General features: G+C 52.0%; 3 protein-coding genes across 3 annotated transcripts; 1 reads left to right on the top strand and 2 right to left on the bottom strand.

Moving 5' to 3' along the window:
• Positions 1 to 857: 857 nt before the first annotated feature.
• On the bottom strand, positions 858 to 12,966 carry CLEC17A (C-type lectin domain containing 17A). Its single transcript, XM_030879830.2, has 11 exons — positions 12,768 to 12,966; positions 10,764 to 10,796; positions 10,631 to 10,681; positions 10,506 to 10,547; positions 10,290 to 10,331; positions 9,520 to 9,660; positions 9,372 to 9,434; positions 7,241 to 7,336; positions 6,879 to 7,030; positions 3,487 to 3,596; positions 858 to 990 (listed from the first exon to the last, which is right to left on the bottom strand). Exons 1-11 carry the CDS (start codon positions 12,964 to 12,966, stop codon positions 858 to 860), a joined length of 1,062 nt encoding a protein of 353 aa, XP_030735690.2.
• Positions 12,967 to 24,924: 11,958 nt separating this feature from the next.
• Positions 24,925 to 29,324, top strand: NDUFB7 (NADH:ubiquinone oxidoreductase subunit B7). The gene is made up of 3 exons (XM_030879836.2): positions 24,925 to 25,115; positions 28,674 to 28,842; positions 29,137 to 29,324. Exons 1-3 carry the CDS (start codon positions 25,004 to 25,006, stop codon positions 29,258 to 29,260), a joined length of 405 nt encoding a protein of 134 aa, XP_030735696.1. The 5' UTR covers positions 24,925 to 25,003; the 3' UTR covers positions 29,261 to 29,324.
• A 68-nt stretch (positions 29,325 to 29,392) lies between these two features.
• TECR (trans-2,3-enoyl-CoA reductase) lies at positions 29,393 to 57,639 on the bottom strand. The gene is made up of 13 exons (XM_030879835.2): positions 57,475 to 57,639; positions 32,376 to 32,426; positions 31,703 to 31,754; positions 31,320 to 31,364; positions 31,121 to 31,224; positions 30,929 to 31,044; positions 30,737 to 30,842; positions 30,546 to 30,618; positions 30,412 to 30,455; positions 30,278 to 30,335; positions 30,107 to 30,195; positions 29,734 to 29,779; positions 29,393 to 29,645 (listed from the first exon to the last, which is right to left on the bottom strand). Exons 1-13 carry the CDS (start codon positions 57,487 to 57,489, stop codon positions 29,518 to 29,520), a joined length of 927 nt encoding a protein of 308 aa, XP_030735695.1. The 5' UTR covers positions 57,490 to 57,639; the 3' UTR covers positions 29,393 to 29,517.
• Between the last annotated feature and the right edge of the window lie 710 nt (positions 57,640 to 58,349).

The raw sequence follows: 58,349 nt of genomic DNA, 5'->3' as shown, positions 1-58,349 counted from the left end.
CACTTAGCTTGGGCAGACCTCACCCAGGACATCGAAAAAGCTTCATGTCAGGAATAATTTTGCCCCACCTGCTTCCCAGAAGCTGGTCCGCATCAAGTAGGCAGTAAGGGATCCCAGTCCCAGCATATCATGGTCCAGAGGAGCCAGGGTATTTTCTGTTCCAGCTCAATCAGTGCCAGACCTGGAGCTCCCAGAATCAGTATCATTTCCTAAGAGCCAGGGACTTGGTGACTTTCCTCCAGACCCCAGAACTGGGAGACCATTACCAAGACCTGGTGTCTCTCCAGCTCACCATCCGCTATAGACTGAGTTTTATGTCCCCCCCCAAAAAAAAACTCATATGTTAAATTCCAACCCCCAATGTGATGCTATTAGGAGGTTGGGACTTTGGGAGTGATTAGGTCATGGAGGTGGAGCCCTCATTAATGGGATTAGTGTCTTTATAAAAGGGACCGCAGAGAGCTCTCGCCCCTCTCAGGATGTGAGGACTCGGTGAGAAGATGGCATCTATGAACCAGGAAGCAGGTCGTCACTAAACACTGAATCTCCCTGAGCCTTGATCCTGGGCTTACGAGCTTCCAGAACTTTGAGAAATAAATGTCTGTTATTTATAAGCCATCCACTCTACAGTATTCTGTTACAGCAGGCTGAACAGACTAAGACACCATCCAACTGAACAAGCCCTCACGTCCTCGCCCTAGAAACGATCTGACTTGCACCCCAGGGAACTCGCTACATCCAGGCTGCTGGTTCCATCTTGGGCACGTCCACATCAGTTCTCAGAGGGCAGGAGGTTCTCATGTCCAAAAGCCAAGGGGTACCGGGTACGGACCCCCACCCAACCTCAGCTCTTGGGTTCAACAGGAACATTTCCGCTCACAAATCCAATATGTAGTTTTGTCGCAAGAGAGGTCATTCCAGGTGCCACCTTTGTTCATGCTGGCACAGTCCTCATCATGGAGGTTGTTGGGTTCCTGTGGGTCCCAAAAGCTGGATAAAGGAAAAAGTGCATATAGGGAGGGATGAATAGGTGGAGCACAGGGGGTTTTTCAGGGCAGTGAAACTATTATTCTATATGATACTGTGATGGTAGATACATGACATCATGCATTTGTCAAAACCCATAGAATGTACAGCACAAAGAGCGAACCCTAATGTAAACTATGGACTTTAGTCCATAATAATGTATCTATATTGGTTCATCATTTGTAACAAATGCACCACACTAATGCAAGGTGTTAATAATAGAAAAAAAAAGTGTGAGGGACAGAAGGAATATGGGAACTACTTCTCTGTACCTTCTTCTCAATTTTTCTGTAAATCTAAAACTGCTCTAAAAAATAAAGTCTGACTCAGACATAAAAAAAGAATGAAATTTTGCCATTTGCAACAACATGCATGGACTTGGAGGGTATTGTGCTGAGTGAAATAAGTCAGACAGGAAAAGACAAATACTATATGATATCACTTATATGTGGAATCTAATAAATACAACTAACTAGTGAATACAACAACAAAGAAACAGACTCACAGATATAGAGAACCAACTAGTGGTTACAAGTGGGGAGAGGAAAGTGGGGAGGGGCAATACAGGGGTAGGAGAGAAAGAGGTACAAGTCATTAGGTATAAATAAGCTACAAGGATATATTTTACAACACAGGGAATATAGCCAATATTTTATAATAACTATAAATGGAGTATAACCTTTAAAAATTGTGAATCACTATATTATACCCCTGTGACTTATATAATACTGTACATCAACTATACTTCAATTAAAAATAATAATAAAAGAAAACAGAAAAAAGAATAAAGTTTATTAATTAAAAAAAAAAAGACTATCGGAAAAAAAAGAAAAAGAAAGGCCTTCATTGTTCAGGGCTCTTTCTGCCATCCAAATCTTTTCTCAGCCTTTCAGAATTACCTAAACATGCTGCATGATCCCCTTCACCCCAGCAGCTTGTCTGTTCTAACTCAGCCTCACCACCTGTTCACCAGAAATTCTCCCAGCCCCTGAATCAGTTTCCTGCATCTGGTCAGTTTCTGCTTCCTCTTCCAAAGAACACTTCTGTTATACCACGTTCCTCCCAACCTTCCAGGTATTGTAATGTCTTAGGTCATGTTCCCTTAAAGCAGAGCCAGATTTGGCAATTCGGGTGCAGAGGATTTATTAAGGGCTGTTCTCAGGAGATAGGGAGTGAGAGAAACAGGTTGTGGCAGCAGATAGAATTGAGCAAGGATGTAGGTTCAGCCTGATCTAGCCTCAGCCTGATCCCACAGGAAACTCTGAAATTTGAATAGCACCACAGAGTTATTCCAACTTGAAACAAGGGGTCCAGGCTTCTCTTAACTGGTCACTGTCTGTGGCATGACCCCAATGGGAGTGGAGTAACCTCCTAGCTGAACAGGCTTCCATTCAGCTGAAGCCAACTCTCTGGAGAAAGCATAACTGTGAACTTTTAGCAGTCAATGCCCCCTGCTGGAGGGAGCCCTCACCAGCCCCATGAAGGGATATGAGCTGAGCACCTGCAGTGCCACACCATGCCATGACATCTCAATTTGCAGAGCTCTGCCTCCTTCCAGGAATCTTTAATAAAAAATAAAATCCCCAGACAAAACACTAATATCTCTAATATAGAAAGAGCTCCTAGAGATCAGTAAGAAAAAGACCAAAACCACAATATAAAAAAATACACAAAAGATATGAATAGATAATTCACAGAAAAGTTAATACATGTGGCTATTAAACATATGAAAATACACCCAACCTCAGGGATAAGAGAAATGCAAATTAATACTACACTGGGTTTCCATTTTTCACCTACATATAAACCAACAAAATTCCAAAAGTTTGATGAATGTGTGGGCAAAAAATTATAGTCAAGCTGGTGAGAGAATAAATTGGTATAACCAGTATGAGGGACAATTTGTTAATATTTATTTAAAATACAAATACATACACTCCTTGAGAAAGTAAAGCATAATGGCTAAGAGCATAGAGTTTTAAGCCAGGTTGGGTGGCACTGCCACCTGCTAGCTGTCTGACCTTGGGAAGGTTGCTTAACCTCTCTGTGCCTCATTTTCCATACCTTCAAAATGGAGATAATAATGGTACTCACTTTACAGAATTATTAAGAAGATTAAATAAATGAGCTAATATAAAGAGTGCCCAAAAAATGAGATCCTGTTCATCCTTTTAGCAAATCAAAATCTTCCTCTCCCTCTTGCCCTATAGCCATGCCTCCTTTTCCTTTTTCTCCCCCCAACCATTGGTCTGGGGACTTGATATGTTTGAGCAGTTGTGCTAAAGGTTGAGATGTTTCAATGGAGGAAAAATTAAAGTACAGGCACCAGAAGTCCTATCAGAAAAAAAAGCACCCTTGTGCCTCCCAGTCCAGCTCAGCCTGGAATTCTAAAGAATCTGCTGGTTTGGACTTCACAAGGACTTACAAGGAAGAGAGATCCCAAGAGCCCTGGATACTTGCCTGAAAGTGATGGGTGACCCATCCAGCCACCTCCAGTCCCCTTCACGGTTTTTGTCGTTCAGCCCCAACCAGTATACCCGAGGAGAGCCATGAGCCTTGGCCACAAAGTTCTGCAAGTACAAACTTCATTCAGCCATCAGTTCTTCTACACACCCTCTGCTCTGTCCCACACACATTTAGGGCTTGTGAGTGCCACCCCAATACCCTTCCCAGTCCCCATGGCCTGCAGAACAAGATCAACGCATTCCTCCCACTTGAGCATGTTCAGTGGTAATAGTCATGCCACCTTCTTGCAAAACCTATGAACCACTCTGTGCCTCAGTTTCCACCTCTGTAAAATGGGATAATAGTAGCTACCTCCTCATAGAGTTATTGAGAGGGTTGAATGAATTAGTATGCATAAAGAGCTTGAAAGAGTGTCTGACATGCAGTAAGTACTATGACATCTTAACATTTAACATTATACAATTTAAGGAACATTTTAATAATAATAAGTGATATCTTGATTTCCCTGGTACTTTCACGCCACCCTGCAGTCCTCATCTGCATCCAGGCAGAAGAACTTGGGTGGCGGGGGAAGGAAAGGAATGGGGATTCCTGGCTTTTATATTTCCAAAGCCCAGGCCTTTGGGAGAAAAGAAAGGACTTGGGCAAGATACAAAAGATTAGGAAGAAAATGAAAATATCATGATTTAAAGCAACTCCTCTCCAGGCAAACTGATCTATGGTAAGGGAAACCAGATAAGTAGTTCCCTAGGGTGGGGGTGGCGTGACTGGGAAAGGGGCATGAAAGAACTCCCTGGGTGGTAGAAACATTGTAAATCTTGACTGGGTTGACAGTTACACAGGTGTATACATATGCCAAAACTCAGTGAATGTACACTTAAGATCTGTGCATTTTACTGTATGCAAATCATATCTCATTCACTCAACCTTATTCAAGACCAAGATTCCCTAAAAGGTAGAGAGGAAAGATTGCAATATGAAGGAAATTATGGAGATGTAGACATGGTGGGTGCCAGAAAGAGGGCTCTGCATTTCATTCCCTGGTAGAGTCCGAGGTGATGGCCAAAACCTCAGATGGGTATGAAAACTCTAAAAAGTAGAGTGTACCTCGACCCTGTTGCCTGGGTAAAGCCCCAGAGAAGTATCAGGAAACCAGAAAGAGAAAAGAGCTGCTTGGTCCATCAAATTAGAATAGTGCCTAGCACATAGTAGGTGCTCAAAAATTGTTCGTTGAATTAATAAGTTAATAAGTGATCTACACACTTTGCACAGATATCTCATTTGAACTTCATTATGATCTACTGAAGCAAGGATTGTTAACCCCATTTTATAGATGAGAAAATTGAGGCAGAGAGAAGTTAAGTAATTTGTCCAGGATCATTCATCCAGTGGATACCCCAGTGGATACCAGCTTGGAGTAAAGACCTTGAGGACCAGACATGTACTACCCTCTGCCTTGACCCCATATAAGCTGTTCCTACTCAGAAGAAAGATAGAAGATCTCAACTGACAGATAAAATTTCCACCCTCCTGGTATAATGGGAGCTCAAAAGAGGCAGGAAATGAGTTATTTAAAGAAAACAAAGTTATATTTGTTATGCACCTGAGTTTAGGGAGTATGACTTATACCTCCCCATCATCTTATTACATCTAATTAAATTACATCATCTAATTTAATCTCAAAAAAAACCCCTCTGTACTACCTACTCATACAAATGATGCTATGAAACAGAAAGATTTTTTTAAAATAGAGGGAAAAAAATAGGATGGTAGGCCTAAATCTAACCAAATCAATAATTACATTAAATGTAAATGGTCTTAAAACACCAATTAAAAGCCAGAGATTGTCAGATTGAATTTAAAATATATATGTAAGACCCCACTATATGCTATCTACAAGAAAACTACTTTTTTTTTTTTTTTTTTTTTGCAGTACACGGGCCTCTCACTGCTGTGGCCTCTCCCATTGCAGAGCACAGGCTCCAGATGCGCAGACCCAGTGGCCATGGCTCACGGGCCCAGCCACTCCGTGGCATGTGGGATCCTCCCGGACCAGGGCATGAACCTGCGTCCCCTGCATCAGCAGGCGGATCCCCAACCACTGCACCACCAGGGAAGCCAGAAATCTACTTTTAAAATAATGACATAGACAGGTTAAAAATAAAAGGATGGGAAAAGATAAACCATGCAAACACTAATCAAATAGTGCTATGAAGCTTATGGCCAAGAACATGGACTTTGAAACCAGCTTCCTGGGCTCAGATCCTAGCTCTGACACTTACTAGTTGTAATAAGCAAGTTGCTTAAGTGAAATATGCCTCAGTTTCCTCATCTGTGAAGTACTGATATGTAATGATATATACTGTGTACAAATGGTCTTACCACCTAGCTTTGGTAGTATTAAGTCATTAAAGTTATTTACACATATTCCAATTCTCCTTCTACATAAACATTGATGAAACCATCTTTCCCTGCATCTTAAAGCATAGCAGTGCCCATGGGACTTTCTTTGTGAGTGCACGTAGGTAGAAGTTTTAAAAGTCAGTGTATGACTTGCCTCATACACTTCCATCATTGAGCTATAGGGACTGTCTGTTACTTCAGCATAACATAACGTCTCCTGACTCACACACTAATTTATAGAGCTGTTGTTAGAATTATGTGAATGCATGTAAGATGTTTAGAATACAGCCTAGAGAATAGAAAGTGCTACCTAAGAGATAGCCATTATATTATATCTCCATGTTAGAGGGAAAACTGAGACTCAGAGAGGATAAGTAAACACAATCAGGATTTGAACTCAAGCAAAGCATACCCCCTTAACCTTCATATTAAAAGTTTTAGTGGGGACTTCCATGGTGGCGCAGTGGTTAAGAATCTGCCTGCCAATGCAGGGGACACGGGTTAGATCCCTGGTCCGGGAAGATCCCACATGCCATGGAGCAGCTAAGCCCGTGCACCACAACTACTAAGCCTGCGCTCTAGAGCCCATGAGCCACAACTACTGAAGCCCACATATTCTAGGGTCCGTGTGCTGCAACTACTGAGCCTGTGTGCTGCAACTACTGAAGCCCGCATGCCTAGAGCCCATGCTCTGCAAGGAAGCCACTGCAATGAGAAGCCTGCACACCACAACGAAGAGTAGCCCCTGCTTGCCGCAACTACAGAAACCCCATGTGCAGCAATGAAGACCCAACATAGCCAAAAATATTTTTTAATTAAAAATAAATTTAAAAAATAAAACATATTATTAAAAAAGAAAAAGTTTTAGTGACTCAAAAGCAATTCCAATTTCTCTACATCCAGGCCTGGGAAGGATATTTAAATCCTAGAAGAGAGGCAGGCTGGCCCTGCTGGTTCTCAAGGGCTTGGTAGGGACAGCTCACCTGCTCAGCAAAGTTACTGATGATGACCAAGTGAGAGTAATTCTCCTGGCAGAACTTCCTGGCTTCATCCCATGACTTGGTGCTTGGAGAGAAGTAGTAACACTTACCCTGAAAAGGGAGCCAGCCCTCAGGGCAGGTGACCCTGGTACAGTCTGGGGACAGGATAGGATTCTGTCAGAGTGGGCCCAGAACCAGAGTAATGTACATAGTATGCCATGTACAGTTGTGCAGGCTATGCACTGCTCCACTCCAGGTGGGCACCACTCACATAGATTACACTGAGAATCACTTCCATGGATTTATGCAGTGTAGCAGCTCTGCCATGTCCCCCATCTCAGGGAAGTTCCCCAAGTCCCACTCACCTAATAAGCCCCGAAGTTCCAGCAGGGACTGGTTGGTGTCAGCTCTTACTCGTTCAATGTCCTTCTTCAGGCCGGCTAGCCCCGCCATGCCAGTCACTGTCAGCAGGGATGGGCTGTAGGGTTAGAGACCCAAACCCCCACCTACCCACCTACCCATCACTGACTGCAGACACACCAGAGAACAGCAAGAGCTGTGTTCCCCCACTGCACCCATGTTCTACTGGGTGGTGGTAAAACTCAAAAACACATGCTCAGTGCCCAAGAAGAGCCCTAATGTGACTCCAAGGAGAGATTAATCCCTGAGGCATGGGGAAGAGTAAAGATGGTGGGCTTCTTGCAGGAGGTGGGTTTTAAAGGAAAATGGTGATTCCGTATCTCTAAGGGGATGGGGAGGCTCAGTAGGCAGGAGCCACCTTGGAAGCAAAGGTCCAGAGACAAGCATGTTGGGAAAGACTGGTGCAGTAGAGGTCAAGCAGAACCTCACAGGAGCTTGAGCTCAAAGTGGGAAGAGGTCTTGTGTCTGGGTCCTTAAATGCAAAGCTAAAGGTTTTGTGTTGGACTCCGGGCAGTGAGAAGCCATTGATGGGTTTTGACTGGAAGAGTGGCTTGGTCTGAAGTGTGGGGTGAAGGATTGTGGAATGGAGCAATTTTCAGACTTCAGGAATCATACTGAAAGCCTCTTCTACAACTAATGTATGTGTTCCCACTACTTTCACACAAATTTGCCCTCTCCCAATACTCCCCAGGGCCACCACTAGATGGCCCTTCAGTTGGACAAGACAGAAATCTTAGATAGAGAGATGATAGACAGACAGATAGATAACATATACGTTATCCTTGACACTCTTCCCTCTCACTCACCACCATTCCCACTCACTCATCCCCAGTCTGGTCAATTTTACCTCCTAAATCTTTCCACTCCACCTACTACTCTTCATCCCCACAACCACAACTCTTATCCAAGCATCCATCATCTCTCAATTACCCAATTTCACCATTCTCCTCCCTTGTACTTATGTCGCCTCCTACCACAGGGCCTTTACACATGCCTAAGACCCTGAACTCCTTACCAAGTTAACTCCTCTCCCTTCACACAGCTATAGTACCATTTCCCTAGCGAAACTCTATATGACACTCTCAAAGATAAGGTCAAGACCCCTCGTTAGATTTTTTCATAGAATTGCCTTCCTCTTCCTTTGGACTATTCATCAAAACTTGGAATTTTACCCTCATTTGGATGATAATTTGGTAAATGGCTGTCTATGTTTGTACTGTCCAACAGAAACAAGATGTGAACCACATAGGTAATTTTAAATTTTCTAGTGTTTTAAAAGTCAAAAGAAAGTAAAATTAATTTGAATGCCATTTTTGTTTATCTCAATATATCCAAAATATTAGCATTTCAGTGTATAATCAATATTAAAGATTATCATTATTATTGATATATTTGACATTATTTTGTAGCAAATCTTTGACATATGTATCTTTTGGTTGGGTTTTTTGGTTTGTTTTGTGGTTTTGGTTTTTTTGTTTTGGCCGTGCCACGTGGCTTGTAGGATCTTAGTTCCCCAAGCAGGATCAAACCCGGGCCCAAGGCAGTGAAAGCGCTGAGTCCTAACCACTGGACCTCCAGGGAATTCCCATGAAATCTGTATGTATTTTTTTTTAAGATTTTTTTCGATGTGGACCATTTTCAAAGTATTGAATTTGTTACACTATTGCTTCTGTTTTACATTTTTGTTTTTTTGGCTGCGAGGCATGTGGAATCTTAGTTTCGCGACCAGGGATGGAACCCGCACTCCCTGCACTAGAAGGCGAAGTCTTAACCATGGGACTGCCAGGGAAGCCCCCCGTATGTATTTTAGGCTTACAGTATATCTCAATCCAAAATGACCACATTTCAAGTGCTCAACAACCACAGTGACTCATGGTCGCCATATTGGACAGTGGAGGTCTAGACACACACACACACACACTCCACAGGGACAGGGACTATGTCTGATGTGTTCACCATCTTACCCACCCATCCCCCACCCTGCTACCTAGCACAGTGCCTAGCAAAGATGGCATTGGGGTTGGTCATGTTCGTGCTCAATACGCATGGTTTGAAGGGATGATTGAAAGCACTCACCATTTGCTCGCCATGCCATCTGCTGAAAGGTTAACATCCTCAGCTCTTCCACCACCTCCCGGTCTATGAGAAGGAGTCCAGCTTGAGCCCAAGTCCTCCCATACCCCTTCCCCAATTTCTCTGCATGCCCCATCCTCACCTTACTCACATTTAATCAGGGTAACAGCCAGACCAGTGCAGCCCATGAGCAGTGACACCACCACCAGCAGACACACGTACACCATCAGTCTCTCCTCCTGGTAACACCTAAGACCTCCGGACTTCTGACTGATCCAGGGCACTGGAGTGGCTGGGGGGAAGAGATGGGGACAGAGAGACTGATGCTGGTGCTTCAGATAGTGAGGAATGGACCCTTGAGCTTTCCTCCAAGAGCAGGGGGGGCAAATGACTATGGTCATGACTATATCACCAGGTGGGGTCAGCAAGAGAATATTAGGGAGAGAAAATGCTAAAGAAGCCCAGAGCATTTGTGGAATATACAATACGCCACACATTCTGTCACACCCTTATTATTTTACTGGCTCCTCCCCCTTATGACGTAGATATAAATAGTATTCCCATTTTGCAAATAAGTGAACTGAGGGCTTGGAGAGGTCATGCATAACTTGGACCCAGCTCTTCTCTTAACATTTAGGATGCACTCCAGCAGCCCCTGCCCAAGCTGCTCCCCGGTGGCCCAAGCTGTGGACCGTTGCATCTGGGGCAGAGAACATTTCCCATAACTTATAGGCAAGCGGGAGGTAGGGCTTGAAGAGTACCTGGTGGATATCCTGGGTCCCTGGGGGTCTGGTTTAGACTCAGAAAGGAGGAGCTTCTGAAAGGAAATGTTTCTCTACGAGGGTCTCACTCCAGAGCTATAGGTCTCAAATACACTGGCCACCATGAGAGGGGAGATAGAGGTAAACCTAAAGGACTTACTGGCTATAGGCAGCTGGGATGGAGGATGTACAAGATCAGTGCCTGGGAGAAAGGCAAGAGAGGTTTATTCAGAAGTCACTGAAACACTTCGTCTTCCAAGATCAACAACCTCCCCCCAAGCCCTCTGATTTGTTCTTTGGTCAGAATTGGGGGACTGGAGGGAGGACTTCCAAGTGTCCGCTCTCAGGCTTCGTAATGGGTATTCCCACTGCTCACCCAGTTGAGGAGTTGTGCAGGTGACAGGGGTGAGGTTCAGGCCTGGAAGGGGTCAGAAAGACAACAGTCATGCAGAGCAGGGCTTCAGCCAAGTGAACAGGAAGGTCCCAGCCCTAGATGCTCACCTGTGTTCTTCAGGAGCTTGCAGGGAAGTGGGGGGTTCTCTGTTTTCTTTCCTGAGGAGGAAGGAATGGTTGCTCAGGCCCAGATCAGGATAAAGCCAGCACTGGGTCTCCTGTACCCCCAGCCCCAGCTCACCTGCCCTTGGAGGCCTTGGTGGAGCCGTCCAACCTGGCGAAGAGAAGCTCAGCATTACAGCCGGTCCAAGGATGGGAATGAGGTGGAAAGGCAGTGATGGAAACAGGATTGACATGTACGCACTGTTATATTTCAAATAGATGACTGGGACTTCCCTGGTGGTGCAGTGGTTAAGAATCCACCTTCCAATGCAGGGGGCGCTGGTTTGATCCCTGGTTGGGGAACTAAGATCCCACATGCCGTGGGGCAACTAAGCCTGCGTACTGCAACTACTGAGCCCGCACCCTCTGGAGCCCATGCGCCACAAATAGAGAGGCCACGCACTGCAACTACTGAACCCACGTTCTCTAGAGCCTGCATGCCACACCTAGAGAGAGGCCTGTACGCTGCAATGAAGAGCCCGCACACCACAAGGAAGATCCCGCAGGCCACAACTAAGACCCAGTGCAGTCAAATAAATAAATAAATATTTTCAAATAAATAAATAAAAATAAAATAGATGACCAGCAAGGACCTATTGTAAAATTAATTAATTTATTATTTTTTTTAAAAAAAGAGGGACTTCCCAAGCGGTCCAGTGGTTAGGACTCTGCACTTCCACTGCTGGGGGCACAGGTTCAATCCCTGGTCAGGGAACTAAGATCCCGCATGCCGCATAGTGTGGCCAAAAAAAAGAAAAAAGAAACAGGATTGAGATTGCAATGGAGGGTTAGGGATGGGGTTGTGCATGAGAATGGAATTGGGCTTAGGGATAGGGACAGGATTAAGAAACAGTGACCAACCATCCTGAATGACCCAGGACTTTCCTAATTTTAAAACAGGAAGTCCCACATTCCAAGAAATCTTTCATCTCTGCACAAACTGGGACAGTTGATCCCCCTAAGTTAAAGACACAAGTGAGTTTGGGTATGGGAATAGAGTCAAGGTTAAGGTTGGGATGAGGGTTTGGATTGAGATGATGGGGTTGAAGAAGGGTCAGGGATAGTGATGGACATGGGAGTAGGTTTGTGATTCAGAGTGTAGTTGGGGTGAAGAATGGGGCTGTAGCTGCATTGGGGAATGGGGGAAAAGTTGAGGTTGGGTTGTAGTTGTGTTGGGGCTTGGTGATAGTTTTGATTTGGACAGGAGATGGGTTGGAGATGGGGCTGCATTTGGAGATGGGGGTGGGACCTAAATTTGGGGAAGGGGTGGCCTTGAAGACAGCGATGGGGTGGGTCTTCGGGTTGGGCTTGGGGACCATGCTGGGACCAAGATGGATTTGGAGACGGACAGGCAAAAAGCAGAGCCCAGGGGCTTCCCCTGGTGGGAGTTTACTCAGGGAAACCTCAAAGCCTCCACTGTTTTTTTTCGTTTGGCCCTGCCACGCAGCTTGCGAGATCTCAGTTCCCCAACCAGGGGTGAAACCCAAGCCATGGCAGTAAAAGCACCCAGTCCCAACCACTGGACCCAAAGCCTCCACTTTTATATACACTTATTGGACTCTTGTTGAGTCCCTGGCCAGGCATGGCCCACCCAAGTCTAAAGGCAAATTTGGGCCCTGGGTGTGAATGCGAAGAGGTTGGAGAGACAACAGTCCACTCACAGCTTCTGAAATACTGGCTTTCATGTCTCGGGGCCTTTGCATCCACCTGTTCTTTTCTGGGCTTCTCTTCTTAACAAACTCCTGTTCATCCCTCAAGTCTCACTCCAATGTCCCCTCATCTGACCCCGAATCCTCCCACTAGTGCAGGCAGACCCCTCAATTACCCTCAGGATTTCCCCAATTTCATAATCCCTCCCCTCTCAGACCTGCTCACCCAAGACTATGCCCAAAACTGCCTCCCCCATCAGACTGAGAGACCCTCAGGTGGACGCATGGATACTCCCACCATCATGGTGCCCAGTATGGGCAGGCTGACCATGTATGTCTGCAGTGCCCAGCTAGTTCCCCCTGGGGAGTCTGTTCCCCAACCTCATCCCTCAAATCACACATCTCTTCACCTGGCCTCTGAGAGGTCCTCTTACCTGGCTTGGGAGGAAGGTCCTTGTACGGTGGTGCCGTGTTCTCATAATCATCATCATCATCCTCTTCTCTGGGCCCTTCCAGAGGAAAGGCAAGTGAGAGCCCAGCCCATTCCCTCCTCTGTCCCTCACACCCTGGTCTCTGGCCCCAAGGTGGGAATACTGTAACCTGGGTCCTGACCACCCCTGGTCCCCAGCCCATGCCTGGCCAGGGCCATACCTGGCAGGTCCCTGCACCCAGAGTTAGTATACAGGGTGCACATGACTGCAGCTAACACAGGAGCCTGAGAAGAAGCAGGCAGAGCTCGACAGCTTCTTCTCCTTGTGTCCTCAACTCAGGTGACTAGGTTTTTTCTCAGTTCCTTTTTTCTTTAAAAGTCAAGAACATGCAAATCTATCTTGAGGGGAACACCACAGACCGCACACACACACACACACACACACACACACTTATTCTTCTCCCCAGTTTGGATTCATGCATAGAAATAACAATGACAACAGCCCCTGCATTTGAGTTCCTACACAGCACCAAGCCCTGGGTGAAAAATAGATAAGCTCCTTCCTTCATGAAACTTCAATCGAGACAGGAGAGACAATAAACCTATAAAGAAATATAGAAATAAGCAATATGGTTTGGTTTTTAATTTTATTTCCAATAGTAACTAAGTATTACCTTAAAATAAAATAAAACAGGGTAAAGGGATAGGATGGGGGCTAATGTAGAGAGGTGGTCAGGGGAGGCCTCCCAGAGGGGTTGACATTTACAACAAGACGTTAAAGTAATCGGTGCTAAGTACTCCCACATTCCCACAGTGAAGTTTTAGGTTCACTGTGGCTACATAACAAATTACCCCAAAACTTCATGACTTAAAAAAACAGTAGGGGGCTTCCCTGGTGGCTCAGTGGTTGAAAGTCCGCCTGCCGATGCAGGGGACACAGGTTCGTGCCCCGGTCCGGGAAGATCCCACATGCTGTGGAGCGGCTGGGCCTGTGAGCCATGGCCACTGAGCCTGCGCGTCCAGAGCCTGTGCTCCACAACGGGAGAGGCCACAATAGTGAGAGGCCCGCGTAGCGCAAAAAAAAAAAAAAAAAAAAAAAAAAACAGTAGGCATGTATTATCTCACAGTCTCTGAGGCTCAGGGATTCAAGAGCAGCTGTGTGGTTCTGGCTCGGGATCTCTCATAAGGTTTCAGTCAAGATGTTGCCCAGGGTTGCGGTCATCAGAAAGCTGGGCTGGGGCTAGAGGATCTCCTCCACGACGGTACACTCCCATGGCTGTTGGCAGGAGGCCTCAGTTCCTCGCGATGTGAGCCTCTCCCAAGGGCTGATTGAGTATCCTCACAACATGGCATAGGCCAAAATGGAAGCCACAAAGCCTTGTATGATCTAGCCTCACAAATCACAAACTATGATCTCTACTATATCTATCACATGGACCAGCTTTGAGTCACTGTGGGGGGAAACCACACGAGGACATAAATACCAACAGGTAGGCATCATTTGGAGGCCATCTTGAAGGCTGCCTACCACAGTCATATACACAGAACTTGCAAAGGGGTGTTTTTCATCCTGAACTTGACATCGACTGGAGGGTATTTAAAAAGTGAAAGTTAAAGAGAGAGAGAGGGAGGTCTGTCTACCCTATGGGGAAACCAAGGGATGAGGTTTTGATTCACACCCAAAACAGCATGAAGTGAAATGACGGACATAGGGGAAAGGGCTGCAATAGGAGTGGCTGCGTCTTTTGGTGCATCAAGGATGTGGGAGTTTCCTGTGAGCCTCGTGAAAGAGGGAATAACCAAACTGAGGCCCAAGAAAGCAGCCTGCCTATGTTTCTCAAAACGACCACCATCAGCCTTTGGGGCCAACAGCTCTAGAATCATCCGTGACGCCTCCCTTCTCTCTCATTCCACGGCTGTGGCACATTACGTTTTCAAAAGATGGCTGCAACAATAGCTCATGTCCTACACGTTCTGATGCAAGGTGACCATGCCACTCCATCAGGAAGTAGAGTCTAATTATCCTCCCTTTAAATCTGGGCTTGCCTTAGTGACTCTCTTATAACCAACAAAATGTGGCACAAGGGACAGCTGCCACGCAGCTTCCACCTGGCTCTGTCAGAACATGTGCTCCCAGCTGACATTTTGTGAGGAAGCCCAAGCCACATGGAGGTGCTTGGCTCAACAATCCCAGTTGAGGCCAGATTTCGAGTCATCCCAGCCCAGGTGCCAGACATATACGTGAAGGCACCTCCCAATGATTCCAGCCCCCAGGAGAGTTAGAGTCACCTCCAGCCCTTTGGGTCTTCCCATCCAAGGCCCCAGACGTCATAGAGCAGAAACAAGCTGTCCCTACCATGCTCTGTCCCACAGAATCCATGAGCAGATGAAGTGATTATTTTATGCCACCACATTTGGGGTGGTTTCTTGACACCCTAGATAACTGGAAATGTGACCAATCTGTTAGTAATTCTGGTTGGCTCCACCTTCACAGCATATCCAGCATCTGAGTCCTTTTCACCTCCTGGTCTTAGCCATCATCCTCTTTCACCTGGATTGCAGTAATAGCCTCCACCTAGGTCCACCCACTTCTGCCCTTGCCCCCTTTATGGGGGCAAACTCATAGAAGCAGGGAGACGGTTGCCCATGGCTGGAGGGAGGGAAAAAATGGGTAGATGTTGGTCAATGGGTACAAAGTTTCAGTTGTGCAAGATGAATATGTTCTAGAAAACTACAATGTGACTATAGTTGACAACATTGTATTGTGTACTGGAAACCTGCTAAGAGGGTAGATCTTGGGTGTTCTTAACACAAAAAAAGAATAAATAAAAGGAAAATGTTAACTCTGAAGTGATGGATATGTTGACTGGCTTGGTTGTGGTGAATATTTCACAATACACATGTATATTGGGTTATCAGGTTGTACACCTTAAATACATACAATTTTGACTGTCAAGAATATCTCAGGACTTCCCTGGTGGTGCAGTGGTTAAGAATCCTCCTGCCAAGGCAGGGGACACAGGTTCGAGCCCTGGTCCGGGAAGATCCCACATGCCGCGGAGCAAATAAGCCCGTGTGCCACAACTATTGAGCCTGTGCTCTAGAGCCCACAAGCCACAACTACCGAGCCCGCGTGCCACAACTACTGAAGCCCACGCACCTAGAGCCCGTGATCCGCAACAAGAGAAGCCACTGCAATGAGAAGCCCACGCACCGCAATGAAGAGTAGCCCCCCACTCGCCGCAACTAGAGAGAAAAGCCCGTGCGCAGCAACAAAGACCCAACGCGGCAAATTAATTAATTAATTTAATTTGAAAAAAACAATACCTCAGTAAAGCTGGAAGAAAAACAACCATAACTGTTTTTATTTAAACTTTTGATAATTTCTTTACCACAATTTTCTTTCACTTTTTTTTTAAACATTGCATTAATATATAATTTTTCTTGGGAAAAAAATAGAGTCTGAAATCAAGGTGTGGGCAGGGCCATGCTCCCTCCAAAGGCACTAGGGGAGGATCCTTTTTGCCTCTCCAGCTTCTAGGGTTTCCTGGCAGTCTTTGGCTTGTGGCCACATCGCTCCAATCTCCGCCTCAGTCTTCACATGCCTTTTTCTCTGTGCATCTCTGTGTCTCAACTCTAGATGCTATGCTGGTGGTTTTGAAGATGCAGGAAGGGGCCATGAGCCAAGGAAGGCAGCTCTAGAAGCTGGAAAAGGCTAGAAAACAGATTCGCCCATTCTCAAAGCCTCTGAGGGAGAGTGGTCCTGCTGATAACTTGGTTTCAGCCACATGAAACAACTTTGAACTTCTGACCTCCAGAACTATAAAAGAATTCATTTCCGTTGTTTTAAACCACTAAATTTGTGGTAATTTGTTACAGCAAGCATAGCATATTACATACCCCAAAGGGCAAGACCCCAATTACTCTTTTGAGGGGTTTTCCATTAAAGTAAAAGGAAATGCAACTCAGATTGGCTTAAACAACAAGGAAATCCCGTCAGGCCCGTCCATGTACAAGTTAGAAAATTGGGCGGGGTCGCTGTAACGGAGATTCAGAACAAGAGTGGCTTAAATGAGATGGAATTTATTTCTCACCTCACAGTCTCAATATAAGCAATCCACAGTCTCCGCCAGCGGAAACTCTTCCCCAGCACATGCGGAGGGGGGTGGCCCCAGCCCTACTTGAGGTGGGAGGGCAGCAGCAGACCAGCCTCCCTCTCCAGGAAAAGCTCACCCCAGGGGCTGGGCTTCCCCCCGCTCCGTTCCCATGATGTAACATCCTGAACCTCTCCCACCTGCATGAGGTGTGGGTGTGCTGTTCCCATTCTACAGATGGGGAAATGGAGACTTGTCTGAGAAGGAAGAGTCTGTCTGCCCAGCAAATACTCACTGAGCATACACAACAAGTATCAGATTCCAGATGGATATGGGGGGGTCAGGGTGGACGGATAGGGAAGGGATGGGGGGATACACCAACCAAGAGGACTGATAGCATCTCTGGCCATCAAGGGCATCCTTTAAGGTGGGTGGGCCTGGGCAAGGTAAGTGTGGTGAAGGTTGGATGGTCTCACTATGTGAGGGTGACGGCCACATGGCCAAGGCCATGTCTCGAGACTTGGCACACAGTAGGTGTGCAGGAACTGGTAGTGAAATCCAGTCCTGTCAACTGGGTATAATAACATAAAGCCATGGGCCCAGGCTGACCCGGCTCTGCCCCATTCTTGCTACGTGACCTCAGGGAAGTAGAACAACATCTCTGAGCAGAGGTCTCCTGATATGTCCAATGGAGATTGGGGATTCAGTTGTTCATTCATCTATTCAACAGATATGTACTGACCACCTACTATGTGTTAGGCTCTGTTCTAGGTACTAGGGAGACATCGGTGAATAACAACAAAAATCCCTACCCTTGGGCTTAGAAACAGGGAGAGATATAATGAATAAAATAAACAAATACCTTATATAGAGAACAAACTAGTGGTTACCAGTGGGGAGAGGGAAAGAGGGAAGGGGCAAAATAGGGGTAGAGGATTAAGAGATACAAACTACTATGAATAAAATAAATAAGAAACAGGATATATTGTACAGCACAGGGAAATTAGCAATTATTTTGTAATAACTTTAAATGGAGTATAATCTATAAAAATATTGAATCACTATGTTGTACACTTGAAACTAATATAATATTGTAAATCAACTATACTTCAATAAAAAAACATACCTTAGAAATGTTGTTAGATGGGCATAAGCAGAAAAAAGAAGAAAACTAAAGCAGACAAGAGGAATCAGGTGTGCATGGGGCGGGACTGTTGCAATAGTAAAGATCACAGAATGGAAATGATACAAAGCATGGTCTTGGACCAGAACCAAAGTATACTAGAAATCACAGAATGATATCTGGAAAATCCATACGTATTTGGAAATTAAATCATGGGTCAGACAGGAAGTCAAAACTAAAAATAGTTTTGACTGAATGAAAGTGAAAACGTACCCTATCAAAATATGTGGGGTGCAGCTAAAGCAGTGCCAAGAGGGAACTGTAGGGCATTAAACACTTATGTTTAAGGAGGTGATGGGGGAGTTCCCTGGCGGTCCAGCGGTTAGGACTCAGCACTCTCACTGCTGTGGCTCTGGTGGGGGAACTAAGATCCCACAAGCCGCAAAGCACTAGGCGTGACCAAAAAGAAATAAATAAATAAATAAGGTGATTGGGTCTATTTGAACGTTGCAAATAGAGTTTTTTTCTTTCTTTCTTTTTCAAGTAACAGTTTTGGGAACATCTTTCTTATCTGTGTTTCTAGGCACTTCTCTACATGCATTACAGAACTGTCTGCACATCCATTCACTAAAGTAATACTGTTCACAACTGGATGACCAAGGAACACTCAAAAAAAAAAAACGTTTTTATACATGAGCTGTTAAATACACTTCTACATGCAATGAAAAATGGTCAGCACGTTATTTACTGATGTAAGACTCATCTAATCTTGCTGAGCAATTAGCACTCTTAGAACCACCTTGTGTGTCTACAAACACTTCCTTATATGCATTACAGAACGTATACCTGATCCATGCCCTGAAATAACACTGCTTTCACAGAGTATCTCTTGAAAGTTCTCATTACAAGAAAAAAAAAAAAAAAAGGGTAACGGTGCCGTAATGGATGGATGTTAATAAGACTTAATTTTAATTTAATAAGACCATTTCACAATATATACAAATATTGCATCATGTTGTACACCTGAAACTAATATAATGTTATATGTGAATTATATATCAATTTTAAAAGAAGGAGGGGGGAGGAAGGGGGGGGAGGAGAAGGAGGTGATCAGGAAAGACCTGACAGTTGAAATCAACTGAAGAAGGTGGGGTAAAGCCCTGTACCTATCTGGAAGAAAAGCATTCTAGTCTGTGCAAAGGCCCTGAGGACAGCAAGCTCCTGGTGTCTTCGAGAAACAGGGAGTCTGAGATCCAATGTCCCCTTCTCAGTGAAACTTTCTAAAACTGAAGTTCCAAGCCCACCCTTCTCCATACACTCCATTCATTACGTTTGTCCTTAACAGTTATCACCATCTTATCACACACATTGTGTCCAACAGGATGTTTGTTGAATGAATGAGTGACGGTCCTGCCCACCAAACCCTAAGGCCAGGCCACTCCAGGCTCGCTGGTCCTCCACCACCAGCCAGCAGCCCGACACGCAGGCAGCAGAATCCCGGGGCAGCTCCTGGATTACAGGCGCGCCTCTGGTCACTACCACGGACCGAGGCCAGGTCTTCCCCAGGGACTGTCTAGGCCAAGCTAATTTATTTTTCCTCCTCTCCGGAACTAAAGTACCCAGAGCTTCCGACCTCCCATGCAGCGGACCGAGGCGAGGCGCAAACTCCGCCCAGAATGCTCTTCTCCATCCCCGGCCCCACCTGGGGCCTCCGAGGCTGTTCCACCCACAAAATGCTAATGCAGCCCCTGCCCGGGGCAGAGCAGAAGCCTCTGCGCAGATGGCAGTGGCCCGGGAAAGAGGAAGGAGGGGCGGGGAAGCTGTGGGCAGTGATGCAGGGCACCTGGGGATGCGGGCGGGGAACACAGTAAAGTCTCATCAGATGGTTGGTAGAAGAAGAAAAACAGGAAGACTGTGGGGCACGGGTGACTGAGGCCCGGCCCCTCCCTCACCCCTGAATACCACCCTCACTCTAATATTATCCCCCCTCAGATCTCCAACTCTGAGTATGGACAGACCAAGCTGAAGCATCTGCGTCCAGGGACCTCAGGACAGATGTAGGTCCACATCCCCACCCACCCAGAGTCATCCCTGGCTTGGACCTCTTCATCCTCTAGTGAAACGACTGGTCGTGGGAGTCCCCTCTGGTGGGCCTTCTAGTTAGAGAGCGCCACCCAGATGAAAGTGATAATAGCGCGTGCGCGTACTGGATACCTCCTAGGTGCCCGGCAGGAAGCGCTTTTCAGGCAACCCTCAACTGGTTGACCGACTGGTTCTTCCAAACCACCCTGTTCATTTATTCATTTGTTGATTTTTGACAAGTATTTACTAAACCCCCGCTGTGTGCCAGTACCCTTCTAGGTGCAGAAATACAGCGGTGAACAAGACAGGTAAAATTCCCTGCTCTGCAGAGCTGACCTTCAAGAGGAGAGACCAACAGTTAACAAGTTAAATACTAAGTCAAATATATAGATCTCAGGTTAGAGGGCGGTAAGTGCTAATAAGGAAAATAAAACCATGAAGGGGGTGGGAGCTGTTTAGTAGGGACCCATTTTACAGATGAGTAAACTGCATCTCTGAAAGGGAAGTCACTTCCCAAGATCACGCAGGGAGAGTGAGCTGGCACCGTGATTTGCCACTCTGGGTCTCCTCCCAGCTCTGGCCTCTAGGTGAGCAGCTGACACACAGAAAAAGAGAGGCAGAGGGAAGACACACAGAACAGGGTAGGGCTGCCTGGTATAGCCGTGCAGGTTGGGCACTGCACAACTCCAGGAGTGCCATTCACAAAGACAAGAACGTGCATGTTGTCCCCTGGAGTCAGGAAGTGCGCAAGGATCACAAATCTATACCACGTTCTGGGGACAGAACTTCCTGGAAAGGAAGTCTCAATCACCATCGGTCTATCCTCCATGGCTTGCGTTACTGAACCAGGTGTGTTTGCCAGATGCCCAGCAAGCCAAACCTGAGACACCAATTTTGCAGCAGAGAAAGGGTTCACTCACAAGGCAGCCAAGCAAGATGGGAGAACATATCTCAACTCCACCTCCCTGAAGGTGAGGGGCTCGGGATATTTATGGAATAAAGTTGAGGCTTGGGGAGCACGGGGAAAGGTGATTAGAGATCTTTTCTTTTAAGTGAGGTAATCATCATTCTACTCAGGCCAATGTAAGCTACATGCTTCTCCACGGGATGCAAGTCCAGAAAATGGCAGGGTTAGCCTGCTCTGAGGGTGGAGTTTTGAGTCCTCTGACGTCAAAAGGACACTGATTGGACACCTGTGCAGACCCAGTTGGAGGGTGGGTGGTCCCAACCAGTCTTAACTGGCTTGAGCTCAGACTGGACACAGCTGACTCCAAGTTCCTGAAAAACAAGCCTGGTAGACATCTTATTGTTTAGGCTACGTGACACTTGGAGGACATGCAAGTTTTTATAAAAACAATGAAAGCAAGCTTGATCCGTGAAGGGACGTTACAGTTCACTACTTATTAAGCAAGTTACAGTTTAATGGATCTAACTGATGACTTTCTGTTTCACTTGCCTTTTTGAGTTACCAATATATCATGGCTACGTCCCTGTGTCAGCACATGAAAATCTAGCTCAGTAGTTCTCCCAAGGTTGGTCCCCAGACCAGCAATATCTCTGTCACCTGGGAACTTGTTAGAAATGCAGATTCTGGGGCTCCAGACCTCCTGAGTCAAATGCTTTCAGGCTGGGTGTGGCTTTTGCTCCACATAAATGGGGAGCCACGGGAGGGTTTCAGCAGAGGAAGGACATGATCCAATTTCTGTTTTGACAGGTGCAACCCGAGGGTGAGAGATTAAGGAAGGTGGGGGCCAGGAGAAGCCTACTGCAGTTGTACTGGAGATATGGCCATGACCTGGATGGGGCTGGTGGCCATTGGAGGGGGTAGGAATGGGTTGTGTTCTTTATCGGTTTCTACAGTGCAACCAAAGAAATTTGCCACTGATTTGGATGGCTGGAGTGAGAGGACTAGAGTTGAGTATGACCAAAGGGTTTGGGGCCTGACACCTGGAAAAAATGGAGCAGACATTGCCCAAGACAGGAAGACAGAGGGAGGAACAGATTTAGGAGAGAGCAGAGAGAAATCAGGAGTGTCGTTTGAGGGTGTGTTATAGACTGTTTGTATCTCCCCACCACCACCACCAAAAAAAAAAAAAAAAAAATTCATATGTTGAAATCTAATCCCCAATGTGATAGTATTAGGAGGTGAGGCCTTTGGGAAGTGATTAAGTCATGGGGGTGGAGCCTCACAAATGGGATTAGTGCCCTTAGAAGAAGAGACATGGGAGCAAGCTCACCCCCTTTCCACCATGTGAGGACACAATGAAAAGCTGGCCGTCTGCAACCCAGAAGAGGACCCTCGCTGGAACCCAACCATGCTGGCACCCTGATCTTGGATTTCCCACATCCAGAACTGTGAGAAATAAATTTCTATTGTTTATAAGCCTTTATTATAGCAGCTCAAACAGAATAAGCATGTGAAGGTGCCCAGTCGGTGGCTGGATATATTCATGTGTCGGCATTTCAGGGGAGAAGACATATCTAGAGACAGATTTGGGGGTTATCCATCTATAAGGTGGTGTATTCATTTCCTAAGGCTGCTCGACAAATGACCACAAACTGGGTGGCTTAACGCAACAGAAATTTGTTCTCTCACAGTTCTGGAGGCCCGAAGTCTGAAATCATGTTGTCGGCAGAGCTGTGCTCCCTCCAAAGGCTCTAGGGGAGATTCTGCTCCTTGCCTCCTTCAGCCTCTGGTGGCTCCAGGTGTTCCTTGGCTTGTGGCCGCATCACTCCAATTTCTGCCTCTGTCTTCACACGACCTTCTCTCTTTCTCTGTCTCCTCTTCTGTTGATGTCAAATCTCCCTCCATCTTTCTCTTATAAGAACACTTATTGCATTGGAGGCCTACTTGGCCTACGATCTCATCTCAATACGCTTCATTACATTTGCAAAGGCACGTTTTCCAAATAAGGTCACATTCACAGGTTCCCAGGATTAGGGTATGGACATACCTTTTTAAGGGGGCAGCACTCTTTAACCCACTACAGATTGTATTTAAAGCCCTTCGTAGGACGCGTGTGAGTGGAGAGAGATACCCTCCACCCCCACTCTTTTCTTCTTGTTCACCTCTGTGTCCTCAAGTTCTGACACAGCCATTCATAATAGAGGGATGTAGTAGTAACAATAAGTAACACTTATCTAATGCTATGTGCTAAGCACTGCTATAAGTACTTCATATAATTAACACATTTAATGCTTAAAACATTAAAATTGAGATCTCGATTTTACAAAGAGCTAAAGGCACTCACCCAGACCAAACAAATAGGGTTCTAATCCAGGACATCTGTTCTCTCAAACAGCAGGAAACCCCCTTGGCCCAAGTAGAGGAATCTGGCTTGCTTTAGAGAATCTCACATATTACAAACACAAAATAAATTTACTGAAGAACACCAGATGCTGCTGTCACCTGATATCCTGTGTTTGGAGCTGGCATAAAACAACCGTAACTCTAAACATGACATCTCTCGGTATCAATGCCACTCAGGCCTCCAGGGAGCACTTCCCCGCCACTCTGGCTGATGCCCTCCTGTGTCTGAGTGTGATTCTGGTTGTGCCACTGCCAGTGCTGGAAACAGATGCTGCTTTGGGGTGTGTAGGGGACTTGAGCACCAGACAAGTTTAGGTAGGAGAAAAGACAAATTATCTTGTGTATTTGTTTCCTAGGGCTGCCATAACAAGGTACCACAAACTAGGTGGCTTAGAACAAGAAAAATTTATAGTCTCACGGTTCTGGAGGCTGCAAGTCCAAAATAAGGTGTGAGCAGGGCCATGCTTACTCCCAAGTCTCTGGGGGAGGATCCTGCCTGGCCTGGGAACCTTGGTGTTCATATGCTTGTAGATGCATCACTCCAGTCTCTGCCTCCAGCATCATGTGATGCTCTGTGTGCATGTCTGTGTCCAAATTTCCCTCTTATAAGGACATCAGTCATTGGATTAGGACCCACCCGAGTCCATCATGACCTCATCTTAACTTGATTACATCTGCAAAGACCCTACTTTCAAATAAGATCACATTCACAGGTTCCCAGGGGTTAGGATTTCAACTTATTTGGGGGAGGGGGGGTGGACACAATTCAACCCACAACACCTTGTCAAATGAAATCTAATCATGCAGCATCCAAGTATCATTTCCCAGCACGGCCAAGCACCCAGTGAAAGGCTTCTCTTTTGTGTTCCAATGTGCAGGATTCCAGAGAGAGTAACAAATTAACACAGCATTTGTTACAGCTGCACATTGGGCCAAGAAGTATTTGGCAGTATTACCAATGTATTATACTTTTAAATATACATGTGTAGAAGCTTTAATGTAACAGGGGTGAAATGTAATACCCATTCTTTACAGGGGCAACTACAGGGATACTACAATCACAGCTCGTTTTATTTTTACAAAGTACTAAATTGGATTTATTTAAAATCTCAGCTTATAAATAGTTTATAAATAACTTTTATTTGCTTATTTAAATTAAACTTAATTAAAATGCTTATTTTAAATAATTTTATTTAAACTTTTGATATTTGCTAATTATGTCAGCTCTGTGAAGGGTTTTTTATGACAAATTCGAAAGTTTTAGAATAAAGACTTTTTTGAAATATGACATAAGAATAATTTTCATTTGTGCTCTAGCTTCGGGAGACCAGAGGCGCCCAGGGAGGGTGGGAGGAAGCCCCAGGCTCACATCGTCCACCCTCTCCTGCCCAGATGGATTTCCAGAAGCAGGGAGGCCCCCTCTGGCGATCACCAGAGTAGGAGGCGCGCACCTTACTATCTCAGCCCAACCGCAAGGTGGCGCCAGAGATACCTGAAGTCCTCCGGAGTCGTTCATCTCTATGATCCCCGCTGCGGCCTGAGCAACCCGGAAGCCGTCGCTGGCCAAGGAGTGCTTCCGGGTAGGAGCTGGGTGACCCTGTCTGCTGCAGGAACCTGCGGCGACAGCAACCATGGGGGCGCACCTAGGTCGGCGTTACCTGGGCGATGCATCGGTGGAGCCCGACCCCCTGCGGATGCCCACCTTCCCGCCAGACTACGGCTTCCCCGGGCGCGAAGAACGCGGTGAGTCCCAGTGCGCAGGCGCGGCCGGCGGGAGTTTGGGGTGGGCGCCGGAACCCCTGAACCCCGGGGTCGGCTGGGCTCGAGCGTCATGCACTGTGTCTGGGTTCAGCCCTGACCTCGGCCCGGAGGAGTCCAGGGGGCGCGCGTGACCCTGCCTGAGTGTGGAGGCATTCCAGGCAGAAGGCACTGTTTGAACAAAAAGCCTGGGGGCAAAAGAGAGTGGCGACACAGGACCTAATGAGGCGGCAGCAGTTGTATTTAGTCCTGGAGTGAGTGGGGAACTATGGGAGGGTTTATCGCGGAAGGGATGTGCTTATTGTACCTCTGTCCAGATGTCGCTGCTATTTTTAGGTATGCTAGAGAAAACACGAGGGGGGCTCACGCCGCACATACTGTTCTGCACGTTGCTTTTTTTATTCGTTAATATCACAAGCATATCGAGCGCCAGTCCTGGACCAAGTCCCGAGTTGGGCACCGAGGATGCAGCAGGCACTGACTAAGGGGGAACTCACAGCCCTGTAGGGAAGACAAAGGAACCTGGCGGATCTTGATGATGGCCCCTGGGAGTATCAAGGCGGGCTTTCAGGAGACTATGACTGGAAGCGAGACCTGCGGGAGATGCGGAGGAGTTGGCCACACCGAGACCAAGGAGAGGGGAGAGCTAGTGCTTCAAAGCAGAGGAGGGACACGATCAGATTTGCTTTATCAAAAGGTCACGTTGGCTGCCAGGTGGGCGACGACTTGGAGACAGGGAGACCCCTAAGGGAATGGGGTGGTGCAGAGAGGTGTGGATTTAGGAGAATGTTGGGAGGTACGGTCCTATGGTGTCTCGAGTCCTTGTAGTTCCTTTAGCCCCACTGGAACCTGCAGTCCATCAGTACCCCCACCTCCTTATCCTGTCAGTCCTTCCCACTGCCCCTCACACCCTGCTTTCCCATTAATGTTTTGCAAACACCCAGAGCCGCCGCACCCCATCCCCTCCTCTGTCTTGCTTAACCAGAACCCTGGTTAAAGCCAGCTCTCCTCCGTGGCTCCTGTCCCTGTGCAGCTGAACATCGTGGGAGAAAAACACCCATTCTCCCTGACTGGTCTCCCAATTGCTCCCCCAGTTGACTCTTCATGCTGCTGTTTTCCTGTCACATTCCCTGGCCCTTCGCTCTCTCGGGCTCCTTCCTAGACCATGGTCTCACGCCTTCTCTCTCAGACCCCAGCACCTCCTTTCAGCTAGTCACTTTGTATCCTCTTAAGAAAATAGAAGCAGCCAAAAGAGCTCTTGTGGGCTCCCTTCATCCCTGCTTCCTACACACCCTGGACTCCACCTTCTCTCCTGTTAGCCCAGATGATCTGCCCCGGCTTTAGCTAAGCCTCTGCTCCAGGTGAGCCCTCTGATGCCCTCCATCCCATCCTCTCACCTACCCAAGGACTGCTCCAACCACTCTCCCTCTCTTGCAAGGTTGGTTTTCCCATCAACATGCAAATACGCTGTTATTTCTGCTGTCGTAATATCTTCTCCTGGGGCTTCCCTGGTGGTGCCGTGGTTAAGAATCCGCCTGCCAATGCAGGGGGCATGGGTTCGAGCCCTGGTCCAGGAAGATCCCACATGCCGCAGAACAACTAAGCCCGTGCACCATAGCTACAGAGCCCGCGCTCTAGAGCCCGCGAGCCACAACTGCTGAAGCCCGTGCGCCTAGAGCCCGTGATCCGCAACAAGAGAAGCCCCCGCAATGAGAAGCCCGCACACCGCGACGAAGCCCGCGTGCAGCAACGAAGACCTGACACAGCCAATAAATAAATAAATAAAATAAATTTAAAAAAAAAATTTTTTTTTTGGCTGTGTCGGGTCTTCGTTCCTGTGCGAGGGCTTTCTCTAGTTTTGGCAAGCGGGGGCCACTCTTCATCGCGGGCCTCTCACTATCGTGGCCTCTCTTGTGGAGCACAGGCTCCAGACGTGCAGGCTCAGTAGTTGTGGCCCAGATTCTCAGGTCTAACTCCACTATGGCAGCAGCAGGCACGGCCGGTCGCTGCCACCTCCTGGGAGCCCCTCTTCACGTGGTTCCAAGACCCCACAGCTCCCGCCCACCTCCCTGCCTTGTAAATGCCAAGGCGCCCCACTGCGTGGGTCTCTCCTGTCTCCACCCACTCCCACCACTCCCTGGGGGTCTTTGCTAGTCCTCTGGTTTCAGATGGCTGCTGTGCACCAGTGCTGGAGTTTTTATCTCCAGCTGGGCCTTGACCCTGAACCCCAGACTCATGGACCTCACTGCCTGCTTGGCATCTCCACTCCACATTTAACGGGCATCTTGCACTCAGCAGGCCTGAAACAGAGCTCCTGACCTCCCCTACCAACCCTGTGCCTCCCTCCAGCGCTGACCACCACATGCTCAGGCCGAAACCCCTGAGGCATCCCGCCTGTCCTCCCACTTCAGGGCCTTTGCACCTGCTGTGCCGCTCTTGGGGATGCCTTCCCCGGGTGTCTATGTGACCCACTCCCTCACCTTCGTATGCCACCTTTTGACGGACCCCTCCATCTAAAGTTGTGACCCACCTCCCCACACTGCCTCTCTCTCTCCCTTATTTTCCTCCCTAATACTTAGCATTGTCAGGCATCCTACAACATCTAGCTCTACCTGTTTGTTCTGTGTCTCCCTCCAAGAGCAGGGAGGGATCCTTGCCTGGCATGTTCCCTTGTATATCCCCAGCACCTAGCACACAGTAGGTACGCCATAAATCCTGGCTACTGACTGACTCATCAGGCTGGAGCATCAGGTGTGAAGTGCCACCTTGACATGGAAACTATCAGGGGCTGCAGGTGGACACAAGGCCTGGGACTCAACGATATACGGGGTGGAGACGGAAGCCATGAATTAGAATGAGTGGACGGCTCTTAGCAAGAACCACCAGAAGCCAAGGCTTAATGTTTGGGCAGCTTAATGTTTGGACAGCCATAGAGATGGGAGGAAACCTGGGGAGGGTGTGGCAGAGAGGGGGGGCACGGGAAGAGAATGTTCGAGAAAGGAGGAGCATCTAGGACCAAGAAAGATGGGGTAAGATGGGGGGGCAGGGGTTCCCTTGAGGATGCAGGAAGGCTAGGTCCTGTGTGCCCCGTGCTAGGTGGGGACAGAGCTCAGGATCACCAGCACAGCGGGCGCGGGCTGGGGTGTGTGCCCACGATTACTGACGGCCCCCAGATGGGCCCCAGTTGAAGTGAAGGTTGATTTCATCCCCGTGGGGTTTACCAGGTGGGTGGGGCAACAGGACAAGGATTATTAGTTCAGCTTTCTATGAGGCGGGCAGAAGCTATGCCTCCACTGAGAGGACAGAGCTGGGATCCAGGTACCCCAGGCAGACACACAGACGCACACACACCTCTGCAGGGTGGGGCTGTCTGGGGAGTGACCCCAGGGGGAGGGGAGGCAAGAATCTAGCGTGGATTTCGAGGTGTTCGGTGATGGCGGGAGAGGGACCCTGCCCATCTGGGCCTCAGTGTTGGGGGTTGCTTTCGTGCAAATTAGAAAGCTATTCCTGGCCCTGGCTGAGCCCCACCCGTCCCCCCCGCAGAGATGGTGGCCACTCAGCAGGAGATGAATGACGCACAGCTGGTGCTCCAGCAGCGGGACTACTGCGCCCACTACCTCATCCGGTTCCTCAAGTGCAAGCGCGACAGCTTCCCCAACCTCCTGGCCTGCAAGCACGAGCAGCACGACTGGGACTACTGCGAGCACCTCGAGTGAGCCCCACGCCCGCCCCGAGCCCTCACCCGGCCAGGCCCCACCTCAGTAGAAAGGGGAATCCCAAAGGGGCTGTGGGGTGGGGCGGGCTGCTTTGAGGTGCCTACAGGAGTGGCCACGCCTAGTTCAGGTGGGAGGCCCAGCTCTTGCTCTGGGCTCACTGGTGTCCACCCCAGGGGAGGGGGCAGACCCCAGAGTTACATCACAGGCACGCAGGTCTTCCCTACCTGCGACCCCCTCAGAGTCCCATCAGCTCCCCAGGCTACCCCTCCCTCCTTGTACTCTGCCTGCAGCTACGTGAAGCGCATGAAGGAGTTTGAGCGGGAGCGGCGGCTGCTCCAGCGGAAGAAGAGGCGGGAGCAGAGGGAGGCCAGAGGCCAGGGGTCCGGTGACGTGGGCCCCGAGGTGGCCCTGTAGCGGCCCCGCCTACCACCCTGTAGACCAGTCAAAAAAATAAAAGCCTCCAGGGCCCTCAGCCCAAGCTCCGCCTCTTTCTTTGGTGTGCTGAGCCCCGAACCGACCCCCAAAAGAAACACCGCTGAGTCTGAGTCCAGCTGGGCAGGCAGGTTTTATTCCAGACGCTGGAGAGCAGTGGTTCCCACTCCTCGCCCAGAATGACACTGGGGCGGGGGGACACGAGCCTGGCTGGCTGAGCCTGGGTGAGGGGATGCCATTCAGAGCAGGAAGGGGATGATGGGCATGCGCAGGGGCGGGTAGTCTCGGAACTCCTTCAGGTAGCTGCGGTGCTTGCCCTTGGCCCAGATGGTCATCTGGGTGAAGCCCACCAGGGAGAAGAGGGCCACTGTGGGGTGGAGCAGGGGAGTCAGGGAGGGAGGGCTGCACCCAGCAGGGACGGGCGGGGCCCCCTGGGGAAGGGGCAGCGGGCTCACCTGGGAGGCACTGTGTCATGATGGCAAAGCCAATCCAGGACCCCACCTGTGGGCAGAGCAGGCAGGGTGAAGGCGGGCAGGGCTGGGCAGCCCCAGCTGTTCTAGTAAGGGGATGGGAACCACACGCCAGTGCTCGAGGGGCCTGGAGTAAGGGGGCACTACACGATGAAGCTGCCCGTCAGTCCCCAACAGCCACAAGCCCAGCTGGACACCTCCCAGGCCCCACAGAGGCCACAGTCTCTCCATTTCCAAATGTTCCAAGTTCAAACTGCAGAAGCAGCTACGGAGCCAGGCACCGCCCCCTCCTAGAAGCTAGCCCTCCACATGGGACCCCAAGCCCCAGGAGGGAGAGGAGAGGAGGGCAGACCCTCACCTCGTAGGTGTAATTGGGACAAGACACCAGCAGGAAGAGCCATGTGAAGGGGTTCTTGGTGGGGTATGGGATCTTCCTGGTCTTAGACCCTGGGAGGACAGGACAGGAATGAGACCCGCTGGCTCAGCCTGCCCAGGTGGCCATCCCCCCTGCCCAGAGCAGGCCACTCACCAGCTGGCCGCAGGTCCCGCAGGGCCATGTGGATGGAGAAGTTGCCGAGCTGGCAGATCTGTTAGAGAAGCAGGGTCAGCTCAGAGCCGCCCCCCAAACTCCCCGCACCCTGTCATCCGTCCCAGCCTGCTTACCACAAAGATGGCGAGCGCCAGTTTAACCTGCTGAGCTCCGTAGGCTGAAGAGGAAGCAGAGGAGGGAAGCCCGTGAGGGGAAAGCCTGGGTGAAGGGGTGTTCACAAGGGAGAGCAGGGCCCGAGGCCACTTACTTGGCGGTGTGTAGAGAGGGTGGTTGATGTAATAGGCCATCCACGCGGCGAAGCCCCAGTAGTAGGTGCAGTTCTGAAAGGGAGCAGGGCCGGGATGGAGCCTGGCCCAGTGGAGGGCAGGACCCAGGTGAGGGGGACCAGGGAGGGTAGGGCCGGGGGTGAAGGGCCTGGACAGGCAGCTGGGGGCTCACCTTGAAGATGTTGCGCAACGGCATGGTGCCGTGGGAGAAGCGGTGCACGAAGAGCGTCTCCAGCAGGCGCTTGATGTAATGGAATGAGTGGCAGATGCAGGCAAGGCTGGGGGCGGGGGAGCCAGTTCAGCGGGGGCAGGTCCGCAGGCCTTCCCCTCCCCCTGCCACCTCCTCCCACCCGGCCCCACTCACTGTACCACCGTGTGCCGACTGGACGTGAAGTCATATTTGTGGCCATAGATGAAGGGCACCCGAAAGTAGAAGAGCAGATAGATGAAAAGGGGCCCGGCGTACTCTGTCAGGAAGACCTGGGGAGGGGAGAGGTGAGTCACCCCAACGCGGCAGATGGGAGACGAGGCTGCTGGGAGAGGGGTCTGCACGCACCGTTACCCAGCTGATCTGGGCCCCCAGGTCCCGGAAGTAGAGGGTGGCCGTGGTGCCCACGGGCAGCTTCTGCAGAACATCCTCATCCTTCAGGGACTTGCCCTCTGCGGAGAGTCGGGCCAGGGCTCAGGGCCTGCCTGGGCCTTCGCCCAGGGCCACCCAGGAGCCCGGGGACAGCCAAGCAGACAGCTGTACTCACTGGGGTCCAGGCGGAGGGACTGGCGGGCGGGGTACCACTGTGGATCTGTAGGGAGAGTAGGGTGTCACAGCACACAGCCTGATGGGGCCCAGGGTCCCTACAGCTCCTCCGGCCCCCGGGCAAGATCTCTGAAGTTTGTGTGGCTCCAGGACACAGACCGGAAGAGCAGGCAAAGCGGGATGTTGTCCTTCCCAAAGCCCAGCAAGGGCGTTCCTGTTGATGGCCACACGGGGGCGGGTGCCCCAGGCAAGCCCAGAGAAGCCTGGGCCACACTGGGGTTATCTCTGCAGGCCCTTGCGGGAGAGGCATGTAGGACAGGGTCCTACCTAGAGGCCCCTGCCCAGAGGGGTCGCGGGGGCAGTGTGGCTGGGCCCTGGACTTACGGCTCTTGGTGAAAAGGTTCTTGATCTCAGCAATGGTGGCTTGGGGCTCCACCTGGGGGAAACACAGGCCAGGCACCAGTAAGCCGTGGGCGGGGAGCCCGGGACCCAGAATCCCTCTTGGTGAAGTGGGATGGACTGGGGTCCCAGGCAACTGCTATGGGAGGGGGGAGCCGACAAGGCAGCCATGGGCCTGAGGGCCATTTTAACCAGGCAGCCAGGTCACCCCTGGACTGGCTGGGAGATGGTGTGAGCATGGGAAGCCAGGCCCACCTCGCCTCTCCTCTCCACCCCCAGCCGCAACTCCCCCCAGAGAAAAGGCCCTCAACCTGTTCCAGACCTCCCTGGGATGGGACGAACCCCTTCCCCTGGCCTGGCCTCGGAGTGGGGCCGGTCTCAGGACTCCACCTCCTTCCCAGGCCCCAGAGCCATGCAGGGTCCACTGAGGCTGCTTCACCTCCTCTCACACTGGGAGGCCAGCTCCCGGCCACACCCAGGGGCCAGGGTGCTCTACCCTGAGCGGCAAGCCGGCTGGGGCAGGCCCAGGGACAGTACGCCTCCTGCACACCCTGAAGGGCAGGGGCTGGGTGTCAGGACCCAGGTGGAGGGGCACTCCCATCTCCCTGGTCGCAGGCCCAGCACCCTCGGGCCAGCGCAGTCTGCACTGCGGTCCTACCTTGTCCAGGAAGCACAGCTTCTCCCGGGTCTTTGCGTCCAGAATCTCCACCTCAAAGAAGAGAACGGCCTTTTTAGGTTTCTTGATCGTCTTGGGGGGCATGGGCCGGGGGAGGCCATTGAGGCCAAAGACGGGGCCAAGGCCCTGGCTGGTCTCCCGGGCCACCACGCTCACGCTCAGGTCCATGCCTGCCCCGCTCTGCCCGCTGCAGCCAGAGGCCCCAGCTGCCGGCCGTCAGCCCCCACCACAGACCTCCCCACGCGAAGTGCTCTGGGCCGGGCCGGCGAGATCAAATTCTGCCGCGGTGCTGGAAGGCAGCCCGGGCCTGCCTTGGCTCCGCCAGCTTCTGTACAGATGTAACCCGAGTGGCCCAACAGCCACGGCCCAACTAAATATATAACTGCCCCACACTGAGCCCCCCAGGAGCCATGCCACAGACCTCCTGGGAGGGGGCACCTGGGGGCAGCCCTCCAAGGGCTGAGTTGCCCTGACTGTAAGGCTTTCAAGGGGACACGGACCCCCAACAGCACGGGGGGGAAGGGAGATCCCCAGAAGAGGCATGGAGGTACCTCCTGGCCTCCCTGCCCAGTGCAGAGCAAGGGCCTGTCACCAGGAGCAGGGTGAGAGGCCAACGGGCCGCCCAGGCCCCAGCTCAGGCGCACAGAGTTCACTGGGCTTGGAGAAATCCCAGCTATTTTGAGAATCCGCGAGATAGATCATCCATTTCCCCTTCTGAGCTGTAAGACACACTCCGGATTATTGCCTTGTGCATCTGTGTTCCCAGGGAGGTGACAGATTCCGGCGTTATTGGTGCAGAGAGCCTCTCTCTAAGTGTGGAACGGGTCAGGAAACCAGGAAGTTTCCAGCAAGCGCCCCCAGCCTAGGCCAAGACCTTGGCTCACACCTCCCCGGCCTCCCTCTCCACCCAGTTCTCACTAGGTCCACCCAGGCCTTGTTCAAGGCCACCTCCAGGGCAGTCTTCCCACCATGTCAGCCCAACATAGCACCCTCGTCCAGGCCCTGAGCCCCCCAAAGCCCAGGGCAGACAGCCTGGGCACCCCCACCCCACTCCACTCTCCCTGAGCCCCAGGCAGTGGTGGGACCAGTGGTGCAAAGGGGCAGTGCTGGGAGGGAGGAAGCCCCCAGGGGGACGTGACCCACCCATCCTAAGCGGGTCCGAGAAGCCACCTGGGCCAGCTGAGAATGGTGTGAACTGCTGGTGGAGCTGGAGTGAGGCCCAGTAGGGCCCGAGCCCACCACGCAGGCCTGAGGGCCCCAGTGTAGGGCTTGACGCAGATCTTATTAGACATGGGGACGTGGCAGGCAGGGCTGGGTCTGACCCCAAGTCGGCCACTGGGCAGCAGGTGCTGAGGACCCTTCCCGCCTGGCAGGCCCTCAGTCAGAGACAGCATGGAGAAAAGGAGCAGATCTTAGAGCCCCAGGGCAGGGCCCCAGACAGGGCTCTCTGAGGGCACGCCCACCCACCTAGGGCCACACCCCCCCAGGAGGAAAGGGCTCCCCTCACACACACTCCACCACCAGTGGGAGAGGCAGGGGGCGTGGTGGGCAGCACACAGGACTGAATCCGGCCCTGCCACGCTGTCACTGGGTGACTCTGGCGCTGTCACTTCTCTCTGAGCCTCAGGCCGGAGGCAGGTAGGAAAGTGTGTACCTCGAGGGGCTGGCGTGGTACCTGACAGATGGGAAGTGCTCCCCAAACCTCAGGCTGTGAGGACAGGCTTGACGGGACCCTGGGCGCCTGCGATGAAGGGAAGGGGATGGGCCTGGGTTCAGATCCCGGCTCCCCTACTGGCCAGGGGGTCGCTGCAGCACACTGGCCTGTTTGCCCACCTATGCTCTACCCACCCCACGTCATGGATGGAGGGCAGGAGAGAGCCCAGAGCCCAAGAATTCCTGGCCGATGCTACTGTTACCACGCTAGAGAGTGCGCCTGCTGTCAACTGGGGGCTCTGCATGGCCACGTGGCCTTGGGGGGCAGGTTACTGAACCCCTCTGAGTCATGGGGATAACAAGGCCAGACAGAAGGGCCAGAAAGAGGGCGCTGCTCACACTACCCCGAGTGTCTGGCCCCACCAAGGGGACTCGGAAGAGGGAAGGGGTACAGGCAGAATGTGCCCAAAAAGGTGAGGATAGCACCGCCCCGAGCAGGCAAAGGGCCTGCTGCCCTGTGGCGGCAGGTATATTAATAGTTCCTGGGTCCCAGGCGGGCAGTGCCCACATGCCTTCGGAGCTCGTGTGGTCCGCAGGAAGGCTGCACCACGTCTATTGGGAGAGCAGGCCTCCGAGTTCCTGCTGAACCACTCACAGCTTAAAATACAACCAGCCCCTCTCCCTGCCGGCCAGCTGCTGGGGGAGGGCTGAAACCCTACCCTCTCCCCCCAACCTGGGCACCAGACCAGAACCCAGGAGGAGAGTATGGGACGTCGGGGCCCCGACTGGCTGCTGGGAAAGGAAGCTGGGCAGCAGGAGGGGACGGCCGGGACAGGGGCCACCCTCCCAGCAGCCGCTGCTGCAGCTGCTACGGCTGCCACCGCCGCCAACACACCCAGGCCAGCCCGAGGCTGCAGAGGAGCAGCGGCGCCCTCACAGAGGTAAGCCCGGCCCGTGCGGCAGCACTCAAGGCCCCGGGGCCACTGGGGAGTGGGCTGCCCCAGCTCAAGGCCGCTGTGACAGGTTTGGTCCTCATTTCCCATTTCCTGTCCCCAAATCTCCACCACAGGAGAGGTCTGAAAGGCCCTGGGCAGGGCAAGGGGGTGGGGATGCGGTGCGGGGGGGAGCCACAGGGCCTCTCTACCATCGTACAACTGCCTGTGCCTCTCTAATTATTTCAGAAAAGAAAATTTTTAAATTTTAAAAGCCAAGTGGCAAGAAAAAAAATAAATAAAAATTATACATATATATATATATATATTTAGGTGAGAGAAGCCAGGTACAAAGGGGTCACATGTTTATGTGAAATGCCCCAAATAGGTAAATGGAAGGAGACAGAAAGCAGACTGGTGGCTGCCAAGGATGGGGTGAGGGGAGATGGGAGTGGCAACTAATGGGGACCGGGACTCCTTCTGGGGTGATGAAAAAGTTGTGGAACTAGACAGAGACGGGGGTTGCACAGCACTGTGAATTAAATTCCCTTTTAAATGGCTAATTGTACGTCACGTGAATTTTACCTCAATAAATCTTTTTTTTTAAAGGGTGGGGCTAGCAAACCGGTCCCGATTACCCATAGAGAGAAAAGGTCGAGGGGCAGGGAGCAGCAGAGGCTAGCCACACCTCCACCCCACCCGATGAGGGCCTAAATATGGGGGAGCCCATCACGCACTTCCCAATCTTCAGTCCCTGAGCTTACCCCCTACTCCCCACCCCCTGCTCTGCGCCCCAGCACACTCCCGTCCCTACGCTTGTCACACACACTCACACACCCCTGAGCCTGCCCGAGCCTGAGGCCAGCCTGGGGTGGGGGCCCAGGATAGGCCCAGGACTGGGGTGAGGGGCACAGGTGGCTGCTGGGCAGAGCCCCAGGCAGGGGTCCTGAGCACAGAAGGGGAGGTAGCAGGCTCAGGCCCTACCCCAGAGAGAAGGCAGGCAAGGGGCAGGGGAGGAGTGAGTGGTGGGACTTTCTGAAGGAGCCGGGGACAGCTCTTCCTGTCCCCGTGGAGGGAAGGGGCTGGGGGGACAAGGGGGCGGTGATATGTTCGAAGGATGAATGAAGCAAAGCCCGTGAGGGTGTCACTGACTTGAAGTCCGGGCACTGGCCACAGGCAGGGGGTGTGGCCCCAAAGCCTCCGGCACAGTGGCCAGACAGAGGGCAAGGACAGGCAGGAGCCCTGGCCTGGGGCACAGGACGCTGGCTCTACGATGACAGTTCCCCAGCCTGGGAGGAATTCTCACCCAGAGGCCCCAGATTCCAGGGCCCAGCCAAGGGCAACTCATGGCACCATGAGGTCAGGGCTGGACAAGGGGCAGGGCACAGCCCACCCCGCAGGCTGCAGCCCTGCCCCACCCAGAGGGGAGTACCCAGAGCTACTGCCGGGCAGCAGGGCCCACACGCTTCACTGCCTTCATGGGAATAAATATGGTGCTGATCAAGGTAGCCATAGTAGAAAGGGGGGTGCCCACTTTCTGAGCACCTGTTTCAAGCTAGCATGGGTGCCCAGAGCCTCAAGGAGACAAGGCTCCTGGGATGGTCCCCACGTGGCAGATGAGAAAACCAGGGCTCAAGAGTAGGAGAGGTCTTCCCTGGTGGCGTAGTGGTTGAGGGTCCGCCTGCCGATGCAGGGGACACGGGTTCATGCCCCGGTCCGGGAAGATCCCACGTGCCACGGAGCGGCTGGGCCCGTGAGCCATGGCTGCTGAGCCCGCGTGTCCGGAGGCTGTGCTCCGCAACGGGAGAGGCCACAACAGTGAGAGGCCCGCGTACCGCAAAAAAAAAAAAGAGTAGGAGAGGCTAAGGGCCTTTGCACATGCTGTTCTCACTGCCTGAATCGCTCTCCCCCAGACCCCGCAGGGCTCCTCCCTAACCTCGTCAGTGAGGCCCTTCCTGACTGTCAACTTAAAATAGCAACCCAGACATTTACGGTCTGCCTCCCACTGGATGGTCAGCTCCAGAGGGCAGGGACTGTCCCGTCCTCAGTCACTTCCCAGCACCCAGGACAGAGCCTGGCGAGGAGCTGTTCTCCATAAGCACCTGCGGGAGGCACCTTGCCTCAAAGCCCCCACCCCACCACCCTCTGAGCCAAGGCCTTTCCCTCACTCCTCCTTCACCACACTTGGGGGGATGGGGGCCTGCCCACCACACCAGACCCCAGAGCAGAGGTGGGCGCCCCAGTGCAGGAGCTGCTGCAGGAGGGCTTTCCCTAGCCTGGGCCGGCGGCCTCGCTCCAGGGAAGCCTCTGTGAGGCCTGCAGACACACCCACCCAGCTCCGGTGACCCTGTGCAGCCCAGCATTCTGGCTGCCAGACCCTCCTCCAAGGAGCGGGGCACTGCTCACCAACGGAAAGGGTCTCTGGTAGGCCAGCTCTGGCTTCTAGGGAACCCTGTCTCTCTTCACCAGCATCCCCAACACAGAAGGGGCTCCACACTGACAGGCTCCACACACCCTGGGCCCTTGGAGGCGGCAGCAACACAGGCACAGCGGCCCCTCACAAGGAGGCTCTGAGGTCAAAAAGACTCACCTATTTCCTGGCTGTGTGGCCCTGGACGAGTAACCCAACCTCTCTGAGCCTCCATTTCCTTATCTACAAAGTGGGCTGCCCCCACCTTCTATCTCACAGGGTCACTGTAAGATTTACACGTAATAACCACCACCATTCTGGTCTGTGTGAGGTCCGGGGCGGGGGGTGCTAGTGCCCGGGGGTGCCGTAACAGAGAACAGCGGCACGTTCTGCACCAAGAATTGTGGGGAAAAACAGAGAACGGGGGGCGGGGGGGTCAGGAGTTGGGAGGATGGCCATTTTAGACAGAGTGGTCAGGGAAGGCCTCCCTGAGAAAGTACACAAACATGTCCAGTCTAGGATAATTCTTATAAAGAATAAATGTTATCAGACCGATACTAGCGAAATAGAAGTGGCAGACGCACAGGGAGCCAGGCCCCTCCTCCTCCCCAAGTCCTCACCACGATCATGAAGGGGCCCAACCACACCAAGGTCAGAGAGGTGATGCAAGGAGTTGATGACAGTGAGCCTGAACCCTAACAATAGCAAGACACGTGCGGATGGCAGAGGCTGGGCTGTGGCGAGCGTCCCTACTGTAGTTCATCACCGCCACAGCCGGGGCGGCAGCCGCCGAGACTGCCCCGCTCTCCACTGCCCCCTTGTGGCCGCGGCCTCTGCTCCCACCAGCTGCAAGGGTGTGCACAGCAGCTGGAGCTCCAGATGAATGAACCGGGCACATCTGGTGCAGGATGGGAGCAAGAGAGTGAACACTAACTCTGGCTCTGCCACTCACCAGCCAAGAGGCCTCGGGGAGCCACTGCCTCACGCTCCTTCCTTCATGCATTCATCCTTTCCTGCCTCCCCTCTTCCCCTGGGCACTGCAGTGAACAAACCCCTGCCTTCACAGAAGCTGCATTCCAGGCGTGGGCTGGGGGTGGGTAGGGACACACAATAAATAGTGGCATCTTTTGCACCAAGAGCTGTGGAGACAAAAAGAGAAAGGTGGCAGGGGTGGGGTGGGGGAGTATGGCCGTTTTAGACAGAGCGGTCAAGGAAGGCCTCCCTGAGGAAGGGGCATCTAAAAAGGCCAGTGGAACTGAGGGAACAAGTCGTGCATACATCCAGGGGAAATGTGTTCCAGGCAGAGGGAACAGCCACTGCAAAGGCCCTGAGACTGGACTGTGCCTGGCATGTTTAAGCAGCAGACCACTGTGGCAGGAGCAGAGTGTGGAGGGGGAGAGCAGGAAGACACAAACAGGGAAGTGATGGGGCAGATCTTGCAGGGGATTGTGGGCCACAGGGAGGACTCTGGCTTTTACGCTGAGTGAGGTGGGAGCCATGGAGGGTTCTTGAGCAGAGGAAGGATGTGACCTGACTCAGCTGTTCCTAGGCAGCCCCGTGGGAAATGGGAGACCAGGGCAGAAGCAATGATGAGGGCAGGAGTAGGGAGATGGCCATGGAGTGGGTGAGAAGTGGACAGACTGTGAAGATGGCAGTGACAAGATGTGCTGATGGTTTGGATGTGGGGATGGGGGGCAGGGGTGGGTCTGAGGTTCTGACCTGAGCCTCAGAAGGGAGAAGCACCAAGTAGGAGGGCGGCAGGAAGGGTAGGCACCGCCTGAGCCCAGGCTGGAAGTTTGCAACTGCTGCTCTCCCCTGTGGGAGCTGCTGCACAGGCGGGGCACCCGGGGCCCAGGCACCAGTGCCCAGAAAGCCTCCCAAGCCAGGAGCCTGGGCCCCTCTCAGGCTTCAGTTTCCCCATTTTCATAAACACAGCCAGGCCCGGTGTTCCTCAGGCCCCTCCCACCTGTAAACGAGACGTAGTGGCCTCATGGCAGAGTCTACACCCCCGGGCCTGGGACAGGGGCGGGCACGGGCCTGAGAGTCAGCTTGGACTCCTGGTCACCCTCACCACCTCCCGCTTCCATGCGTCCTAAGATGGAACCTGCCCAATGGGTATGGGTTAGAACCGCAGCTGCTTCCCAAATGCCTCTCCTCACCCTCTCCTTTCAATCCCCACGGCAGCCGAGGGAGCTGGAGCCATTAACTCCATTTCACAGATGGGGAAGCTGAGTTCCAAGGGGTGAGGAGTGCACGCTGCTCACGCAGCAGTAAACTCCTGAGCCCACACCCCCACCACACGCCGGCCTCTGGGGCTGCACCCCCAGCCAGCGCGCCCCGCAGAGGCCCCCACGCAGTGAGGGTGCAGTACAGCGCACCCTGCCTAGAGCAGGCTCGCTGGGACCCCACGGGGTCCGCCTGCCAGAAAAGGGCTCTTCAACCGGGATGCCTTGTGCTGGGCAGCCTGGCACAACCCAGTGAGTGCCTGCAGGGGAGTGTGGGCTCCGGTGGGTGACATCTCCCGAGGCGGGGGCACAAGAGGCCTAGCTGAGGGTACAAGCCCTGCTCAGTGCAGCCTAGAACTCCAGGCAAAGATGCAGAGGGCCCAACAGGTCCGTCAGCCGGCCGACCCGGGCACTCTCGGCCCCCAGAGCGCCCACACGGGGCACGAGAGGACGGAGGCCTGGCCTTGAGCAGCACATGCCAGACTGGCTCAGCCGCTTCACAAATGCAGAGTCTTGAGCATGTTCACCTACACTCCGCGGCTCAGCACTTTCAGCTCCCTCTCCCTTCCACTTTCCAGAAATATCGAAGTCACACTACTCTTGCCAGGGCAGCTGAGAAGACCTGCCAGGACGCCAGCACAGGCCACACCTGCTCGGCCAGAAATACCTCCTTCCCCAGTGGCCTCACTCATGACCCCATTTCTCCTGGGGGGACTGCACAGCCTCCCTGAGGTGCCACAGTGGTTGGGGGGTGGGGGAATGTTGCCCAGGGGAGAAGGGGCAAGAGAGAGACTGACCACCCACTCCCAGGTCCTCAACCAGCCGGCTCCTGCCTCCCACCCCTGGTAGCCAGAGGAGAAGTGGCAGGGTCTGAATGCCAATGTCCCTAGGCTCTGGGATCCGGGGCCAGGAGAAGCTGGCAGAGCCCCAGGCAGCCCAGTAGCATCCAGCCTTGAAAGACATTCTTCGGGTGCTCGGGTGCCCCGGCTGGTTGCTGTGACCACAGGAGGCCCAAGATGAAGGAGATGCTGGGCCAACACAGCAGGACTCTGGGTCTTGGGCCTGAGAGGGCCATGCTCTTTGACCAGCTGTTTGCTGGTGCCCACAGCCCACACACCTCCCTGGGCAGTTACCGGCCTCTGGGGCCTCCAGGGGGCGCTGTCCTGGACAGAGCTGGGCTGCAAGGGCCTATTCCATTGGAAGTGCCGTCACTAGTATCGTCTATCAGATGCTTACTTTGGGCCAAGAACTGTGCTAAGACCTTTACCTGCACAACTCACCTAGCCTCACCTGCGCCTGTAAGCTAAGGACTGTGACCCCAGTTAGGTGGCTCAGAAAACCAGGGCTCGGAAACCAGGGGGCCCTTGCCCAAGGCACGTAGCCCAAGGAAGTACCAGAGCCAGCACCGACCCCGCCTACCTGGGCCCAAAGTCTCTCACTGCTCAGCGTCACAAAGCAATACCTCCTCCACTCTGGAGAACAGGGCCAAATGCTAACAGAAAACAAGCAGGAACAAACCCTGGACCCAGTTATCTGGAAGGCAGCCCCCTCCTCCCTGCTTCCCTGCTGACATTACGACTCCAGCACACCTAGTCTCCAGAGGTCTGGACAATGCAGAACATGTCACCTCCACAAGGAGCGCCCTTGAGAGGCTGAGCCTGCTTGCCCCCGGGCCCCAGCCTCCCTTGGCCCCAGCAGAGTCAGGCCATACCAAGGGCGAAAGGCCTGTCACCCCGATACCACCCAGAGGGGCTCAGGCAAGATTAGCAGCTCTCTCGACACTTCCTGCATGGTTTCCTGCCCCAGGCTAAAGCCACCAATGAGCCTGGAAAACCAGTGCCATAGGGGTGGGGGGGCTCCCCCAACACTGAGCGAGAGGCGGTGCTGCAGAGGCCAAAGTCAGACCAACCTCCCTGCCTGAGCCCTGTCTTCTCCATCTGGTAAATGGGAATGTTTGTAAGAGGACCTGACAGAGATGATTCCTGTGGCGGATGTGGCTAAGAACCCCGCCTAGTGGTCCTGAACCCTGCCTGCTTATGAAACCCACCGGAAGAGCCCTGGCCTGGACAACTCAGACAAGGAGATCGGGATCTCTGATGGAGGGCCAGGCATCCACAGCTTCAAAAGCTCCCAGGTGACAGATGGAGGCGGCCAACTCAACCCGGACTGCCTTCCTCAAACAGGGTCCTGCCCTTTCGATGATGCCCAAAACCCTTACCACAGCTGACGGACACTGACTGACGTGCCCTCCCAGACCCTTCCAGCGGAGCCTCAGCCAACCCCCTTGGTCGCTCTGTACCCCGTCCCTGCTCCCTTCCCCAGCACCAGCCAGCAGGGTGCCAGCAGCCAGCCTCCCCCAGCTCATGCTGGCCTGCTAGGTTTGCATTGTCACCCCACTTTACAGACGAGGCAGCCAAGGCTCAGGAGCCCCGAGGACACATGAGTTACAAGCTCCAGGGGCAGGGCCCTGCCTGCTTTTGCTCCTTAGAACTGAACGCTCTTCCTCCAGGGCTGCCCCCTAGCCCCAGACCCCCGGAAGATGGCCCAGATCTGCACCCCTGCACCCCTGGCCGGGTCAAGGTTGGTGACCACATCCGGTCTCTCTCCATCTCTGGGCAGGAAGGCACTGTCAAAGCTGGAAGAGGTGGTGAGGCTGAGCTCTGCGGACACAGGCTGACCGGAGCGGCAGAAGGCGCTCATCCAGGCCGACCTACGCGCCCAGCACGCCCAGCCCAGGTTGCAGCAGGCAGGTCAGTCTACACCGGGGGAGTGCCGCTTGCATGGGACCCAGGTGGCCAGCCTTCTACCCGCAGCAGCAGCTACCACCTCCTGCACGCTCACAACGTGCAGGCAGGGAGGCAAGTCCTCGACACAAATTATCTCCTTTCCTATGAATCCCCTTCTCCAGGTGAGGACACTGAGGCTCACTCATTCACTGCATAAACAGTGACTGAATACCTGCTACATGCCAGGCACTGGGAAGGACTCTGGGGGTTCGGCCCTGGAAGGAGAGAAAAAAAATCCTTGCCCATCACTTTCACAGGGAACAAAGACAATAAAATAGTCACACACGATATGTGCCATGGGAAAAACAAATCAGGAAAAGGGGACAGGGAGGGACAGGTGAAGGGAGCTGGCAGCTTCGTGTAAAGTGGTCAAGAAAGGCCTCCCTCGGGCTTCCCTGGTGGCGCAGTGGCTGGGAGTCCGCCTGCCGATGCAGGGGACATGGGTTCGTGCCCCGGTCCGGGAGGATCCCACATGCCGCGGAGCGGCTGGGCCCGTGAGCCATGGCCGCTGAGCCTGCGCGTCCGGAGCCTGTGCTCCGCAACGGGAGAGACCACAACAGTGAGAGGCCCGCGTACCGCAAAAAAAAAAAAAAAAAAGAAAGGCCTCCCTGAGGGGATGTTGAGCCAAGCCCTGAAGGCAGTTAATTAAGGAAAGGGCAGTTGAGAGATCTGAGAGCATGTAGGCAGAGGAATGGCCTGTGCAAAGGCCCTGAGGTGCAGCATGCTTGGTGTGCTCAAGCAACAGAGCCGAGGCCCCTGTGGCTGGGGGCAGGGTGGGTAGGAAGAAAGAAGGAGGTGAGGGCAGGGAGGTGATGGGTCATACAGGGTCTCCTGGGCCAGGTGAGGACTGTGGCTTCTACTCTGAGTGAGGTGGGAGCCACAGAGGGTTCTGGGCAGAGGAGGGATGTGACCTGGCTTGGGTTCTTAAAGGATCCCTCTGGACTATAGGGGAATAAGGATGGAAGCAGGAACACCAATAACAAGTTATCAAGATAGGGGCTTCCCTGGTGGCACAGTGGTTGAGAATCCACCTGTCAATGCAGAAGACACGGGTTCGAGCCCTGGTCTGGGACGATCCCACATGCCACGGAGCAACTAAGCCCGTGCGCCACAACTACTGAAGCCTGCGCTCCTAGAGCCCGTGCTCCGCAACAAGAGAAGCCACCACAATGAGAAGCCCGTGCACTGCAACGAAGAGTAGCCCCCACTCGCCGCAACTAGAGAAAAGCCCGCACACAGCAACGAAGACCCAACGCAGCCATAAATAAATAAATAAATTTATTTATTTATTTTAGAAAGAGACGTTATCAAGATAAAGGATGGCTTAGACCAAGGGGTCAGCAAACTGTGGCCTACAGGCCCAATCTGGGCCACCACCTGTTTTTGTACAAGCTAAGATGGTTTTTACATTTTTAAACAGTTGGAAAAAATCGGAAGCCTATTTTATGGCACATGGGAATCATACAGAATTCAAATTTCAGCACCCACAAACAAAGTTGCATTGGAACACGGTCACGCTCGCTGGTTGACGTATTGTCTAGGGCTGCTTTTGTGACAGCGGCAGAGTTGAGAAGCTGTCACAGAGATTGTATGGCCTGCAAAGCCTAAGATATTCATCATGTGGCCCTTCACGGGTAAAGCCTGCCAGTCCCTGGCCCGGGCCGGGTGATGGCAGCAGTACCGATAAGAAGTGGTTGTATGCCACATGTATTCTGAAGGCAGAGGTACAGGACTTGCTGACTGCTGGACATGAGGTGTGAGGGAAAGAGCTGAGTCAAACAGCCGGGGGCCTGGTGACGAGAAGACTGGAACTGCCATTCACCGGCAGGGGTTGGGGGGCAGCACAGGTTGGTGGTGGGGAATCCAGCCTCAGTTTTGGACAATGTTGAGTCTGAAATGCCCATTGAACATTCCCAAAGAGATCCAGCTCACTGAAAAACACCACCCCTCCTCCCTGGGGTCACATGAAAACATCTGTAAGCGAGCAAACTCAGCACTCTTCGAACGCTTTTTGGTCATGTATCCCTAAAATAATTTTGCAAATTGCATGTCCCCCCCCCAAAAAAAAGATTCTTAAGTTGACACCTAATATTTTGTGGGGTTTTTTTGTTGTTGTTTTTTTTGCGGTACGCGGGCCTCTCACTGTTGTGGCCTCTCCCGTTGCGGAGCACAGGCTCCGGACGCGCAGTCTCAGCGGCCACGGCTCACGGGCCCAGCCGCTCCGCGGCACGTGGGATCCTCCCGGACCGGGGCACGAACCCGTGTCCCCTGCATCGGCAGGCGGACTCTCAACCACTGCGCCACCAGGGAAGCCCGACACCTAATATTTTTTACCTGAGCTTGAATAGTTGCAAAAGATGTCACTTCTGGCCAACTGCAGATATTGGAAATTTTATGCCAACATTTACGGGGCTCTGTTAAATCTCACCAGAGTCTAAATACTTGAGTAATATCATACCTACCATCATTTCCTTTAAAAGGAAAGAGCTATACACAAGCTCTTTAATATTTGCTCCTTTTTTGCCTTGAAGTTGAATTCTGTTCCTGTTCCCCTCCCCCATGGAATTGCGTCCAAATACACGCTTGTGACTGAAGGTTATTACTCAGCATCCTACCTATTCCTCAAATTGAAATTAAATTTCTTAAAAACATTTTCAGGACCTAAGGCTCTACGTGTAAAGAGAACATCCTTCAGGATGAGTTATCATTACGATATCTGCTAAACATACATCATAAACATAAATCATAAATCATCGACAACTGTGACTAAACATTAACCATAAACAGTAAGCTATTGGCACTGCCTCTCTCAGTGGGATGGAAGCGCCCTTTTTCGCAATTAGTTCATGTAGCCAAGGCGAATATTTCTTATTGCTAGAATGAGCTACAGCTTTTATTCTGACATTTCTTTATTTTCTTTTTTTTAAAGTAAACACTAAGAAACCCAGTTCACATAAATAAGCAGATGAGGATGGACAGAGTTTTGTTAAAGCAAAAAAAAAAAAAAAATCCCAATTCTGGGAACTCCTTCCCAGTTACTGGCCCAAAGTCTCACAGTGATCTAGTATCAAAAATATCTGTAAGGATCTTCCAGCTGACTAGCCCATTAGGCACCACTCCACTGTTTTTCTGAAAGCAGTGACTTGGGACCTGGTCCCCAAGGCCTGGTGTTGCTTACTTGCTCACCCCCATGCAGGTCCCCAAGAGCATACAGCGTGGCAGGCATTACCCAGTCAGGGTGGGAGACCCAGACCCCACCTCCCAGTCCAGTCTCAGGCCCAGGCGCCGCCCGTCTTCCAAGGCTCTACATGGCCCAGAGGAGCTCTGAGTAAGCCCATCAGACCTTCTAGTACATAAGCCAGAGGGCTCTACCCAAGGATGGCTGCGGCCACCTACTGCAGGGCAATCCTGTTCCCTGTGCTCCTCGGAGACGCCGGGCCCAGGCCCGGGAACTCACAGAGCCCTGGAAACAGTGTCCGGTGCCCAAGGAGAGCTAGGACGTGCTTGCTACACAGAGACCTGCAAAGGACTCAACCACATGTGGAGGTCATCTGGAACCCCCCCAAGAGCCTTTTCTGCTGACTGAGAAGTTCCTGTTCTTCATCTGCTGAGCAAACCGAGCCCTTGATATGCCAGGCCTGTGCTAGGGGGCTGGGCTCGATGATGAACAGCAAGACCTAGGTGTGACAGCAGCATGCTGGGCGGTGATCCAGGTGCTGGGATACAATAGCCAAGCCCCCCCTCCCCCGACTGGGCCTGCTCACGCTCAAGGGGAACATGGGCAAAGAATCTGTTATGTAACATGAGGTCAGGGTGTACCAGTTGCTGGAAGAAAAGAGCTGGGCAGGGAGCCCAGAGGGCCACAGGAGGTGGTCAGGAAAGGCCTCTCTAAGGAAATGCGATTTGAGCCAGCGTGAGGCTCCCGGAGGAAAGTGCAAAAGGCCTGAGGCAGCACAGAGCTCGGCAGGGCTCAGGAACATCAAAAGACTGGAGCACAGCGTACTTGAGGGCACGCAGCTGTGGAGGAAGCTGGAGTGGAGGCCAAGACAAGTACTTTGGGTTTGAGCGTCCAGGGATGGGAAGTTGCTGGAATGCCACAACCTGGTCTGGTTTGAGAAGGAGCCCTCTCGCTGCTGAGGACAAACATGGAAGCAGAGACGGCAGGCCTGAGACCCTGATGGCTTTGATTAGAGCATGAAGGTGGCAAGCAGTGAAAAAGACACCCTAATTCCTAGATCTAAAGTGCCACTGATTTAAAACAAGCTGCCATTTGTGGGTGGGGGGGGGACGACACATATGTCAACATAAAATAAATAGGTAGAGGGACTTCCCTGGTGGTGCAGTGGTTAAGAATCTGCCCGCCAATGCAGGGGACACGGGTTCAATCCCTGGTCTGGGAAGATCCCACATGCCGCAGAGAAACTAAGCCCGTGCGCCACAACTACTGAGCCTGAGCTCTAGAGCTCGTGAGCCACAACTACTGAGCCCACGTGCCGCAACTACTGAAGCCCACGTGCCTAGAGCCCTTGTTCCGCAACAAGAGAAGCCACCACAATGAGAAGCCCGCACACTGCAACAAAGAGTAGCCCCCGCTCACGGCCACTAGAGAAAGCCCGCGCGCAGCAACGAAGACCCAATGCAGACAAAAATAAATAAATTTTAAATAAATAGGTAGACACAAATCGTAAGATGTATCCCAACTTAAGGAACATGAAAATGCCAAAGGGAAAAAAATGCATGCACGTCTTGGGACAAAGAGAGGAGAGTAGTAACAAGTGAAAGAGGATTTTGGCAGAGGAAGGCAGGGTTTCTGGAATATTTAACAGGCCTAGCAACGTCTATAAAGGGTAAGGTAGTTTAAGAGAAAATACTCCGCTGCAGCTGTTGAGAGAGGGGTGTAGGAGGCACCTTGGTTGTCTCCACAAGCCAAGGCCCTCCGAGCCTCTCCCAGCCCCACAGGTCTCAGCTCGCTCGGCTCTACTGGCTCTGGCAGAGACAGGGAAGTGAAGTAAGGGGAAATGAGTCCCGGCATCTTCACAAAGACACCCTTCCCCGTGCTTTCTTCACGGGGAAGAAAGGGAAAGCACCCTTCCCTGTGCTTTCTCCTGGTGCAGGTTTCCAGGCCCAGCTGGAGAGACTGGAAATGGTACCATCCAGGGGCCCCAGGTGAGCCAGGATGTGGTGTTCAGAATGTGCACAGTTCCCGGGCCCGCTTCTCAGATGGCGCCTGGATGAGCCTGGCGGGAGATATTACTGGGGCCTGTCGGTCGTGGTCGGCGCTTCCTGCAGGATCCCCATCTCATCCTTACATGAAAACTCAGAGTTCAAGTAACTCTGGGTCAAAAATGGGGGGGAAAAAGTGGCCAAATTCCAAAGTACCGAAAGATGAGCAGAAGCCCACACTAACGCACCAGAGCTACACATGCTCACGGCCAAACCCATGGGTTCCAGGGAACGGCCAGGCACCCCAAAAGCGTGAGGCACCCTCCTGGGACCCTCCTGCTCGTTGGGTTGCGGTGCCTTTTGTGCGGGCACCGACGATGTGCCTAACCGACTGCGTGAGCCCGCCCTGCCTGTATGTGTAGGTCTCTTAACAGGCAAACACACAGTCACTAGATCCACGTCAGGGTGACAGAGGAGAACCTCACACAAACAGCTATCAGAAGGTGCTACGTGCTACGCGGAGAACCGAAACAGGAGGGCTGACAAGTGTGGCCTGGGTGGGTCAGAGGGAGCCCTTCAGAGGAGGTGACATTCGAGCTGAGACCTGAATGACAGGATTCGCTGACAGGACGAGGACAGCCACCTCTCCAGAAACTGTCCCAGCACTGGGATTTCCCCGGCCTCAACCCCAGCCCGTCCTCTGTGGATCCCCCCTCCAGCCAGGAGATTCCGTGAGACTTGATTCTCTGCAGTGGAGAGGATTCAACAATACACTGTTTCAGACTCTACGTATCTCCCCAAGAATTCTGCTATTACCCTCACGCACAAAGAGACATGCTCCCTCAACCCCACCTCCTGAGAAGCGTCAATTCGGCAACTCCCCCAACCCACCCTTCTCCTTCTGAGTTAGCTTCTTGAGGTGTCCTGGGAGACAGCTTCTCCTCACAAGACTGCGAGCTGCAGCTCTTGGACCCCCTCAAGTTCAGCCTGCTTCCTGCTGCTCTGTAAAGCCCCAAATGCTAGGGTTAAACTGCCCTCCCCGCCCACTTGAGAGATCCACTCCCACCCTGAGGACAGGCACCGTTCCCTCGGGCCCAGTTCCCTCACAACCGCCATTGTCCCCAGCCAGTGCTCCCTGGTCCTTTTAAAGAGGGAAAAAAAAGAATTCAGAAGGCCCTGGGAGATGGCACAAACCCTGCAGTCTCCCGGGCTGCCTGAATGGCCCATGACTTCTGCTTACATAAGAGCCTGGTTCGAGCAGGGACAGGACTGTGCCAGCCTGCCAATCCCCACGAGCTACTGAGAGGCCCTTTATCCCCCAGATGGCTGGGAGACGCTCGTGGCCCATCTCTAAGGAACCGTGGGACTGGGCGTGGGGGGTGGGGTGGGGGGGTGAGCCCCAAACACCACCCACAGCGCCCTTGTCTGTAATGAGAACTCTCCCTCATGTTTACATAACACACACCATAGTGGGAGGGCCCCCCCCCCAAGGACTTAGCAATAAACTGCCCTCTGAAAGTTAAACTTTTAGGTAAAATCAACAGGAAAAAGAAACTTCCATCACCGTTGGGACAAAGTCCACAGGTGTCTGGGTGTCTACAAAGGCTTGCCTGGCCAGCCTCATCTCTAGACGTGGGACAACCACGGAGTCTGGCCTCCAGGCCTCTGCACAAGCTGTTCTCATCCCTTCCCAGAAGACCTCCTCTTTCAGGTCTCAGCTTAGATGAAGACACCCTGAGGGGAGAGGCTGTGGTTCGTTCAGCCCAGTATTCCTGGCGTATGACAGGTATACAGGAAAAAAAAAATATATATATATATATATATATATGTTGGAAGGAATGAACTAATAAATAGACGATGGACCGGAAAAAGGTGAGCAGAGTCCACCACGGAGGAGTGTCCAGACCAGCAGAACCTGCCAGCGACCTGTGCAACAATGACGGGCAGGCCCACGTGCAGTCTTGGAGGCTCCCGTCTCAGCATGCCCAGGTTCCAGAAGGAGGTGGACAACAGGGAACAAGACACTTGTGGCCAGGGTGGACCCAGGGCTTACGACCACCCCGTAAAGCCAACTTCCCTAGGTTGGGACCACTAAGGACAGGTCGCACGGGGCCACCTGAGCCCAACACATGCAACACTGGACTCACCCAGGTCCCTGCAGCAGGCCCCCACTCACCCTTCTACTACTCCCTGTGAGCCTGACCGCAGGGAGAAGACGCATTCATCTACCCATTCGGAAGCTGCAGGAACAAGACACCAAGAGCCCCTGCCCTCAGGGAGCTCAGAATCTGTCAGGGTAGAAAGACCATCAAGTTCCCAAATGAAAACACAACCACAGCCCAAGGAGGGCCAGAGGAGAGGAACAAAGTGCAGGGGTCACACTCCAGACAGGATGGTCAGGGAAGGCCTCTCTGAAAGACGCTGAAGCTGGGCTCTCAATAACAAGAAGGGAGCAGGGACGTCCCTTGTGGTCCAGTGGTTGAGAATCCGCCTTCCAATGCAGGGGGCGCGGGTTCGATCCTTGGTCAGGGAACTAAGATCCCGCATGCCACGGGGCAACTAAGCCTGCATGCCGCAACTACTGAGCCCGCACACTCTGGAGCCCATGTGCCACAACTAGAGAGAAGCGCACTCACTGCAATGAAGAGCCCGCGCACCGCAATGGAAGATCCCACGTGCCACAAATAAGACCCAGTGCAGCCAAAAATAATAAATAAATATATTTTTTTAAAAAGACAAAAAAACAAGAAGGGAGCAGGCATGGGAAAAAACAGAGGGAAGATCATTTCTGGCTGAGGGAAGAGCCTATGCACAGGGCAGGGATGTGGATGTAGATGTTTGAGACAAAAGCAGTACACCAATGAGTGAGCAGAGCAGGGGGTAGAGGAGGACCAGAAGACTCTGAGGGGAGTGTTTTCAGGCGGGGAGTGCTAAGATCCTCCGCGCTACACGGGAGAGACCCTCTGGCTGCTGCTGGGTGGGGAACACAGCCAGGAGGGGCAAGAACAGAAGTGGTGCACTTGTGGGTACGAAGGCTGTGACAGGCACCAGAAGACCAGGCCCACTGTGAGCACCTGCCTCTTGGAATGGTTCTTTGTCACCAAAGTTAAAAAGTGGGTTCTGGGGAGTTCCCTGGTGGCCTAGTGATTAGGATTCGGCACTCTCACTGCGGAGGCCCGGGTTCAATCTCTGGTTGAGGAACCATCCCGCACGCTGCGCAGCACAGCCAAAATACAGAAAAGAAAAAGGTGGGTTCTGACTGGGCTTTGACCTCACTGAGGGTCGTCCCATAGAGGAGGACGGAGCAGATCATCCCAAAATGTGACTTTAGTGTACGTGATGGTATATCAGAAAGGATCTTTGGCATCTGGGCTTCTTCCTCCATCTTCTGGGCATACTGTTTAGCAAGAATCCATCTCCATGGGCCTTGTTCACTGACAAGTCATGATGCGTTCAAAACAGGCCACATGCAGGGCTTCCCTTGTGGCTCAGGGGTTAAGAATCCACCTGCCAATGCACAGGACACAGGTTTGAGCCCTGGTCCAAGAAGATCCCACATGCCGCGGAGCAAATAAGCCCATGCACCACAACTACTGAGCCTGCGCTCTAGAGCCCGCGAGCCACAACTACTGAGCCTGTGCTCCACAACTACCGAAGCCCATGCGCCTAGAGCCCGTGTTCTGCAACAAGAGAAGCCACCACAATGAGAAGCCCACGCACCGCAACAAAGAGTAGCCCCAATTAGAGGAAGCCCGCACGCAGCAATGAAGACCCAACGCAGCCAAAAATAAAATAAATTAATTAATTTAAAAAATTTTTTAAAAAAAGGACACATGCAGAAAGCATTTCAGGTGGCATCACTATGCAGATCTGTCTTTATCCACCTAACCATTTATCCTTATCCGCCTAATGATTTATCCCTTGACTATGGGCCAGGAAGCGTGCTGGGCACTTCACTCTCCTCAGTGGCCCTCCGAGATAGGTGTCTTTATCCTGGCTTCATGGATGAGAAAACTGAACTGTCCCGAGACAGTTAAGAAACCGTCCCGAGAGCAGACCCAGTGGCTTGCAAAGGCCACGGCCACTCGGCCACACATCATTCCTTCCTCAGGGCATGAATGCCTGGGCCAACCCACAGTGAAGCCCACTTTGAATCTAGTAGAACCCAGGCTCTGCCGCTCACTAGCTGTGTGACCTGGGGTACATCTCTTCACTCCTCTGGGCCCTGGTTTCCCCATCTGTCAAATAGGGATAAGAGGACTTTCCCTGGTGGTGCAGTGGTTAAGAATCCGCCTGCCAATGCAGGGGACACCGGTTCGATCCCTGGTCTGGGAAGATCCCACATGCCAGGGAGCAACTAAGCCTGTGCGCCACAACTACTGAAGCCTGCGCTCTAGAGCCTGCGAGCCACGACTACTGAGCCCGCGTGCCTAGAGCCTGTGCCCCGCAACAAGAGAAGCCACCGCAATGAGAAGCCTGCGCGCCGAAACGAAGAGCAGCCCCCGCTCGCCGCAACTAGAGAAAGCCCGCGCGCAGCAAGAAGACCCAATGCAGCCAAAAATAAATTTAAAATTAAAAAAAAAATAGGGATAAGAATAGTACCAACTTCATAGTTTACTGTGAGGGGTAAATGAGTTAGTTGATAAAAAGCACTTAGAGGGCTTCCCTGGTGGCGCAGTGGTTGAGAGTCCGCCTGCCGATGCAGGGGACACGGGTTCGTGCCCCGGTTCGGGAAGGTCCCACATGCTGCGGAGCGGCTGGGCCTGTGAGCCGTGGCCACTGAGCCTGCACGTCCGGAGCCTGTGCTCCGCAACGGGAGAGGCAAAGCACTTAGAGTGAGCACTGTATCAGTAGTGACTTTCATCATGATGCTCTGGCTGTGCCCAGGTTATTAAAACATCCTCAGCTGCCACTGTCGATATCAGCAAGAGGGTGTTAAGACCTCACCTGAACTTGACCAACCAGCCCAAGGTCTCGGGCTTTTCTCATCCTTATCCAGCCAAGACTGTCAGTGAAAGTACAGGGTTTCCCAAACAAACTCAACTGCGTTAACAAGACAGGTAGTCTTTGGGGAGCACAGTCCCCACCCCTCCACGCAGGGCTGTCAACCCTCCACCTTTTTCACTCCGCAGGAACCAGTTATTCAAGAGGCTCCGCTAGGCTCAGGGTTCCCCGTCCGCACCCCAGTGCCCCACCAGTGGGCTCTAACAGCTGCCCTGCCCTGCACCTGCCCAGCCACACCCAGCACTCAGCTTCTCCCGCCCACCTCCTCCACCCAGGCCCCGCCACTGGAGTCAGGCAAACCGGAGGCCAAGGTCCAGCTCCACTGCTTCCTGGCTCTGAGACCTTGAGCAACTTAACCGACTTCTCTGAGCCTCAGTTTCCTTACCTGTAAAGTAGAAGTTAACACTGGTGCCCACCGGATCAGGTGTTCACAGGACTCAATAAACTCTGGTCGCTGTTATTACCAGCACTGCCAGCATCACCAGCAATGCCGCGGCTCTGGCTCTTCTACGGATGAGGAATCAGACAGACCTGGGTCTGGATCCTGTCTCCACTATGCTGTAATCTTGGACAAGTTCCTTCACCATTCTGAGCCTCTGCTTCTTTATCCACAAAACGAAGAGACGAGGCGTACCCACCTCTCAGGGTTTTTGGAAGGACGTGAGAAGTGTGCCCTGTCGCTGATATTATTATCCAGCAACAAAAAGTAACCCAGAAAGAGGGGGATCATAACTGGGCTCCCATCCTGCCTGCAAACGCAAAATCAATCCCAAAAGCGTTTTCTGAAGGACTGTTGGATGCAGCCTGCAGAAAGGTGTGAGTGAGAGATCAAGCAAGTCCCATCTCAGAGCACAACACTTTCCTACAAACAGGCACCAAATTTAAGTGCAAAAGTCAGAGACCAGCATATTAAAACAGCGCTTGATGGCCAAAAGAACCCACATTATCCCTCACCTTCTACTTCAGAAGGACACAAGAATTCAGAAGAAAAAAGTATAGGAAACAACAGACACTTAGGATGCCACCTCCCAGGTTAAACAGATATTTATATTTTACTCTATTTACATCAGATTCCCTTAAAAAAAAAAATAGCTGAAACCTTCCCTATGCCTTTTCCTCCCCCTCCATCTCTACCAAAGCAACGGTTCCTCTAACTACTGTGTAATTCCCATACATTTCTCATCTCATATTACAATTTATCCTTTAATTAGGTATATGTCCATAAACAACACACATAAGTCTCATTTGGCATGTTTTTTAAATTTATAAAATCTTTTGCTATTTGCTTTTCTTCCACTCTACAGGATGTTCGGAGATTTATTAAAGGACCAGGAAATCAAACTAGATTGTTTTTCATATAATGGAATCGTGCACAACAGTTAAAATAAATGAACCAGAGCTACATGTAGCACCTCTCCTTTTATGCATACCCCTTGAGGATATATTTCCAGCAAATTCATAATGTTCTTTATTGCTGGCCTTTGCTGTCACAATTAAACAGATTTTGCTCCAAGGAGCTCAGAGAGATTAAGTAACCTGCGCTGGGTCACAATTATTTAGTGAGTGGCAGTGCCAGGCCTGTCCAAAGCCCATGCACCTATGGCGCCATTACACATGAGTCTACGTTCTCCTTAATCTTCACCTTCCACCCAGTTTTCCGGCTCTAAACAATTGCCTCTTGACCAGAACTCTTGCTTCCAGAACTTTCGCGTACTTACTCCTGTGGAGAAAACTGAAGCAAGAACCGTATTGGTCGAGGATTATTCACAAGATGAGAACCAATAGAGCTACCTTTTTTTTGGGGGGGAGGGGGTGGAAGATCCTAAATGGGGCAGTGGGGACCCCGCGAGGATGAGGCTGCCTTGCCTCCGGGAACCCAGCTGTGGGAACTGGGCAGTGACCTGGGCCCAAGAAGGCTGAGAGGGACTGATCATTCCAGGAATTAACAGACTCACAAGATATAGCAACTATTTTTGAGCTGCCACTGGGATCATCACTTTGACCTCTCATCTGCAATGGCAAAACAAAATTAAAAAAAAAAAAAATCCTATAGCCTCGGATAAGCAGTTCCCTTATCGACGTTGCTCTGATCCCAAGACAATCCCAAGGCCTGCTCTGCCTTCCGAGGAACTGCTTCAGCCAAAGCCCGAGAGTCACCTGTTCTACCTGCTTTGTCTCAGTTAGGCCACTGAAGGGACACATCGTCCTCTCAAGACCATAGAAGGGAGAATGGCAGTGTCAGCAAACTGTCATCACAGCAGCAGCCCATCTCCCCGCCGGCTGGAACCCTACCTGCCAAAAACATCAGATATCAACCCTCACTAACTCACTGTGTCACTGAGCAAGTCCTGTACCTTTCTGAGCAGCATCTCTATCGCTTGTAAATTACACGTCATAATCTCCAAGGTCTCTCTCAGAGTCAAAAAGGTCTTTCTGGTGGGTGTTAATCACTCAGTGGATAGGGGGTCGCTTGGGGGTGGAAGGATGGACTTAGTCCCCAACAGAAATACATTCTTTGCTATGGATAATTGACAGCTTTTTCTCAAACTGTTAAATGTGAGGGAAAGAATCTCTGCTATTTTTATTAGTCTGCAACAAACATCCAGCGCTGATCGGCCTTAACACAACATTGTAAAACAACTATACCCCAATAATAATTTTTAAAAGAAAAAGCTGATCGGCATGCCGTGCAAACTGGGCTGGGAGACCACTGCTCCTCCTGTACGGAAACTCTGTAGCTATGACCTCAGTGCTTACTGGGCAAATGTTAGCAGAGAATGATAACAGAGAACACAGCAAATTAACAATTTTATTTTCTTTCTCCAAGGTCACTTTGAACAGTGGGTTTGAAGCCCCTCCCTCCTTCTGGGAGGGAAAGGGTTTGAGTAAAGTAGAGCATGTCCTCCAGTCCAAGCCATGGGCCTCAGGCTGTGCCCAGCTTCCCGGAACAAAAGTGCCCACCCCAAGGGTCCTCTGGGGCCTACTTTATCTGCCTGCCAACTAGCAAAACTAACTCCATTTTGTAAAAGACCACACGTATCTTCCATCGTGCATCTTTCAAAGTGAATGTGGCTTTTTCTCCAGGGTTGCACAGAGGTTTTGAGAGGGAAAACTGTATTAGGAGAACTTTATTAGAAGAACTTCAATCTATAATCATAAAGTTGAATGAAGCATGAGATTATTGAATCCTACCTCCTCATTTCTGAGCCATGTCAAAAATGACTAAGGACTTCTGGGTTAAAGGTTTCAAAATATTCTGGGTAAATTACCGCCAAAAGTAATAATAGTAGTAGTAGTAGTAGTAGTAGTAGTAAAAGGGGTGGGCAGAAACAGTGGTATTCCACTGGTGAATAAAAGCAAGAAATCTCTCCTTGTACTTACATGAGCCACCTAACATGATCAAATTCACAGAGGCAGAAAGTAGAATGACAGTTGCCAGAGGCTGGGCAGAGAAGAGAAAGGGGGTTAGTGTTTAACGAGTACAGAGTTTCAGTTATGCAAGATGAAAAGAACAGAGTTCTGGAGATGGATGGTGGTGATGGCTGCACAACAATGTGAATGTACTTAATGCCACTGAACTGTACTTTTAAAAATGGTTAAGGCAGGGCTTCCCTGGTAGCGCAGTGGTTGAGAGTCCGCCTGCTGATGCAGGGGACACGAGTTCGTGCCCTGGTCCGGGAAGATCCCACATGCCGCGGAGCGGCTGGGCCCGTGAGCCATGGCCGCTGAGCCTGCGCGTCCGAAGACTGTGCTCCGCAATGGGAGAGGCCACAACAGTGAGAGGCCCGCGTACCGCAAAAAAAAAAAAATGGTTAAGGTAAATTTTATGTGTATTTTACCACAATTTCTTTAATTGGGGAAGGGAAAAAAAACAACCAAGAAACCTCTCAACCCGCTCATTTTCATTTGGGGACCAGCATGGCATAGTGGTTAGCAACTGAGACTCTGGAGTCCTGAGTTTCTCTCTCTGTTCTGCATTTACTAGCTCAGGACCTTTGAGCAAGTCATCTGACATCTCTGAGACTGTTTCTCCATCTACAAAAACAAGAATAATTAATAGTCTCCTACCTCACAGGGGTGTGAAGATAAGAAAACAACGTAACAGAATCTCACGAGCACAAAAGTAAGCACTCTTCAAATTATCCTTATTAATTTAATAATAAATTAGTTTATTATTTAATGTTACTTATAAGGCAGCAATAATTAATTAAATTATTAACATTATATTATCAGCTAGGTCGGTAAGTGCATCAGAACACTTCGTTTTAAGGGAAAGAGGCCCGAGTTAGAAGTCAGAAGACCTAGACTTCAAGACTGGTTATGGGTGTGAGATTTCTCCTCGGTGACACGCAGAGGTTGACTGAGATGATCTCTTATATTAACAGAAAACAAAGATCAGCTTTGCTGGTCGGCGGGAGCCAGCACTGGAGCTACACCTTCTCCGCCTAAGCCGCTCAGAGAGACGTCCCGGGCGAGGAAGGGATCCAAAGATCAAGCCTCTCTGGGCTGATTGCAAAGCCCCTTCCAAAGCCCGAAGCAGAGGCAGGGTGCAAGGTTTGTGCAAGACACCCTCAGACTGCAAGCAAGGGTTTCACACCCTCGCTCCTCCCCTGCCAAAGTCTGCAACTCATCCCGCGGGGGGAGCTACAAGGAACCTGTAAGCTTCCCAGGTCCTGCAGAGACCCCAAGAAAAGGCAACCCCAAAACAGCCTGGGTTGCAGAATTAGAAGTACCTCCCCCGCATATGCGCACTGCTATTTACGAGTGGCCCCGGGGCACAACGCGCGCCTACTGCGCCTGCGCCTTCCGGCTCGGCACAGGGAGAGAAAGGGGGGGGGTTCCCGTTGTCTCACGAAGAAAAAAATGGGTCTGCGGCGGTCGCTCGGCCCCCGTTTCTTCGTTTCTTACCTCAGAGTGCTTCATGGCTCCCTCACACGGCGGCTACTGCTCCTGCTGCTGCAGCTACCTGCGCGCAACTCTGCAAGGGCTACCTCACACGCTCACGACCTCCCCGCGAGACTAACCGCGGCTCCGCGTCCGCCCCGCTCCTCCCTGCCGCGCGCGCCCCTCTAGCCAATCAGCGCACGGGGCGCCCACTTCGCCCTCGCCCAGCAGGGCAGGTCCGAACGAGAAATAGCCGCTCTCGCCACGGGGCTAGCCAATCAGCTTGCAAGACCCACCGAGGGGGCGGAGCGCGGGCAAGAGGGAGGGGAGTCGGTAGAAAGAAGGGGCTTGGCTACCCACCAATCAAAGGGGGCCTCGGCGCCGCGAGCCCCCCCAGCCCCGCCCCTTGGTGGCGTCGCTGTGGAAACCAAGGGAAGCGAAGGTTACTGCAAGGCGTGGGGGAGGGAGCTAGCAGTTGAGTGACGTAGAAGGCAGCGTTCGCGTGGTGGGCAGCTCGACTGGATGAATTCCGAGGTGGGCGGCCCCCGGGGGATACCGGGGAGCAACGGGAGAGGGATGGGGGTTGGAGGCATGGGCTGGGGCACCTGGATGGAGAGGCCTTTCTGGCTAGGGGACCCGTATCTGTCATGAATGGGAGGAAAGGAAAGGGGAAATGGGTGGTGAAAAGCCTTCTGGAACCGCCCCCAACCTGTAACCATTCTGGGGCTGTCTTCACTCCCTTTTCAATGCAAGCCCCCGCCCCACCTTCCTCGACTCGAGGGGCACGGAGGCCACATTTGTCTCTACCTGCACGGGCCAGTATGGTCACCGCTGGCCACATGTGTCTAGTGAGCCCTTGAAATGTGGCTAGTCAAAACTGAGATGTGCTGTAAACATAA

This window comes from Globicephala melas, chromosome 3 (genome assembly GCF_963455315.2).
Source record: "Globicephala melas chromosome 3, mGloMel1.2, whole genome shotgun sequence".
Classification (NCBI taxonomy): Eukaryota; Metazoa; Chordata; class Mammalia; order Artiodactyla; family Delphinidae; genus Globicephala; species Globicephala melas.
This window is presented reverse-complemented; position numbering and strand designations above follow the sequence as displayed.

Coding starts and splice junctions, on each gene's coding strand:
- CLEC17A (XM_030879830.2), bottom strand. CDS start 12,966: ATGGGCTGGGGACCAGGGGTGGTCAGGACCCAGGTTACAGTATTCCCA. Junction 10,797..12,767: donor GGACCTTCCTCCCAAGCCAG/GTAAGAGGACCT, acceptor TCTCTTCGCCAG/GTTGGACGGCTCCACCAAGG. Junction 10,548..10,630: donor CAAGCTCCTGAAGAACACAG/GTGAGCATCTAG, acceptor GACCCCTTCCAG/GCCTGAACCTCACCCCTGTC.
- NDUFB7 (XM_030879836.2), top strand. CDS start 25,004: ATGGGGGCGCACCTAGGTCGGCGTTACCTGGGCGATGCATCGGTGGAG. Junction 25,116..28,673: donor CCCCGGGCGCGAAGAACGCG/GTGAGTCCCAGT, acceptor TCCCCCCCGCAG/AGATGGTGGCCACTCAGCAG. Junction 28,843..29,136: donor GACTACTGCGAGCACCTCGA/GTGAGCCCCACG, acceptor CTCTGCCTGCAG/CTACGTGAAGCGCATGAAGG.
- TECR (XM_030879835.2), bottom strand. Junction 31,045..31,120: donor CCCAGATCAGCTGGGTAACG/GTGCGTGCAGAC, acceptor TCCCCTCCCCAG/GTCTTCCTGACAGAGTACGC. Junction 30,336..30,411: donor TGGCGCTCGCCATCTTTGTG/GTAAGCAGGCTG, acceptor CTTCTCTAACAG/ATCTGCCAGCTCGGCAACTT.